General features: G+C 43.2%; 5 protein-coding genes across 9 annotated transcripts in view; 4 read left to right on the forward strand and 1 right to left on the reverse strand.

Moving 5' to 3' along the window:
• Window positions 1-390: 390 nt before the first annotated feature.
• HSD17B2 (hydroxysteroid 17-beta dehydrogenase 2) lies at window positions 391-10,653 on the forward strand. Its single transcript, XM_008491648.2, has 5 exons — window positions 391-667; window positions 4,831-5,043; window positions 5,683-5,868; window positions 8,864-9,001; window positions 10,295-10,653. The coding sequence occupies exons 1-5, from the start codon at window positions 391-393 to the stop codon at window positions 10,651-10,653; spliced, it is 1,173 nt and encodes a 390-aa protein (XP_008489870.2).
• A 26,941-nt stretch (window positions 10,654-37,594) lies between these two features.
• LOC103526565 (arylamine N-acetyltransferase, pineal gland isozyme NAT-3) lies at window positions 37,595-47,484 on the forward strand. Of its 2 annotated transcripts, XM_030458077.1 has the most exons (4): window positions 37,595-37,607; window positions 39,689-39,831; window positions 43,456-43,636; window positions 45,575-47,484. In XM_030458077.1, exon 4 carries the CDS (start codon window positions 45,582-45,584, stop codon window positions 46,455-46,457), a length of 876 nt encoding a protein of 291 aa, XP_030313937.1. In that variant the 5' UTR covers window positions 37,595-37,607; window positions 39,689-39,831; window positions 43,456-43,636; window positions 45,575-45,581; the 3' UTR covers window positions 46,458-47,484. The 2 variants fall into 2 exon arrangements, with proteins under 2 accessions (XP_030313937.1, XP_008489871.1); XM_008491649.2 differs by lacking the exons at window positions 37,595-37,607; window positions 39,689-39,831 and having other exon boundaries at window positions 43,455-43,636.
• A 1,715-nt stretch (window positions 47,485-49,199) lies between these two features.
• On the forward strand, window positions 49,200-54,522 carry LOC103526567 (arylamine N-acetyltransferase, liver isozyme). Of its 2 annotated transcripts, none has more exons than XM_030457712.1 (2): window positions 49,200-49,266; window positions 51,909-54,522. In XM_030457712.1, exon 2 carries the CDS (start codon window positions 52,099-52,101, stop codon window positions 52,990-52,992), a length of 894 nt encoding a protein of 297 aa, XP_030313572.1. In that variant the 5' UTR covers window positions 49,200-49,266; window positions 51,909-52,098; the 3' UTR covers window positions 52,993-54,522. The 2 variants fall into 2 exon arrangements, with proteins under 2 accessions (XP_030313572.1, XP_008489873.2); XM_008491651.2 differs by having other exon boundaries at window positions 52,094-54,522.
• Window positions 54,523-56,278: 1,756 nt separating this feature from the next.
• LOC103526568 (arylamine N-acetyltransferase, pineal gland isozyme NAT-10) lies at window positions 56,279-59,579 on the forward strand. The gene is made up of 2 exons (XM_008491652.2): window positions 56,279-56,294; window positions 58,702-59,579. Exon 2 carries the CDS (start codon window positions 58,707-58,709, stop codon window positions 59,577-59,579), a length of 873 nt encoding a protein of 290 aa, XP_008489874.1. The 5' UTR covers window positions 56,279-56,294; window positions 58,702-58,706.
• A 6,126-nt stretch (window positions 59,580-65,705) lies between these two features.
• The window catches only part of MPHOSPH6 (M-phase phosphoprotein 6), an 8,294-nt gene continuing 3,955 nt past the window's right edge, over window positions 65,706-70,044 (reverse strand). For all 3 annotated transcript variants that reach the window (XM_008491653.2, XM_030457747.1, XM_030457748.1), the window contains 4 exons: window positions 69,855-69,967; window positions 68,236-68,326; window positions 67,123-67,220; window positions 65,706-66,672 (listed from right to left, as the gene is read on the reverse strand). In XM_008491653.2, the coding sequence (XP_008489875.1) occupies window positions 66,528-66,672; window positions 67,123-67,220; window positions 68,236-68,326; window positions 69,855-69,967 (447 nt within the window). In that variant the 3' untranslated portion in view covers window positions 65,706-66,527. The remainder of the gene's footprint in view (window positions 66,673-67,122; window positions 67,221-68,235; window positions 68,327-69,854; window positions 69,968-70,044) is intronic.

Genomic DNA, 70,044 nt, shown 5'->3' on the forward strand with positions numbered 1-70,044 from the left:
ATCTCCCATAAAGGAAATTTTCCCACAAAGGAAATTTTCCACTATCTGGGGAAATGTACTTTAAACATGTAAAACATATAGCAGTTAATTCTTTTTCCTGAAAGCAGAGCTTTCTACATCATGTCCATTCCCAGGGCTGTCAATCATTATCCAGCCAGCATATTATTCAGAAGGTGGAGCTGTCAGGCAGAAGGAATAAAAGGTAAGAAAAGGAAAGCTTCTGCTTCTTGCTGATGCCAAGGGTAAGCAAGATTATGTCAAACCTCTAACAGAGTCCCCTCTCCTTGCCCCACCCCCTGCTCCTATATAACACGTGCTGCATTTAGCAACACCTGCTTTTACCCAGCTGGTGCTGGGGTGTGTGTCTGTGCCTGCTTCTCCCCCCTGCTGATGGATGCTCTTGCTGGCAGCCCCCTTGGCTGGCTCTGCGTGGGCATCACCACACTTTTTGGGGTGACTCTGCTCTGCATGGCCAAGAGGAGCCTGGCAAAAAAAGCAAACATGCTGGTGTGGAGCCTCCTGCCCACCTTGCTGGGGCTGCTGTCTGGGGCTGGGCTGGGGGCTGGAGGGGGGCTGGTGGTGTTCTGCATTGTGTGCCTTGGCACCTGGGTGTACCTGGGTGGCAGGGCACTGCTGCCCGTGGGGGACAAAGCTGTGCTCATCACAGGTAAGGTGCCACGGGTGTCTGCTGGGAAGTAAAAACTGGCTTGTCTCACAGGTGGGCTGGAAAACTTTCTGTCCTTGGGTTAGGTATCTCTGAAGTGCATGCTTATAAGGTTTCTTTTATTTAGTGTTTTTATATTTGCTTTGTCAGAGATGTTTTTTTCCAGGTAAATAAGTGCTCTGAAATTAAGTAGAAAAGCAACTTAATAGACGCTATTATTTTTTAGTATCTTGTTTCATCTTTACAAGTAGCTTTTTAGACATATTTGTGAAATTAACTGGTGCAAAAAAGCCTGAGAACACTTATGATGGTCTAATCTTTTAGGAGAGACATTAGTTTCTGGAAGCTCTGGGAACACTGCATTCATACATTACTTTTGTTTACTTGAATTTATTGGACTGGTTCTGGATGTGTGATTATCTCTTGGTGTGCACACTTGCGTGGTACACACTGTATATATCATGTCTGTGCTTCAAGACACTGGTTGGCTTCCACCTCTTTGAAATGATGCATGAAATCACTCAGGAGTGAGTAATTTCCTTCACTAGTAGTGAAAGTTCAGAGCTAATTAATTCAGTCTCTATTAACACCCTGATCTACTCAAAACCCACTTCTGGTTTGCAGGGATGGCATTTTTGCAGTTTTATGGCTTTTCTCCTCTTTCTTCTAAAACTTTAAATGTAGTTTATTATTGTTAATCAAACCTTTAAACCAGAGTGCCTGCCAACTGCTTCCTGCACAGCTAACTGCTCTTTTTTTGTTTTATATTTTCTCTTTTTTCCCCTCTGGAAAGCTGAATTAAATTGCTTTAGTTTATATAGCTATTTCTTGCAGAATTTCATTTTATTTTATGGAGACACCTGGAAATAATTTAGATTTGTCTAGCAAGCATTAATATAGAGATTAAATAGAAAAGTTAAGAGAGAACAAGATGAGCAGAGTTCTCCCCTTGTGGTTTACCTGCCAGCTGGGTTTCTCCTGGAGGTGAAACAGATGAAGATGGGTATCAGGCAGGGGCAATGGGGAGCACTGCTTCCCCCCCTGCGGGCACAGGGGTTGAGCAACTCCTTGCTCTTTTTAAGACTGGAATTCTTCAGGAAAAAGCACTCTCTTGGAGCTTACCTGCTCTAGAGAATTTAAATTAGAGCAAGAGAGGGGAGTGAAGAACTTTTGGGTATGCTCCAGCAAGTGAATGTACTTTCTTTCTACCTGTGCTGTAAGTGTCCTGAAGAAGTGCAAGTTTGGACACCTCTGACACAGCTGAGGAGGCTCTGCTTGGACTTTATTTAAATCCTGACTGGTATGCAATCAGTCAAACCCTTCATCAACTGCAACAATTACTCAACACATTGCTTGCTTAAATTACTCTGACTGTAGTCCTGTTGTTCCATACCAGCTGGAGGATGTGTGCAAGGTGCCTTGAAATAAATTTGGTGTCCTTTTCTCCAGTTTAGACAAGACCTGAGGCAGGCATTTAATGAGAAATAGTAATGTGTTTTATTTTTTATTTTATTCTCCAGCCCCTTTCAGCCCCAAAGGGCTGAGGGATGCTGCTACTGTGTTCTGGCTTTCTCAGATATTCTTCTCATCTTCTTTGGGTGGCCTTTGTATGGGTGTTGCTGTGTGTTATTTATTTATATCAGCAGTTTGCCAGGTATAATGAGAAGGGAAAATCTGCCCAGTTGTGACTTTTTTCACATGAATAAGTGTGGGTGTGGGAGCAGTCTTAAAGTCATGGATGAAACATTTCTATGGATCATCTTGCTGGGACAGTGTTCTTAAACAGAAGCTCTTGGACATGCAAACAGACCCAATTGCCAGCTTCCCTAAAAATCAAATGACCAAGAAGCTCTGAAGTGTCAGGAACTGTAAAATTTTTGCCTTGGTTATTCTGGATGCAGTGGGATGATTTTCTTCAGGTAACTTGGTCTTTTCATTCCTGGTGTGTGACTTGGTGTTTCTGATGCTTGGTGTGAGCTCATGATGCAGTTCACTTTTGGTTGCTACTGACATCCTTTCATTATAAAAATCTTCTAGTTATTCACAAATATTTGTTTTTGACATAGAAAAGGGGGTGGAGGGGAATTATCTGTTTTCTTGCCTATAGACTATTGTAGGAATTTTGTGAGTTGAAGGCTAAAGTTTCTCTGGAGGAAAATCAAGCCAGACTTGTTTTGATAAAAGCAGGGGACAAACCCAGCAGCAGGCACACATCAACTCTGCTTTTTATTTCCTATTTGGGGTTGCTACACCCATCTCTACTTTTTGAGAACTCTGCCCCTTTCCAAGTTAAAGCTGCTGTGTAAAATTAAGCATTGTGGCTGTGTGCTTGATGGGAAGGATGGAAGTGAAAGGATTTGATCCAGAAATAGGATTTTTCACTAAGAGAGAAAGAAAGAATCACACCCCACCCCTGAACCCAGAGATCTCTGTGTCTTTGGGATAATTGCAGGCCTCTTCATGTCTCTTCAGGGAATTCCAAGAATGCAGGTTTGTTCTTCTCTTTCAGGTCAGGGTTGCTGGAAGCAAAGTGTTATGTATGTGGTGATCTGGTGCATCTTGAACCAACTGCAGACTTCAAAAATGCCAAACCACATTTTTTTTTTTAAAGGATTAAATAGAGCACAAGTAATTCCTTTCAACATCTTGCACTGATTGATCCAGGCATTTAGTACATGTTTCTTTCATGTCACCTGGAATTAGTTTTTTTAAAGTTACAGGAATGACAAGCCCCAGTTGAAAGACAGAACACAAATTAAGATCCAGCACAAGAAAGAGGAGTCTCTCTGGCACTCAAATTCTTTTGACTGTGGAGTCTGAGTACAGGAGCAGGCCCATGTATAGCTATGATAATATCTGCCTTGCTGTGCCAAAATCAGATTAAACATTACAGTTTCTGGTAGGGTTAAGCAGGGAGTATCTCAGGTCTTTCACAATTGAAGAAATAGTCCAGAACTTTTAGGAGTCCCAACATTTTGTCCTGCATTAAGGTTTTGGCCATGCAAGTGGGTTTGGAAGCTGGGTGGTTAGGTAAGAAATTGCTGTTGTAGGAGATAGCTGAGGTCTGGCTGGAGGTCTCCAAGGAATCTCGGGTCAAATCAGCACCCAGGGGAGGCTGCAGTGCCATTCTGCAGGACATGCTGATGTAACTCAGTGTAAAAGCTGTGTGAATTTCGTAAAATCCTCATTGTCCTCCTGACACTGCCTTTTGCAGAACTCCTGCAGCACAGTCCCTATAAACTCTGTCCCTGGCAGAGCCCTGTGTTGCTGCTTTGGGCAGATGGGGGAGATGTTTCCCCCTTTGCTAAGATGCTTCTCACTTGATGGGAAGAATGGAAACTGGAGTTTAAAAAGACACTGGGAGAGAAAATACTTAAAAGCAGCTTAAGATAGTGACAGCAAAATACTTTTTGAAACTGAGAGGTTTTTGAATCAATGGAATTATGTGTTAAATATTTGTAATTATTACCAGAATGACACAATTGTGCCCTCAGAAATCTTTGTGGCTCATTTGTTTGGGGTTGTTCCTGGCTTTTGCTGTACAAAGTTTGGCAATAATTTTATCGAGAGAATAAAAAAATTTCTGATGGAAGTTTGCATGAATTAGACAGCTGGGTCTTAGGGTTTGAAAGCACTGAATTCCTTTTCTGGTAAAGAAGCAGCTGGTTAGCATTGGCTTGGTGGCAGCCTGTGACCAAAAAGGATTTTTCAGAAGGATTCAGGTGATGTTAGACTGGAATAACACAATTTATTTGAATTAATTAACAGAACCCACCAATTTCTTTGAATTCCAGTGCCCTGTAGTTGCTTTGTCCATCTGACATTTCAAACTACACTACTTAAGTGTTTCTGTTGGGGTTTTTTTCCTAGATACTTTTGTTATGAAGTTTAAATATTTATATAGAACCACTCTGGGGTTTTTTTGGTTTTTTTTTTTTTTTCTCTCTAAATCTTGGAGTCACTCAGTGGGAGAACATGAGCTGGTGGCATCAACTGGGAGCCAAGAGGTCTGTCAGACTTTGTGGAACACGTGAAGGTTCAGCTTGTCAAATCTTCAGATCTGAACCTTTCCTTCTACTGTCATTTGTAGTTCACTGACTTTGTTTTTATCATCTTTTTGTCTACATTTGCATGTAACTTTTCAAGTGTCTTTTTGGTGCTTTCAGGAAGTGACACTGGGATTGGACACGCACTGGCTAAATACCTGGACAGCTTGGGGTTTGTGGTGTTTGCTGGGGTTTTGAATAAGGATGGACCTGGAGCTGAGGAGCTGAGACAAACCTGTTCTCAGAGACTGTCTCTTCTGCAGCTGGATATAACCAATGCCACCCAAGTCAAGGAAGCCTATCTAAAAGTCTCAGAGAAGTTGAAAAATAAAGGTAAAGCTTTCTCCTTTTCCTTTTCCTCTCCTTTTTCCTTTTCCTCTCCTTTTTCCTTTTCCTCTCCTTTTTCCTTTCCTCTCCTTTTTCCTTTTCCTCTCCTTTTTCCTTTTCCTCTCCTTTTTCCTTTTCCTCTCCTTTTTCCTTTTCCTCTCCTTTTTCCTTTTCCTCTCCTTTTTTCTCTCCTTTTTCCCTTTCCTCTCCTTTTTCCTTTTCCTCTCCTCTTTCCTTTTCCTCTCCTTTTTCCTTTTCCTCTCCTTTTTCCTTTTCCTCTCCTTTTTCCTTTTCCTCTCCTTTTTCCTTTTCCTCTCCTTTTTCCTTTTCCTCTCCTTTTTCCTTTTCTTCCCATTATAATGGGAGTAGTAATGTAGCTTACAAGGTCCACCTCTTGCCTGTTGGGTGTCTTATGGCTTAGGTGTGTGAGTGATTTCCATGGCACAGTCTGTGAGCACTCAGGGTATTTGTATTAATGCCTCCTGCTTTCTGGGGCACACAAAAGCCAGAGGTGACTCTTCATGGAGTGCTTGATGTGGATCTGTAGCTGCAGACCTCCTCTGGGTCTGAAGGCAGCATCCAGCTCTTCAGTTGATTTGTTATGGAGCTGCTGCATAGCACACCTCTGCTTTTTCCTCTTCCCAGGGCTCTGGGGAGTCGTGAACAACGCAGGAATCCTGGGCTTCCCTGCAGATGGTGAGCTGCTCCCCATGAGCACATACAGGCAGTGCATGGAGGTGAATTTCTTTGGGGCTGTAGAGGTGTCCAAAACCTTCTTACCTTTACTACGGAAATCCCAGGGGAGGTTGGTGAACATGTCCAGCATGGCAGGTGAGTTAAACTCAAATACCAGGTTTATTTCTGAAGCAACAGGAAAAAAACAACCCAAACAACTGATTTTCTTGTCAAAAACACTGAGGAAGGTGTTGCTTGCCCATACAACTAGGGAATTAATGTTTAGGTAGTAACTGCAAGGTTTTTCTTTTGTTTGGGAGACCATTTACAGAAAACAACCCTTAAAGAAGAAAAAATTAATATGGCTGAAGCCACAGTGTTATAAAAGACAGTGAAATGAAAACCTTGGGATATAGATGCAATGCCTGATAGCCTTGTGAGCTTCCAGCACAGTGAGTGGTAAATCACAAATGCTTCTCTAACAAGTTCCAGCAGAGGTTTCTGGCCACCTCAGTGTGTGTCTCATTGAACCACACTCTGGAGATGCCCTAAAGGTGTCTGCCTTGTGCAGAGAGACAGGTTCTCTTCCTTTTGGGATGGTTACACCCGAAATTCCAACCTTTTTTTAATACTTTGAGGTAAATTGGAGCACAAATATCTTTTGGGTAAGCTCATGGCATTTGCCATTTGTAAGAGTTTATAAATAAACATTAGATATTTCTCTTGGGCAGCTCCACCCTTGTAGGGCTCAAGCACTATAGGTAGAGAGAGCTTAATGAGAAAAGATCTGCCGAAAAGAAACATTCAATCCTTCAAGGACTAGTTTTATTTTTTGCTGCCTCCTACAATTCTTTCCAGAGTGCATAATCCTAGAGCGTGATCTGCTAATCACCAGGAACCTGAAGGGAGTGTGTTTTTATTTCTTTAAAAATATTTTGGGTGTCATCTTGAAGATACTTTGGCCCAACTTACTAGGAAAGTGGTGTATTTTTCATTGATAAAATTTTTTCAAAATTATGAACAGCCTATAATATGCTTTCCAGCTTTGTTCCATAAATTGGATCCTGTGCTTACTTATTATAACATGAGCTTCTATTCTAGGAAGACAGCTGAAATGGTGAGAGACAGGAACAAAACTAATGCAGTATCTGGTAGCCAACAGCTGAGGAGCAAGATTGCTTCTTTGAATGTGAGACCTGCTTGAAGCAGGATGTTGTGATGCTGGAAAGTATTTTGGTTTATGACCTCTTAAGGATTTACCATATTGTCTGCTTCCCAGATTTTCCTTTGCCCTGTCTGCTTGGATCCTTGTTTCTGCACAGTTGGTGCCCACCCAAATCCTGCTTTCCTGCTGGGGTGGCTTGTGAAGGTGTTACCTTGTGTTCATGGTTTATGTTGAGGATGTGGCCTCAGCCTAGCTCTGACACTGTCATCTTCTCTTTTCTTTTTATAATCTCAAGTCTGTTTTGTATCTGCACAGCTGTGTTTGTGCTTTGTTGCTGGCACTAAAGAAATCAGGACTGAACGATCAGAGGGATCTTTCTGGTGCTGCTCTGCCCACCAGCCCTTGCAAACACAGAGACAGAGGACAGACCTCTCTGTTCTGAGCACCCCAGTGAAGCTTGCACCTTTGGTGTTTTGGGGCAGATGTCTTAATTCTTGGCATGAATCCTCCAGCTGCCTTGCAGGGATAAATGGAGAGCTTCCCTCTGCTGATTAATTTGCCCCTTCAGGAGCTGGAAATGACCCCACTCAAACTACCACTGCTCACACAGACAGGGGTGTTGCATTGAGGCTGGTTTGGGGAAAAAGCTTCCTCTTACCATGGGGGCTGAGGGAAAACATTAGCAGACAGTTAGCAAGGTCTTCTTGTGCCAGATGGGTTCCTGTCTGTGTAGAGCTAATTTAACCAGGCTGGAGGTTAGCCTGACCTGGGAGGGAAAACTAATTGACTCCAACCAATTGAAACTCAAACTTATTCAGATGCATACAGAAGGATAATTAACATGATGACTTCTTCAAAAGAATGACTCTGTGCAGGAAGCTCCCATGATAGCTTGGTCAGTGCAGTACAAAACCCAATAAAAGGTAAGAGTGACTTACCTGAAAATTCTCCTGTACCAAAGTATCTCCTTTGAAAAGATTTAAATACACTGAGATAACTGTATAATGGTTGAAGCAGAGGGTGTACCATAGGATGAGCCCATGGAGGCAGGAGGAGTGATGTGCCCCAAGGAGAAGTTGCCTGTTCTGTTCCCCCCTCACCTCCCTCTCATGGTGGCTGTGATAACCCAAAAACCTGGCAGTGGTAACACTAACCTTGTGGAGAAAGTGGGGGTTGGCTGAAGAAGGGGAAGTTGCTCAATTCAGAGTGTCTCTGGATTTTTCAAAAGCTAAAGAAATGAGAGTCTGCCAGTTTTTGGAACAGAGGAAATCTCACTGTTTGGCAGATATTATCTTCTGGACTAAAACCATATAGAGTTATTTTAAATTCACTTAAAACTGTGGCTGTTTGTTTATCTTTTAATCTGAACAAAAACTGCTGGATTGGAATACAACTACAAGCAGGGGATCTGCTTCTCCAGTGGGTCTCAGGGACTCCTGTCACCTGGGGTCTGCAAGTCCAGCTTTGGTTTGTCTGCAGAGGTTTTTCTCACTCTTGCACTGTTGTCTCTGGTCTTTCTGAGAGTAGCTGGGAGATAAGTTAGCTTTATAAAGCTAAAACTGAGATTACTTACCCTGTTGTAACTGTGGTTTATAGCAGGGGCTTGAAATTCATGTTAGTGACAAGAACAGCAGCATTACACTGTTCCTTCCCTATTTAGATGTACTAAAACATTATCTGTGGTTTTGAAACGAATGGCCATAACTTTCAGCAATTTTTACCCTTTAATGCAATACAATTTATTTTTCCTCCCATACAAGGTGTCTTATCAGGTGTTACTAAGCATAATTGCTCTAAGCAACTGCTAATTTAAAACCTTCACTTTTTTTTCACCTCTAGAAAGAAGTGATTCCCTCACTGACTTGTCTTTAACCTCAGTGAGAGTCACATCATTTTGTTTGTGCTATAATCTCCCTTCTAAATCACAGGAATAAAGGCTGGGAAGAGCCACCACCGAGCTTTATCATGTTTATATTGCTCCTGCAGGAGGCATTCCACTACCAAGGTATGCTGCATACGGTGCATCCAAAGCAGCTCTGTCCATGTTTTCTGGAGTAATGAGGCAAGAGCTTTCCAAATGGGGAATTAAAGTTGCTGCAATTCATCCGTCAGGCTTCCGAACAGGTTGGTGGTTGACATTTCATTCTTTCTGCCTTTTCTCTTTCCCTCTACTCCAGCAGCCTCAAACAGGGCCCTGAGAGATTCTCAGCAGTCAGACTTTTCCCCCATTCTTCATGTTGATTATGGAAATTAAGATGCACTTTTTTTTTTTTTTTTTTTTCCTTTTTTGGCAAGATTTGATCCTTTCAGGTCTGCGTGCTGCCTGCCTTTGCTTCCCCAGCCCAGCCTCTCTCCTGGGCAGAGATTTGTCTCATTTTAGACAGGGCAGGGGTCAGGCAATTGCTGCCTTCCCTTTGCTCCAGCTGTGTTGAATTTCACAAACTGAGCATCACTGTGTGTTTGTTTTCATAGAATGGTTTTGGTTGGAAGGGACCTTCAAGTTCCAGCCCTCCTGCACAGGCAGGGACATCTTCCTGTAGACCAGGTTGCTCAAAGTCCCACCCAGTCCGGTCTTGAACACTTCCAGGGATGAGGCATCCACAAGTTTCCTGGGCAGACTGTTCTGGGTCTTGCCACCCTCACACTAAACAATTTCTTCCTTGTGTCTAATCTAAATATACCCTCTTCCAGCTAAAACCCATTACCTATTATCCTCTCCCTTGTTAAAAGCCTCTCCCCAGCTTTCCTGTAGCCTCTTCATGTACTGGAAGGCCACTATAAGGTCTCCACAGAGCCTCCTCTTCTCCAGGCTGAATGACCCCAACTTTCTCAGCCTGTCCTCACAGGAGATGTGCTCCAGTTCTTTGAGAATCTTTGTGGCCCTCCTCTGAGCTGTCTGCTAAGATGAAATGAGTGTTTCAGCTTGCTTGTCCTGCATGAGAGTGTCAGGACTTGCTGCCAGTCCTACCTTTCGAATATCAGAGCTCTTCTTATTGAACTGCTCAGTTTACACTGAAGCATCTGCATCAATACCTGTCATCCTGCTTACTGCTGTCAGTATTACTCCATGTAATCTCTGATCCTTCCTCTCCACCCCTTCCCTCTGCTACACTCCTGCTTTTTGTTCCAAATCCTCCCTCCACTGCTCTGAGCACTTTCTGCAGATCCTGTCCAGGTTACAGCCCCAGCTCCTGCTGCACGCAGCCTCCCTGGCTCCTCTCCCACCTGGGAGCAGAGGATGTGTCACACAGGTCCCTGCTCTCTGCATGTGCCTGGCAGCTCCCTGCAGACAACCTCAAATCCCACAGCTACCTACTAGGGTGGGGGTGGAGAAGAACTCAGTGTCTATTGATTGTAGAGGAATTTTTCTCATTCCACCCCAAACCCGCTCGCTTTCTGGCGCTGTTGCTGCTGCAGGTATTCAAGGCACACCTGACCTGTGGGATAAACAAGAAAAGGAGCTGATGGAGAACCTCCCAGCAGACACAAGGCAAGAGTATGGTGAGGACTACCTGCTGGGGCTGAAGAGCTACCTCCTGCACATGCCTGAGTACTGTGCTGCTGACCTCTCCCCTGTGCTGAGTGCCATCCTGCACGCTCTGCTGGCCAAGAGACCACATGGTATCTACACCCCTGGCAAAGGGGCTTACATCCCCCTCTGCATCTTCTGCTGCTTTCCTCTCTGGTTCTATGACTTTTTCGTTAGTAAGATGCTGAGCTCTGACTCTGTCCCAAGGGCACTGAGGACATCAGAAGCTGAGAGCAAAAATCTCTGAGGTATCTATCGGCGTTTGTCTTGCTTGATAAGACAACTGGGAAAACTATTTTAAGACACTGCTCTTTATTGTACTCTATTAAATTGTATTTACACTGCCTTGCAAAGAGAGGTAAATCATTGTGTTAAGAGTAATGTAGCAGTGGGTAAACAGAAATGGAAAGCTATCCCCAGAAGGGGCATTTTTTGAGAAATGTCAATGTTTGCCTGGTGTCTTTGTACCCTGCCTTCTGTGTAAGGTGTCTCATGAGGTTATATAGTTCCTGCCTGCTTCAAAAGGCACCACCAACACACAGACAGATGTATAACCTGTTTTTTGAAACAAAGGAAAAGAAATCCTGAAGACTCACCAGCCTTCTCATACTTTATAAACTTTATTCCTATGATTGGAGAGATTTAGAAACATCTCATGCAAATCTTTCTCACTGCAGCTTCAGCCTAATATGCTGGAGGCATTTCTGACTGTGTTGCTGTTGGACCTGAGGAATGATTGACCTTTTTCCCCCCAAGTTTTGTAAAGTGTATTTGTGATGCTTATAATGTGTTCTCTTTGCTAGACTAAGAGGCATAAATTAGTTGGGAAGAAAAATGAACAGGACTGATCTAGACCTTCACAAAGGTCCTTTTTGCAATATTAGAAAAAGTAATAGTAAGTATATCAGATACTAATTTGATGTGACTGTCTTGGCCATTCTGTGGATTGTCTGTGTATGTCTGTGCTGCTTTAATTATTAGTAAACTGATCTCACTTCTGCTTTTTGTACAATTCCTTTCTTGGTTGGGTTTATGAAGAACTCGAGGTTTTTCTCCATTTCTCCTGCACCTTCCTGTGTTCCCCCTGTCCTGGTGAGAGTTTGTGCTCACTCCTCTAATTAGGATAATTAACTCTTCAGGTTGGTTTTACTGAAGTCCAGTGTCCAGAATGATTTTTGCCTCTTTCCTTAATTCTAGAAACATCAGGTGCTCTCCTGCCATTGTCTGTCCCTGTGCTATGAAACCCTCACCAATGCCAAGAGGTTTGGTTTGGCAGCTCCTCACCTGTGTTTTTCCTACTCTGCCCCCTTTCTGCATTGCCCATAACACTCTCAGGCTGTGAAAGGCTGTGATATTTTGAAAGAAAGCCTCATCCCCTGAGATCCCTGGCTTGGCCACCTGCCCTATGCCTTGCTTTGACAACAGCATTTCTTTTCTGATGATAAAAAAATAGAACTCATGAGATCCTGGGCTTTAAATGTAGATGCACCTTCTTTTCTGAGCAACTTCTGGTCTTTTTTTATAATCCTACTCTTCTGATGTGCTCTTGCAATCAACTGAACAAAATCACAATTTAATTTCACCTGTAGAATTTCTCCTAACTCCTCCTGCATCTTTTCCACCAGTACCAGGCTCCTGTAAATGGGCAGAAGATGCTTGGCAGACTTGGCCCAACATTTTTGTGTCCCAGTGTGGAAATCCTCCTGTCCTGGACATTTTGTTATGATCACTTTTGCTGCTGAGACTTCTCCTTGTGGGTTTATATCAGTCCCCTGATTACAGACTTCTGCTTTCCTTTCAGACAGTTTGACCACAAATGGTTTTCACTCACAAAATCTGGGACTATTTCTCTCTTACCTTTTCTTCCTTCTTCTATTTCCCATTTTTTAATTTGTGAGCAAAAGCACACAATAAAACCAAAAATAATTGAGTAACTGGATTGTTGTGGGTCTCATCTATTGTCTGCTCTCATCTGTCTCTTTGTGCTTTTGGGGACTGGTGCTCCAGACCCTGCTTTCCCTGGGCTGGTTGTGTTCCCATAGTAGAACACTGAGAAGGAAGATGGCAGGGAGCCTTTTCCAGTGAAAAGGAAAAAAAAAAAAATTGCAGTTGGTGCCTTGTTTTGTGCAGGACACATCCCAAGTGGCTTGGAGGTGACTTGGGAGCTCTGAATTTTGGCTACCTTCAGGGTGAGGGAACTTGCTGCCTGTCAAGCCCATCTCCATCTTCAAGGGAGGTGGTTGTTTTTCACTTAGGTTACATCTGCATTGGGTGTTAGGTGCACTGGAATTTTGCCCTTAGGCATGTTAGACATTTCACAACCAAAACTCCTCTTGGCAGCCAGTTAGTAGATGTACAGAGCTATCTTCATAGCTATCTTGAATTGTTGCTTCTTGTTTGGCTGTGTTTATAATATTTTTTTTTCTTTCCCTTCACTTAATATGAATATTGTCTTGCACATTGCAGACATCAAGTTAAGCATCTACGTGGAAGATTTGATTTTTTTTTTTTTTCCTGCAAAATTTCTCTTCTAAATAGTCATTTAAGTCTTCACCTAATGACAAAGATATTTTAGCAAGTCTCAAGTAATCGTGGTATCAAAGATTTATACTGTTTTCTTTCAACAGGGATCTTAGCTTGTGTTTTAAAGATACTTCTGTTGTAACCCATTACTGAATTAAGTGCCATTTAATGGGCTGTGTTATTAGGGGTAAATTTCTTTTCCTAATGGCTTGCATTGCAAATAATCCAAACTGTGAGGCTGGGAGAACTGCAGGATAAATTGAGGGTGTTTGGCCAACACCCACATGGATGTTAATGCTGATAGGAGGTCGTGCTCTTGAGTAGCAGTGTCTGGGTGTTAAACTTGTTTGATTGCTAAAAAGACTGAGCTGATAGAAAGCTGGTTGAGGGGTGGGAGGATGTTTAGTTCTAGCAGTGGAAGTTGCTATTAGAAATCCCAAACTGAGTGCCATGATTTGGACCTGTTTCAAAGTCAAAGTTTTGAACCAAAAGCATATGGCATAAAGGAAAGCACCTCAGAAACTGAAGAAAAATTGGCTGTAGAAAAGGGCTAATAAATAATACTGTAAAATGTCTCTTAATGCCTCAAGCTAATCAAGTGTGTATCTATTAAAACCAGATGTGTGTGGTTTCAAAGGGGTATTAGGCTGCAGAAATCATGATTAAAGAGTAGGTTTTATATACATCCCTCTGATCCAGCCTCTGGAATGCAGGTTATGACCAAGAGGTGAATGCTTTGGGGTGCTTTATACTGAGCAAATTCCTGGCTGGTGTCCTGGGGCTCCCACTCTCCTACTCTGTTTATTACTCTGTCTGACATCTGTTCTTACTCCATGTGCACATTTGATTTTAAGATGTGTAGTTTTGGTGAGACAAAAGGTGAACTAGAAAGCCATTTGTTTTTATAACTGTTTTTTTATTCTGAATCCTTTTGCCCTCTTTACAGGGCCCTTGATGACAACCACATCTAGTGCATGATTCTAGCACTGCAAGCTGGGGAAGAGAGGTAAAATATCAGGTGTTTCTCTGGCTGTGTCACTGGCTGGCCAGGGCAGAAGGCCTGGTGGGGAAGTTTTGGTGGAAGAAAAAAAAAAATAAATTTTCCTAGATTTTTCACTAGTAGAAGCCAAAAACAGGGATGGGGAGAAAAGGAATAGTCACTTTTTCTCTTGCAATGAGCATAAACAGAAGCTTGAATTATTTCTAAAATATTTAAAGTTGGACTATGTGAGTATTAAAATGATTTCTTGCTGCTGAGATGTACAAGGATATTAGAGAAGCTCCAGATTTTGCCAGTTTGACTCCCTGCAGTCCTGAGAAGAGAGGGAAGAACTTCCATGTTCTTATGAGTGCATGTCCTGGCGTGTGTAAGGGGATTTTGGTGTTCCCAGTTGCATAAGAAAAGTTGTTCTGATTTTTTGTCTGTGTTCTTTGTATTAGGAGGATGCTTCCAGGGAACTTTGAGATCTGGGTGATGTCAAAGCACAAAGGTTTTGCTGCAGATTAACTAGTCCAGGCACAGCATTGCATGGGTACAACTATAAAATGGCTCACATTTCAATCCCCTGAATCAAAGAGTCCATATCTAGCTGTCTGCATCCACCTGTGCACCAATATCTATAGCAAGTTTAGGGCAAATACAAGAGTTTGGTTGTTTTTCCTAAAAGAGCTTGGTTTGGGGATCCTTTCTAAAATACAAAGTTTCCTGGTTTAGCCTTTTTGAGGCTGTGTTTTGGAAGCCAGCCATTATTTTGGATTCCCAAAATGATGTAACACACAAGTTTATTGGGCATTGTGGAGTCATCATATTTCTAGGAACACTCAAAGAAAATTCCTTTGAAGTAAAAATTCATGCAGGCCTGAAAGGAAAAGCTTTCAAACAAAAGATCTTGGCTTTTGCAAGGAAATAGGAGGGTGGGTTGTTTGCTCTCTTTCTTTTTTTTTTCCTTTACATCTTTAAGAAGTGTTAGGATGCATAAATGGAAAGTATTGCTGCTGCCAGGGAACACCCAGCATGTTGAATCCTGAGATACCTGAGGTGCAGTTGTTCCTGCTGGAACTTGTCACTGCTGCAGTGCTCCCACTGGAGGCCAGATTCCTGCAGCCAATGCTTTTGTCATCCAAGCCAAACATCAGAGCTGCTGCTGTTCAATTACAGATGTGTTGTGGCAACCTTGAGGCAGTGGGCTTTTACTGCTGGAAGAGAGGTAATTGCTTTTATTTTTAAAGCATGACTAAACCATAAATCAAGAATCACTGACACATCATGAAAGGAGGTGAGGTTTAAATCTCTTTAATAGGATAAATGGTTTTTAAGCATGTTGTACAGGTCACTGTAACCTAAGCTAATGAATCTGGCTTTAACAAGCTGTATGAAAGTAATTACAGTGATATAAACAGTCTCTGCAGGTTTAATGCCTGGAATATGTAGGTTAAACAATCCAAGTTTATATCCCTGTTCATCTTGTCATCTTCAGCTTTGGAAAGAGTGCTGAACAAGCTGGAAATTAATCCTGTAAGCTAAGAATTTGGATCTTGCCAACTGCCATCAGTGAGAAAAGGAAGGATGGCTCAGTGGTCAAGGGGCAGCTCTCAAATCCTGGTGGAGCCAGCTCAGCCTCTGCTACTGCTCTGATAAATCAGGAGAACTCTCAGGGGTGCAGAGTCTGCAGCTTTCTCTGCAGAGCCTTTCAGAGGTGACCTGAATGAGACTATTTCTCTTCCAAGAGTTCCACATTCTGGCTCTTGTTTCCACCAAGCCCACCTGGATTTGGGACTTCTCCCCTGTGTTATAAGAGGAAAGGTTTCAAACTTCAAAATAAGAGCTGCAAGAGGAAGCAAAGATCCAAGGGGGGTGAGAATGAAAGATCTAAAGAAAACAAAATGACAGTGTTTGGTATAAGAAGGAAGGAAAAGAAAAGGAAGGAGGGAAAAGGAAGGAAGGAGAAGGAAGAAAGGAAGGGAAAGGAATAAAGGAAGGAAGGAAATGAAATGCTCAGGAAATGGGTTTAAACAGGTTCAGGTCTCTTGGCACATCACAGTCTCAGTCATGTTAACCTACACACTGTCTTCCACACCTACTGACCTAAAAATCTGCTACTTAAGAAACTCTGAAGTGTGATAAAAATATTTTGAAGCTTTACTCATGTTACTTGCTATTGTAGCATCCTGTCCCATAAAAGCCCTGGGATGGGGGTGAGCTGTTCTGACATCGAGAGCTGTGGTGAGAACAGGAGTGGTTGCTCCAAGCCACACCTGTTCCTAGTGGCTCTGGAGTGGTAACGGGAGGAGAACATGGGGTGTTTTATTTCCACATCCCTGGGAATGAGGAGGTGTTGGCAGTAGGACAGCACCTATCAGTGCTCCCACACTAAGCCTGCACAAGTCTGGCAGTGCTGACTTCTTTGCTCTCTTTCTTTGGAAGAAAGGATATCTCACTGTACTTGGTTTCATAATGGGGGGGAGGGAAAAAAAAAAATAAATATTGCCCTTAAGCCAAAGTAATTTTCATAGCTGCAATCTGTGAGAGTAGGTCCTGGGTTTCCTGTGGGCATCCACTGCCAGCAACAAGTGCTGACACTGATCCCCCAGCATCTGTGGAATCACTGATGCATGTATGACACAGGGAACAAAACAAACAAGATGAAGAAGATGATGTGCATCTGAGAGTGCCCGAGGGTGATTTATTCTCCTGCTGTGTGGGTGAATTGTACCTTTTCAGAAAAAAGGGTTAGAAATCACTCTTATGGCTTCTGCATATCTCAGAAAGCATCTTAATGCCTTTAATTTCTCAATTTGCTGCCTGAAGGACAAAATTCTAAAGGCCTAATTTAATGAAAAAGATGAATGGGGGAATACAGAGCAAACTTGATACAATTATTGTGTTTTAATGTATATGCAGCACTGTAATCATGTTGCATGCTTGGCATAGATGAATTAAGGGAATATGAGGCTTAAAATTTAAAAAAAAATGTTTCATCATGTAGAATTGTCTTACAAGTTCATGTTGGGACCTGGATGTTTCATAATCAGATTTGATTTATATGTTCATAATACAGTGTTGTTCATATCCCCTCACTCCAAATGTGGCCACTGTGGTTGCAAACAAGTTGCCCTGAGTGTTAGAGTGGGAAGCACTCTTAAATAAAAAAAGAAATCAAACCAAAACAAAGAAACACCCCCAAGAAGGAGCCTACTTACCAGCAGTGACTTGGAAACATGACTTGCGGCCATGCCGTGGATCCCTCTGTGGTTTTCAGGTGTTCTTCAGGCTAGGAAAAGGCTCAGAGTAGGAATAAAAAGGGATTTGTGTTAAAAACAAGGAGGTAAATGATCCTGCTCTGCCTGCTGGTTTAGGATCTGTGTGGAGAAGCAAATGGGGAGTGGAGCTGGACCCAGGTGCTGGGTGGCTGTGTCCAAGGGTGCAGCCCAGCATCCCAGCTCCAGGGATGTCAGTGGAATTGGAGCATCAGGGAGCCAAGGGTGGCAGGAGCCATGAAGAAGGGCAATGGGATGGATGTGCCAGGGGAGCTTAGGGCTAAAATTTAGCAAACTGGAGGTAAAGGGAGCTTCTGCTGGGGGAAATGTTCTGTCCTCACCAGGGCTGAGGTGCAGAGCAAGGAGAGCTGCACAGAGGGGCAGGGAGCTGCCTGACATGGAGTTTTTGGATTTGTTATTTTTGTTTGGTTTGAAGGCCCTTGAAAGCGTGGCTGAGATTCAGATTTCCTCTGCTGAGCATGGGAGGAAATGCAGGCTTTCACCCCAAGGTTATCAGAGAATTTAGTTGCAAGTTGTGAATGGCTTACATGAAGGGACAGCTACAGATCCTGGCTCTGCTACAGCTTGTGGCAGCTGTGAGGTACCTGGCAGGGTCCTACCTGGATGTGTGATATTCCTTTTTCTTTCCACAGTGACAGGACAACACTCAGACACCAGAGTTACAGCTCCAGAGGGTATTTATCTCCAGGAGTGGAGTCACTGGGAGGGAAGATGGATGTTGTCTCTCCTACAGAAATGGGCAGTCAGATTATGTCCCTCAGTTTGTCACTGGCCTGTGCAGCAGCCAGAGCCCCAGCAGTGCCTGAGGATTCCCTTGCAGCTGCACCAAGAGGGCAGCATCCCATCCCTGCTCCTATTACAGGAGCCCCTAGAGATAAAGCAAATACTTCCACAGAGATATTAAATCTTTTCAGGCTTGTTTTCTTTAGCCTTTTGAAGCCCTGCTATTATCTGGGCTGGTCCTGGTTCTTAGTGGACATTTCTAGTTGTAACCAAATTCCTGGTGCAGGGATTTGCTTCTCAGTTTGGAAGCACTGAAATCAAGTGCCTTAATTTTTAAGCTAATGAAGTGGGGTTCCCTCTGGGGTGTCACCCAAGCTGTTCCAGCATCACAGGTTGCCAAACTTTGTGGGTGTCTTTGGGAAGCAGCAGCTTGTTTCTTCTGTGACCCCATCAAGAATTTTATTTTCTGCTTCTGTAGAGGGTGCCTGACAATCCCAGAGCTCTACCCTCTTCCAACCCAAACCAGCTGAAGCTCCCATTTCTCCCATTTATTTGGAGACTGCTGGAGCAGTGGTAAAAGGTAAAGAGTTGGTGGTGATGGGACACAGCAAAATGTTGCTGGTGCTCATGGGGACCTGGGGGAAGGACTTTGGTTCTAAGTCCTCCTCCAGCCAGCAAGCCAAGCTGCTGCCTACTTGGATAACTCTGTTCAGACAGCAATCAGAGCCAGCAGCTCTTTGCCAGCATATTAACTACACATTTTGCAACACTTTGCTAAATATTTACAGACTATTTACACCTGAATTTCAGCAACAAATTCTCTTGCATGAAAAGCTAATTTAGGCTGTGGGGAAAGATGCAAAATACTGTAAAATGAAAAAAAAAATCGGAATGCCTAAAAGTCACAGGAGTTTTACTCAAAATAAGCACCTCCTCTGAATTTGAGCTGTGGTCTCTTTTAACTCCAGTAACTGAGTTGTGAGATTTAACAGGGAGACAAGCAAGTGGTTCACCTGTTTTTCTATTGTAGTGGTAGGTGAAGAGGAATATCAGGCAGGAGGGAACCACCTGGAGAATATGGAGCTGAGCAGGGACTCCTATGACTGAGCTGCATCTGGGGACACTGGTGGGCTGGGCACACCTCACCCCAACGTGTGCTGCCAAGAGGGACAGGAGGAACAATTCCCATCTTTGGATAATGGAGATAAAAATGATGAGGAGCAAGGGAACACATCCTGGCTTGTTGTGAGGAGCTGTCAGGAGGGAGCCAAGGAAAGATCCTGAGCACCAAGTGCAGTAAATACAGAGTCAGCTGCAGCACATCTCCCATCAAAGCTTCCTGCTGCCTCTCCAAGGTGTCTGGAGATGGCCTTGGCCCAAGGAGCACAAGGGGGGTACCAAAGGCTTAACTGGGCAACACTGAACTGCACCTCACACCCTTCCCAAGACCAGTTCTTACTGATGAAATCATCTTACAGCTCTAGAAAGCAGAGGAAGGTCTCTGGCAGCTTTGAGATCTTGTGTTTCATAGGAAGATTTTGGTGTTTTCATAAAAATATCATTGCCTTCATATGTGTTTTTGTAACTGGACGTGTGTCCAGTTGCTGATGGTTCTGGCCCAGCAACAGATAATTGTCACTGGCTGCATGGACCTATATGTAGCAGTTTGCAATGAGCAAGCCTGGACTTCTTTTTCTTTTTCTTTTTTTTTTTTTTTTTTTTAAATATGTTTGTACAACTCCATGAATGTAAATCTAATGATAAAACCAGCAGGAGCCAATCTGAGTGAACCATGGAGGTGGTTTGCATCCAGGTGTGCAGTACACACTGTCCCAACTTAAATCTTTAATCAGCTGAACAGAAATTAACTCTGCAAATTTTCTTTCTGGGTTAAGGAAAGCAAGAAGTGCCAACTCTCCAGCCTCCTTGCAGTCACACAGCCTTTCCTCCTTGAGCACCACACAGAAGCAACTGAGGAACTGCTTAGTGCCAGGAACACCGAGAATGGGATTCACAGGATGTTCTGATTCAAATCTGGATCCTTGCAAACAACAAAAGCCAAGGGGGAAAAAAAAAATTACAGGGCTTGAATTTGCAAGTGAAATCATATTTCATGCACAATTCAGAAGAAATTGTGAAATCTTCCCAGGTATGAGAATCCCCAGAGTTTCATGTACATGCAGCTGGCTGTCCACAGTCTTGCCAGGGCTCCCTGTTTGCTCGTTTTAGGCAGGAAAACATTTTAAGGAGAGGAATCCAAGCCCCAAAACCTGTAACATCTTTTCTTGTGGTCATCCAACACTTACCTGGGGAACACAAAAGGTTTGGAGCCCATCAGCCCCTTAGCAGGACTCAGCTCTTTGTTCATAATTTCTGGATGGAGAACATAGGTGTGAACTCAGTAAATCCAAAACAAATCATGAAGAAATGAGAAAAGCTGTCTTAGATCATTGGTACTAAGGTTAAACTGGAGAGAGCTCTCTCCTCCTTCCCATTTGATCCTTTCCTGGCAGTGAGCTCTTGATTTCTCTCTTTGTACCCATTAGAGCTCTCAGGCTGTCAGTGGATGGAGGTCCCCATCAGACAGCATTAATTACACTGCATTTCCCTCTCCAGAGCCTGCACAATCTGAACTCCATCTGAGCAGATTCAGTTTTTCACCTTGAAACTTCTTTTCCTTCTCCTGTATCTAGGTGACTGCTTGGCTCCACTTCTTAATTAGACAACCCACCTTTATTCTTTCAAACCTTCTCCAGAAACACAATTATTATCAATTCTGTAGAGATGAAGAGAAATCTGTCTTTTAATATTCCATGATTTTGCAGCAGCTGCCAAAGAGGGTTTCTGTGATGCTGGAGTTTATGCAGCCAGAAGGGCAAGTTGTTCTGCTGTTAAGCAGGAGATGCTGTATTTGTGTCACAAGCTGCCATCTGTCATCAAAATACAGCTGCAGAGGCAGAAAGGGTGGAATTCAGAGCATGATCACATCCTTGCAGTGCCTGGTGTCCTCCTCATCCTGCAGAACTGCCACGTGGCTGCAACAAGGTAAAAGTGATGGGTATCTGAAGGTGTCTGTGTGGTGGTCAGTGCTGGATGGTTGGCCACCTGTGTGTTAAAGAATGGAAAATGGGCTCTTCCTGAAGTTACTCCTTGGATGGGATTGGGAAAAGCTCAACTTTTCTGTGTCTGGCTGGAGATGATCCTGCTGTGGGTTGAAAGGGCAGGGTAGAAACAGAAGAGAGAATCAAAGCTGGCAGCGGGATAATCCCACCAGTAACTCCTGCAGAGCTAGCCTAGCTCCTGGTTTTCTGAAGTGTTTTGGGTTTCAGGGTGAGGTAATTCTTTGCTTTGCCTCACACAGAGGCTCTGAGCTGGATCAGGAGAATGAGCTGAGTGTACATTTTGGGTGCCACTTAGTGACAACAGAAAGAGGGAAGCTCCTCCAAACCCTAAGCTTTGTCCCCTCTCCTGACTGTGATTCAGAGGAGTGGTGGCTCCAGTGTTTCCCCTGCCAGGTCCTGGGAGTGGGGTTTATTTTCTTTTTCTGGGTCTTTGAATGCCAGGCAGCTGAAGGGATGATGTGCCCATGTCACAGATATTAAGGTGTCGTGGTGTTTGCTCCACCTGCCTGATCTTCTAAAATGGTCTTCTAATTAAATGTAAGAACCAATTAATTACAAGGTCTGTGCATGAATAAATTCTGAAATTAATGTGGCTTGGGAACCTGCAATTCAGCACCTCAGAGCTGCAAATGTCCAGTTCCTGGCCAGGAGTCCCATGGGGTGCTGAGCTGCATCACCAGGCACCAAATCTTTGGCTGTACATGATGTACCTGAGCTCACATAAAAAATTTGCTGGCATTAGGTGCATTTCTTCAAAGTCCCTTGCTAATGGCTCTGCCACCAGCCTGCTCTCTCCTCCAGCATAGCAATAATTCTGTTCTCTTTACCAGCTGGGCTTGCCTGCATCTTCAAGCCAGAAGAAAGCTGGATAATGCTGTCAATTGAAATGGATTGGTTCACTTAAAAAACTCTCTGCTAATTTCTGTTGTTTTCCAAGCTGCTAAAATAATTTAAAAGATAATAATTTACCCCGTTGCAGACAAGTAAAACAGCACAATTAATTGCTTTTTTTTTTTTTTTTTTAACTTTTGCATTGCAAAATGATGTGACCATCTTTGGGACTGGACTTGTACCAGAGTGCATTCAGGCAAAGGTCTCTCTGGGACACTTAAGTGCTCCATTTTTACCAGACATGACCAACTTGCTTGAATTCTGTCACTTTTTTTGTAATTTTTCTATAAATCCATAGATACTTGAGCGTGCCATGGATCACTGAACAGCTCAGTGTGTCCCTCTGGCAGCAACATTCACCATTCCCTGTTTTTGGAGCCAAACATTTTGCATGTGACTGTATCATATCCCTGGCTCCTGATGTGAAACCATCATGAGACCCATGGCAGTCTGAGCTGTCCCCATGTCCCCAGCCCAAGCTGTCACCACCCCTTGTCCCCCTGAGTCTTCACCTCTGGGTGCTGCACTGGGGACGTGTAGGGAAAAGGAGAAGATTTTTTCACCTCTGCCATGGCTGCCCCAGTAAATCTCTCCATGGGCTGTAACTGGAAATCTGATGAAGCACTTTAATTATTCAGCTAATTAGGAGATGAGTTAATTTTTCTATCAAGCCATGCAAACTTGTCAATGGGTTCAGAATCACCCAAGCCTGATACCAGCCTGTTTGACATGCCTCTGATAGCCTTTTTCCTGCCATTTTTTCCTCTACACTGAGAGAGAGCAGTTAATGTTATTTATTCTTTCCAGAAAGAAAAAAACAATATCAAGTGTTCTAAAAGCTGTGACCCAAAGGCTTTCTTTGTGTTGTGCAGTCAAGGGCAAGGTTTGTATTCAGAAATGTGGAGAGGTAGATGACAGCATGAATCAACATAATGAAAATGATTTTGATGAAATAAATAAAAACCCCCAGAAAACAACTGACATTAAAAACCTGGATACCAAATATTTGCTGCTAGATGCAGTGAAACAAGTATAAAGAGATGCTTGTGTTCAGAGTTATAAAGACCAAATTACCTTCCCAGCAAAAGGACCATGATGTGAGGTTTCCATCCCACCAACATCTGCTTCTTGCTGAGGTCAGTGACTTTTCTATGGAATAATGGGGCAATTGCATCTTGTTGACCTCAGGAGTGTTTGTAGGGGAGGAGAGGAGAAGAACAAGCAGGTCAGGGCACACTTCACCCACTGGTAGAAGCTGCAGGGTGTCTCTAGGATATGGAATCTGAATTTTCTTCTTTTTTTCTTCTTTTCCTTGAAAATAACACCCTCAGTGGTTCTGGCTCTGGCTGCTGAAAGATGCTCAGTCCCACTCAACAGCTTGGACCTGTGTACAATGCATGGGGAGGTCCTGAGGCTGAAGTGGGGGGGGGATGGAGGCAGTGGTTGTCCTCTCCCTGTGCCATGGAGCTGGGTCCTCCCCCATTTCCCCTTCCCAGATGGAATCTGGGAATGCTGTGGCAGCACAGCTGGGCTGAGCTGCAGAAGGTAACAGAGCCCTGCTCTGCATTTCCTCTCCAGTGCCTGAGTTTCTGAGGCTAATGAAGCTTTGAGGGATAATGTGAATTGCTGCATAAATTGATATCCTTTGCTAATTGCATCAGTGTTTTGCTTTGATGAAAGCTCAGTATAAGGTGCCAAGAAACTAATAACATACAACATCAATAGCTTCTTTACAAAAAACAAATGATGATTGATTAAATGCCCAAAGATTCATGGAGCCATGAGTCAGCTCACCAGGAGATGTTTTTCTTTTGAGGGTTCATTGGAAGACTATTTCAAGATGTTAGAAGATCATCTCTTTAAAAAAAATACCAACACCCCAGGCTGTTTCAGGACATCATTCAGACTTAAGATGAAGGTGCCCTTGTTCTGCTCTTTGAGATGAGACTCATCGCTACTCACAGGTTTCTTCTGTCCTCTCTAGTTTTGTCCCCTCCTTGACTGCCAGCCAGTCATCTTGTACCTGATCCAGAAAATCAGGTGGCCAGGAACACTATTGAGGGTCTTCAAAGAGAAATCACTCACAGGCCAGGGCTGGTCTCAATGCCTCACAAGCATCATCGTGGCCAAATCGGATTGAGGCAGAACATCTTGCTTTAGCTTGAGGTCTGACAGAAGGCAAAGCTCTGGTCTTCTTGTACAGTGCTGCCAAGGACCTCTGTGTCAGATGGTTGATAGTAAACAAATTGTTATTACCTGGCAGTTGGTTGGAAATGGAAGCACATTGACTCAAGCTTTCTAAGGGTAGAGAAAAAGCCCTGGATGCTGTGCCAGTCATGGAGAGCTGAGGGCCACATTCTCCTGGTGGCTGCAGTGGGCTCCCTTGCTGCTCTCTGCCAGCTTGTTACATCTATATTGGACACTTTTTTCTTGACCTTGTGGCAACCTCCTGTTACAGGTGTGGTCTTGACAAATGCATTTCACATCCACAACCTCAGTGCCCTGGTGAGACCCCTCTCTCCATCGCTGGCTACCTGGAACAGGAATGTTTGCACAGGCAGCGGGGTCATGCAGTGTTGAGGTGGAGACATGGTGGTTGAGAGCTGATAAAAGATTTCATCCCCTTGTTTTCTAAGGCATAATTTGTTATGAAAACTGTTTTCTGTGGCTGTGAGGAAATGGTTGGTTCCTCACCAGAGGGTGCAGCAGTGTGGGCGCTTGCTCAGCCGGCGGTGCAGGAACAAAAAACAAACACCCTGACAGATGCTGTAAACGTGTAACTCCCTGTCAGCCACAGCCAACACTGCTGCTGCCTCCTGTAAATATTTAGTGACACCAACGAAGCGTGAGGAAGTTGGAACAGAGAGCAGAAAGGGGCCTAAGGTGGAGCTCCGCAGGACAGCGTTTGGGGGATGTGCAGGCGCCCGCAGCTGCCTCTGGGTGCCAGAGGTGAGAACACGTGGAAGGGCTCTGGGGAAATGCACCCAAGGTGAATAAAAGCATCAGTTGTGTCTGAATGAAGCAAGAACTGAAGAACACCACTGAAACCACACAGGGAACCATGGAGGGTTGTCCACCACATTTCGTCACCCTCCATCTCCTGGCTCTGCTGGTTTGCCTGCATGATTTCTGTCCCTCTGTGTCCTTCTCTCTCCCTCATCAGTACAAACAGTTGCTGGGAAGCATTATTTAAGAAGAGATAAAGGTCTCCAGGAAAATACATTCATTGCTGAACAGCTTACTGAGAGCAAATAACTTCAAGCTAATCTAATTTATGTCTTAGATGGGCCTGGAGTATGTGTTGATCTGTCTTTATCTCCACAGGACTTTTGATGCTCTGCCTGTGACATTCCTTTAAACCAGGAGAGGAAATACAGGCTAAGAAAACTTGACAATGAGATGGATGTGTTAAAACTGAAAGACTGTTTACAAAGAGCAGCAAATACTGGGCCAAGCACTGCAGTGATTTAGAGGTGGGGATGTGTCTGGTTCTGTTGCACATCACTGAGGGGGAGGAAGGACACCAGAGGAAAACCAACAAAAATAATTCAATCTTTCTAAAAAAATATAAATCCCCAATGAGAAACTGTGGCTTGAGCAGGGTTTGTTTAGTCCCTGAGGGAGTCAGCTGAAGAGGATAAGAAGATTTTTAGTATGAGTTGACTGGAGGTGAGCAGTGAGCTGCCTAGGAACAAGACAGCACAACTGATCTAAGTGTCTGTGTAAGGATTTCCCTGTATAACTAAATGGGTTTTAACTCATGCTTTTATTTTAAATGATCCAACTTCTTTGTAGAAGAATCTTGGATCATTTAGGCAATTAAAAATTTTTTACTCTAAAACCTTACAAATAAAATAAAAAAAAAAGTCACAGAAAGCAGCAGAAAAAGCATATGAGAGAGATCCAGGCTGTTATTTTCAGTATTTGTTTGGTTTAGTCATTTGGTTTCTCTGTCCCTGTCAGCCCTGCAAGCTGGGGCACTGCTGAGTTGTGCAAGAGAGGTGCAGAAGAGCTTAAATCTTGTCTTCAGCTTCTCTTTTCCTCCATGTGCCTGAAACTTAACAGGTTTCTTCTTGTTTTCTAGGAGAGCATGATGAAAGCAGTGCCACCTGCATGGTCTAAATTTGGTCCAACTGAGGGGATGACACTGATGGAAAGTACAGAACATTGGGGTACCATTTACTGCTACAGCACAGGTAACTTTGTGTGTATCCCAGATGTGAGGATTCCAGCCCTTGTTTCCCTACACTTAATTATACAGCTCTTTTCCATTTTATATGTTGTGTATTTATATTTTTTAAATCCTACCCTGAGGAAGTGTGAATGATAGTTGGTAAGAGCTTCATTCATAATTCTTCTCCAGCTTCCTTCATCTTCCAGTTTATGCCTCAACACTTGATGTTACCCATTATGCAGAGATCAGTGTGTCAAAATGAGATAGTTTTGTAGTGAAGATGATTCTGCTTCTGAGCCTGAAAAAAAAAAAAGTGAGACATTTTCCTTGAGTTAATCAAAGGATTTCAAAGGGACTTTAAATCTTTCAATTTTCTTTGGCTCATGGAAAAGATGAAAAGTGTTTGACCTCCAGTAAACCAAGTGCATTCATATGGTGGCTCTGTAGATAAACAATATGTCCACCCAGGCAGAATATTGATTACTTAGGTATTATTTGTTGAATCACAACTAGGACCATCAAAAGCAACAGCAAGAAAGTATCATAAATTACATCAGGGCATCCAAAGTGTTGAGCTTAATGCAAACAGACAAGTTAAATAAGTGGTTTTAAACTAACAAGGCTGGGAAGTAGCAAAATGTTGTTGTTCCATTGCTCTGTTCATGGTTGTGGTAGCTCCCCTACATCCATCACTCACTTTAGGGGGACACTTGCTTTAGGGGGGGTCATCTTGTTAAGGGACTGGAGCTGTCATGGAAAGTTTGGTCCCCAAACCTCTTGTCAAGCTGGCAGTGTGACAACAGGCTTCTGACTTGTCACTGCTCCAGGCAGAGGTGATGGTCACTCACCAAGGAGTGTGATCAGCACCTGGGGAGGATTCATCACCTCCTGGTCAGAAGCTATAGCCCTGGAAGAATTTATCTGCCTGGTCTAAAAAGAAAGGGAAAAAAAAAATTAAATTTCTATGCAAAAATCTGGGCATTTTGAGCCATTTCTGAGCAGAGCTCTGGTGACTGTTTTCTGTGAGGGGTTATCACAGGTTGCTGGGTGGGCAGGCAGAGGGTACAGGAGCAGCTTCCCTGGCTCTCAGGTGGATCTTTTATGTGTTTAGCAGGGTGGAGTGGAAAGCAAGAAAAAAAAGCTTGTGAAGCCTGAAAGGCTCTGACCTCCAGAGATCTGTACCTCTTTTTGCCCTTTTTTGCAAGATCTGGCCAGTCCTGTTGGGTATTACACGTATTTCACTATCAGAGCAAACTGAAGGTATTGTGTCAATAAATGTAATTTGAAATTTAAATGAATTTCTGAATCCCAGGAAAGGGATAGTTCTTCCTAAGGAAAACTGTGAAATGACAGATAACCTGCATCCATTTCTTCAACTGTAGCAGGCTACAAAGTGCCAAAGTTACATATAGACATGCATGAAAAAAAATTAAAATAAGCAAGCTTTGCTCTTTTTAGATCTGTGCAAGAAGTGGTGATAAAATGCATAATCTGTCTCACTTTTTTCTGTCTAGAAAGTACACAAGCTGCAATTAATTCCAAGGGTAGCAGGGCTACTGGAAGGAGTAGTCATAAACCAAACCTAAGACTAATCACCTGGGAAGTAATATTTCTAAGCTGAGACAATTTTGGACTTGTTGTATTTGGCTGAAGTTCTGAAGCAGGCCTATTTTCTTCTGTATTAAATATATTATGTGTCATGGAGTAAAAAAATGAAAATAACCCCTGACTTAAGTTAAAATGCTGTCTGCAGACAGAGCTGTAGTCTGTTTTGTCTGACATTTTTGGAAGACAGCAGACTTCAGACTGAAATAATATGTGGGGTGAGAGACCCAGAATGATCCAGAATGATGCAAACATGGGCATCTCCAGTAGTTACTTACTCTGTAAGGAAAATGGGATATAACCAGGGATGGACACCTCCATTCCTGCTAAGGGCTGACTGTGGAAATCCTGAAGGAAATGTATGCAGGAAGGGACCTCTATTTGCAGTATTTTATGCCATTCTTGGCTTATCCAAAGCCAAACAGTCTCACAGGGATCTGTTGGATAACTGCATGATTTAGGAACTGAGGTATTGACTTCAGTTCCTTTTGAAGGATTTTTATGTTGCTGGGCTTTTGGGTAAGTGAGGGGGACATTAAACATCCTCTGGAACCCAAAGAAGAAGAGGACAAGAATGATCTGATTAAAGAAATTAACAGGATGGAGAATTTAACAGCCAAAGGGGAAAAAGCCACATGAAGTAACACCAGTTCCTTAGTGTTAGTGAGAAAAAGAATCACCCAAAGCAGAGATGGGTGTCAGCAAGGCATGGCTGTGGCAGGAGGCTGTGCCACCACCACGGGGGGGACTTCAGCATGGACCTGGTAGGATTTGCAGCTAGAGTTTGCTGTGTGCATCACTTGTCTCAGCACACACCTGATTTTATGCTGGCACAGGGGTAGGAGGTGGGACACTGTCCAGCACTCCCCAAGCTTGTGTTGGGCTGCCAAAATCCCACCTCTGCCTCCAGCTGCATTTATGTCACTTGGTGCCTGTGAGGTGAGAGATAAAGTGGAGCCTCGTGAGGCTGTGAACACAATTTCTAATCTTTATCCTCCAGATTATGAATGGCATGGTTACAGGTTAATAATTAACCAGTGAAGGTTAATGAAAATGAATTTGTCAGCTGCACTGATCCCCAGAGCCCTTTGTTTTCCTACGGCTTCACATGGTTTGGAGAGAGGTAATCCCAGAAATGGCTTTGCTGATTTGTTTGCATGTGGAGCCATTTGGCTCATCCCATCCCCAAATCCTTCCTTGTCTGTTTTACTGCCCAGTTGCTGCTGCTCTCCCTTAGCTGGCTCTCCTCTGCAGGATTACCAAGTGCTGGTGGGGGATAATTTTAAAGCTAGGAAGACTGGAGAATTAAATAAGGCTCTGATAAGTGCATTAACAAAAGTCAGTTTCAGCCTGATGCCTAGCTGGAGAAAATTTCTCATTAAGATATCAAACTATCCTCCTTAAAGGCAAATTAAAAGTTGTGTCCCTGTGTACAGATGCTCAAAGTGCTCTCATAGACAGCACAGAGAAGAGCAGGAGTCTGGGTCACTTTTTTTCTTTTTTTCCCCCCCCTTTTTTTTTTTTTTTTCCTTTTTCCCCCCCTTCTCTAAGCTCGGTGTTCGTTGTAGTAGGTGAATAATTTTGTCATTACAAATGATTCATTATTTTCCTGGGTTCTTAATGTCCGGTAAAGCCGTGGTGACCTCTAGTGGCTGCTGGGACACGGGGTGAGAATGTTTGATCTGGATGTTGGAGCAGGATGTGAACAAAATAAGAGCTGGAAATGATGAGGCTTTTAAGACCATGAGGTCTTAAACTGAATTTAGAGACCTCTCCATCTTGCTCACGAACAGCACTGACAGCAGAGCTGTCAAAGCTGTCCCCTCACTCTTCCCTCTTGTCCCCATCTTTCTGCTCATCCCCAGCATCTGGGATACTTTGGAGAGAACAAATATATAAATATAGCTGATGTCACCAGAGTGTCCCCCAGATCCCACTTTCCTTTAGGACACTTTCCCATGTCCCCCCTCCTGCTCTCTCTGGGTGATGAACCCACCAGCACCCATGGACTGGGGTGTAACACAGCAAGGTCAGTTTGCAGGTGTCTAGCAAGAGGAATTCAGGCCAGGCACAGAGATTATTTTGAGATGCTAATTGCAAGGAAAGTAAAATACCATCATGTGTTAATTAGCAGATATATAAAAAAAATATTCTTTGGTGCTGGAAGGTTTGGGATGATTTTGGATGATTTTTAAGTAGAGTAGAACTGGTACTTGGACAAGAAATATTGATGTGATTTGTGTTTAAATGCATGGGCTGTGCAGCCTGTCAGGACTGGGCACTGCCATATAGATCAGAGGTATGTATGGGTGAGGAAATGTTTAAAAAAAAAACCACAACAAAACAGCAAATGCAGAAAGGAAGCAACATCTGTGTATGGGAGGGCTCTTGGCAGCTGTTTCCCTGGGGCAGGCTCAGGGCAGGGTTGTCCCAGCTGCCAGGAAGGGCTTTTCCCCACTTCTCTGTTCCTTGAATGGGGGAATGTGCTTTGATTTGTGCAGGGCTGAACAGTGAAATCATATTTGGGTTCTGCTCGAGCAAATCAGCAATAATTTCAGAGTGACAAACCTGGGGACAAGCCTGGGACATGTGGCAGCATTGCCTTGGTGTACCCTGCACCCCAGCATGCAACCAGAGCTCCCAGATAACTGGGCACAGCCAGGGCTTCTCACATTAAAACACATGCAAAAAAATAAATAAAAAAAGAGCTAACATCAATTGCATGTGGAGAAATAAGCAGCTATCAGAGGTGTATCTACAGGCAGGTTTCTTTATCCCATGTGCCATCTGTCTCTGTGGTCATGCATCTCTCCAGCTGGCCTGGCTGGTGGGCATCTGGCACTCACAACTTGCTGGGAGGCTTTGGAAGAGAGAATATCTGGGAAATTATCAGGGAAACTGAGGCTGGTGGTGATGTGGTTGGAAGGTTTCAGCGTGGGCAGTCAAAGCAACAGGTGGTGCAGGTGGTAATGTGAGTGGCCCATTAAATACCATTTATAAGAAAATGAGGGTTGCATTTATTGTGTGTTTGCAGAGCAATAAGGCTGTGATTACTGGAGTTATATACACCCATTACACCCCAGTACAGAGGGAAGTGAAGCCCCTTCTTGCTGGGGCACAGCACTCACAGCAACTGCACATATCCTCCAGCAAGGCAGGACTCAGACCACCAGCACCTTTCCAGGAGGAAAAAGGAAGCCTTGATCTTTTTAACTAGAACCCATGTTAAGAGTGAAGCTTAGGTAGCATCTTAGTAGATGTGAATACAAGAAGCCTGGAAATCAAGAGGAGGAAAGAAAACCCCAGAAGGGATGTGGCCTGCAGAGGTGGGAATGCAGCATCTCCAAGGTGGCAGCAGCAGATGAGCTGGAGAAGTTTGCTGCCTGCCTTCTCCCAGCTCCACACTGCATGGCAGGGATGGAATCTCCCAACAGGAATTTGTCTCCTTCCTCTGCTGCAAAGCGGGTGAAAATTGAAGCTGCTGAAGGTGAGTGATAATGCCTTCCCACTCCCAGCATTAGCCTGGTCCCTGCAAAACACTTTGATAAGTGAGATGCTGTTTATGGGTGGTATCATTGCAGTCAGGGCTGCTTGCCAGTCAGGGGGACCTAAGGAGGCAAAATCTGACCATGAATAAAAGTTTTAAGGCTGAGGAATTGCTGTCATTTATAAGCACCTAGTGGTATTTTTTTTTTTTTTTGCTTTTAAGTCCAATTTTCAAACTAGAGTTGAGAGCAGGATAACCAGCAGGTCCCTGAAAGCCCTAACCTCAGGGCTTGTCTGGATGAGGAATTTCACTGCATTTCTCCTGGAGCTGAAGTATAAGTGAACTAAAATTAATCCAATTGTGGCCACACTTTCTCTGATGGAGTGCATCCACACAGGCTCACCATCTGCTTTAACTAATCTGTGCTATGAATTCACAACTCTGTACTGTTCAAATCAGTCTTCTGGGGTATTTCTGGGTAAACAAAGATTAACTCTGTTTAAGAATATGATGTAAAGTATTGTCCAGTTAAGGGTGTTTCACATAACTTTAGTCTCACTTTGAACTGTTTTCCATGTAATATTAATCTGCTTTCCAACTGATGAAATGAAATGTGTGTTTACTCTTAATTATGCAAACCACTCCTTTGGATTGACAATGATTTGTGTTGGGTTTAGTTAAAAGGGTTCCTGATTGAGTCAAATTATGTTGAAATAAGTCAATGACTTGGAAAGAGATTCTATGTATAGGGAGTTGCCCATGTTTAAATGGGATTTAAAGTTGTCACCACCTGTAATTGAACTGTTTCAGCACTTCCAGTGTATGCACAATCAGGCTCCCAGGTAATTTATAATCCTTCAAAACAAATAAGAAAATTCATTGCTTGAGATGAGTCTACAGTATATATAAAAATAGATCCAAGATGTAATTTTCACTAGTTACTCACTCTAGTCCTTTGGTTTCCTGGTTCTTCCTTACCCTTGGTGCCAGTTATCTTGATGAATGATGTTTCAGTCCTGCTCTTGGCAGAGGAATCTGGCACTGATTGCAGACCTGGCATGATTGCAAATGCCCATCATGGGTATCAGCCCCACTTGACAGGTGGGTGCAGCACTCAACACACCCCAACCCCACTCCTCCTGCCCCAGGCAAAGCACCTCTGAGTCTGTATCAGCTTTAACCCAGGACCAATTGGTCTCCAGTTAACCATGAGATACTTCTGCTTCTGTAGCTGTACTAACAAGGTTCCCAGTACTTTTTTTTAGGATTAGTAGCAGAGCCCTAACATTTGTCCAGATTCAGTGGTAAAACTTTTTAAAGCCTTTTTATCTTCTGGTTTGTGTGTTGCTGTTCCTCATCAGGCAAAATGCAGAATGTCCTGTTGGGTGGAGGAGAGTTTCTAAAGAGAGGACCATGTTGCTTCAACTAATCAACAGAATTCAAAGGAAATTTAGGGCATTTTAAGTCTTGGCTGGCACAGTAGATGAAAGGTGTTGGACCTCATGGGAACCAACACACCTCCTCTGGTGTCTCTACAGAAAAATCCAACGCTTGTTCAGAGGCCTTATTGTTCATTTAATCTCTTTTTAATGAAGCCTGAACAGAAAGGCTCATCAAAAGTGAGATGGTATTGCTACCAGCATGTAGTCTGTGAGAGCAGTGGAGATGTTGGGATAATAGAGGTGGACAGGCTGTATAATTTGGGTGACAGGAGCAAGCCAGATGGTGCCTTTCCTCTGTGTTGTTACCCCCTGCTCAGACAGCCCACCCCTTGCAGGGCAGGCAAGCACCCAGAAGCCTTTACAAACTTGCTGCCAGCAGACTAGACCATTCCATGTGGAATATTCAGAGGGAATGATGTTGCTGCACACCTTGGAATTATCATCTACCCAGCACTCATGAGCTCAGCATCCCTCTTACCACCATGGCTCTGTGTAATTGCTTCACAGCTTCACAGATATTATTTTCCCTGGCTGTGAAGCTCCCTTGGGCATGGCCAGGCTCTGCCATCCATCCCTTGCCACTGCAGGGACATGGAGACAGCTGTGGCCCTCAGTCCTTTCTCCTGGCTCACCAAAAGATGCCAGCAAAGAGCTTTGGTTCCTCTGGCTCAGCTGCCAGTGCTGCCTTAGGAGCCTCTGCACTGCACACCCAGTAATTGATTTTTCTTGGAAGATCTGCTTTTGGCATATTCCCCAGCAGGACCCAGAGTGAAGACATACTCTGCTGATCTGGATAACATCAAATGATAAAAAGAATATGGAGAAAAATGTTTTTTTTTAAGCAGGCGTTTCCCCTAATTTTGTTGGTGATTTTTTTTTTCCAGTTAAAATAAATAAACCAAATCCCATGTGTGCCTATGCACAAATGTGGTCTACAGTATTTAAATTGTCACATCCCAAAGGCTGAATCCGATGGAGAAATCAACAATTCAGGAAATAGAGAGTGTGGATTTGAGCTGGGCCTTGAAGAAATATATTCTGCAAATACAGGCAAGATGCTTCTAGAGAGATTTCTGAAGTCCTAAAAGCTTTGTCATTAAGTGAGGCTACAGTAGAAACTGAATGATCTGACTAAAAGGAAGGAGGTGGGAGCATTCAGATGATGGTGAAGGAATTTGGGCAGTGTGTTTGGGAAAGAAGTGAGGGAATTATTAAAGAAAAACACTGCAGCTGCAGGCAGTTGATCAGTGGCCTTACCTATGTGCCAGCCCCAGGGAGCCACACAGAGCCCAGGGTGATGTGTGTCTGCATGCACATTTTGCTGCACACACACACACAGAGCAGAGGGATTAAATAACTCAGGATTAAATGATCAGGACTGTTGATCAGAAACCTGTGTGTGCAGCCATGCAGGGGTACACAGCCATGTGGGAGTGCTTGGCCCCAGAGCTGGGTGGTTTTGTACCACACACACTGCCACAGCCTGAGAGCTGCCCATGAGAACTCAGCCAGAGCCACCAGGGAGGCCAGTTCTCCATCCCCACCCCAGCAAAGCCTCCAACAGGACATCTGCTGGGTGCTTTTCTGATCACTAATAAATAACTCCAAAAAAGATTTTAAAGCAAGTGTCCTGTTGCCCAGGAATCCCGTTGGTTCTGTTGGGCTGGAGAGAGTAAAATCAGACAGTGCCACCTGGTGACTGTCAATAGTTCACAAAGGGGCTACCAGAGGAAAAAAAATATTTATTGTTAGCCTTTTAAACACACAAAATCAGATCATTAACTAAGGCTGGGGAATGAGGTGAGTTACAAATGAGTATTGATGGGGTGAATTCAAGTGCTGCAGGGATGATCCAGAGCAAAGTGCCTCTGGAAGGGCTGGGGGTGGGTTTCTGTGGGGATCTTGGCTCCATCTCTATTTCTCACTGTTTCAGCAGGGTTTGCTGATGGGAGTAAATTGCAGCACATTCTTATAAAAGAAGCTCGACATTTTGGAAACTGGGAACAGAATTAATAAAATGATGTGGAGCTTTGAAAAGGACATGCCAGTCCTCAGGGAGGAAAAAGAAGAATGAGCCCTATTTGGTGGCAGGAATCTGTGGTGCTGCAGCAGCTCAGCCTCAGCACCTGACCAGCACTGAAGGAAAAAAAAAAAACAAAGCAAATAAAGAGACAGTAGCAACTGGGCATCAAAGCCACAAATCAAATTTGCATCTCAAATCAAAGTGGGATTTGGGTTTGCATTCGGCAGTAACAGGAATTCACTTGGTTTTCTGATGTTTAGATTGTTTTTTGCTCTAGGTTATTGACTGATTGATGGCATGGTTTTTTCTAACAAGGATTTTTCTTCTGGTTTGGAACATCAGACAGGCAGTCTGGCCACAGTCATGGCCACTTGGGCAGGCTGGGTTTAAATTCTGCTGTCCTGCTGAAGCCTTAGGTAGTTCAAGTGTTGCTGAGCAATTAAGAGAAACACTTTCTGTGAGGAGGATGGGCCAAGGCATTGCCTGTTTGTGCCTTCATTGTGCAAAGGGATGAAAAAAACCCCAAGACAGCTGGATTAGCTGGAGGAACAACAGAGATAACTGATGCAGCTGGTGAATTGATTTTGCAGTTTTAAGGCAGGTATCTTTGTGGCCATATAAATATGCAGTCAGATTTTCTTATGATGAAACATTCAGGAGCTGCTTCGATAAAAGTTGAGGAGGAAGCTCCCAGCCAATTTCTGAGCCCTTCCCTTGAGTCTCAAACAGCCAGGCAGGTTTAGTCTCTCAATTATTAGCTGAAAGCAGAATATACATTCACAGTGTTCTGATTTCAGATGCCACTGGAGAATGTGCCTCAGATGCTTGCATAAGGGAGAGACTCAGGCACATCAGATGCTATGGCTGCCTCTGACTGAATTTATTATAAATAGTAGCCCAAATTAACTACTGGGTTTCTGTGATTAGGTAAGCAATTTTCTTGAAGGAAGAAATGTGTGGTGGGACTTGAGGTTCTGTACTTTAGTAACTCTATTGATAAAATACTATTTGGAAAATTACTAGCTACTACCCACTGCCAGTGGCACAGGCAGGAATTAGAGGAATAACTGCAAAGTAGGTAAGAACCTGGCAGGAGAGAGCTGAGACTGGTGATTGCTTCTGGTGAGGTTGCTTAGCACTTTCATGGATGGTGAAGGGGTTCACTTGCTGAAGGGTTTACAGACCAGCTCACCCCATGTTCCCTGCAGGGCTGGAAATACCTGCTGCCTGTCATGAAAGCTGGAAATATGAGGAAAAAGGGCAATGCATCCACGCCACTTGCCCGGATTACTGCTGAGCCCTACTATGTCTCAGAAATTTTCCAAAGCCTTTGCACAGCTCTGACATTTTAGCAGAAGGAGATATTGAGTTGAAGACACTTTCCTCCATCATCTGCTTGGCTTCAGGGCCACGGCCCCCAGCCCCAGTGACAACACTCTATTTGTCAACACCGTATTTGTCCCTGTTTTTTCTGGCCCAGGGGGCTGGTAAGCTGTGCTGGGCAGGAGTTGGATGGAGTGCCTGGTGCTAGGCAGGCTCTGAGCACAACCACTGAGGAAGCAATTAAAAATAACATCAGTGTGAATCGACAAATTTAGTGTTGGGTTTGGTCTCAGTGGGGCTTCACAGTGTGTGGCTGACCTGTAGGCTTTTCTCCATGATAGGCCTATTTATTTTAAATAGAGGATCAGCAGAGATGTGCCTCCAGCCCCTTAAAAAGCAGGTGGTTACTTTTCAAGGACTGTTTCACCAGAATTTAACACCACCACTCCTATTAAATAAAGGTTTGGAAGGGTGGATGGCAATCTTCCAGCATGACAACATCCTCAGCATCCACCTGAGAGGAAACACTGAGCTGGATGTAGCATTAATTTACTATGGTGTGATGAAGAAAAGAAAATACCATTGTTGTTGAATGGAAATTGGCTCCATTTTACCTTATGGGATGAAAATGTACAGGGTCGATGTCACTTTAATTGGATTTATCTTCCTCCAGCAAAGGCCATTCATCAGTTCAGATAATCAAGGATTAAACTGGTTCTTTCTGGAAAAAAAAAAGGAAAAAAAAAAAAGAAAAAAATTGTGAGTATGGATGCTGAGGCAGCACAGCAGGCATGGGGCTGGTTTCTGGGAAAAGGCTGCTTCTTGTTATAGCTTGATTCCTGGAAGACAATTAGATTCAGTAACTTGATTTTTTTTTTTTTACAAGATTCACTCAGTTGCCAGCTGAGCAAGGCAGCATTGGGTGTGATTTTAGATCACACCAGCTATGACAATATACCTTGTCAACAGTCAATTTCTTTCCCCATTTTTCTTCTAGAATACAACTCCCTGCACTGACCACACCTTAAAATTTTTCTTCCCAGCTTTCAGTCCCTCCAAAACCCCTTGGGGGCTGCATCCTCTGTCCATCCCTCCTCAGGGATGGCAGCACCCAAGATGCCAGCCTACAATACCCCTGGAAAGATTTCCCAGCTCCATTTGCTCCCCTCCTGCTCCAGGTTTGGACACTTCTGTCTCCTTTTTTCACATAACTTTACGTGGTGCACATCACTCTGTGCTGTACATACCTCTTGTGGGAGCATGAGGAGGTGGAAAGAGCACATGAAGAGGGTGTTTACATGTCCACCAGTCCCTTGCAGTGCCACTTAGAAGTCACATCAGTGTGCAGCAGAGAGGAAAGCCAGGAGCTCCTGAGTCTGGGTTGCCACAGTAACCCTTGCTCTACTGCCTTTGGCTTTTAGACTAGGAAAAAATCCCTTTCACTCTGTAAGCACCCAGCTCCAAGGACATGCTTGACACTGCTAATATTTGTGGTGGGGCTATTTATTGCCAAGAATCAATACAGAGCCCTGCAGGACCATCTTCTTGCTTCTGAATCTTCCCACAGTTTCCAGCCTCTCCTCCACAGAGCCAAAAAAACCCCACTAAAGGTAAGTCTGGGGGAGCATTTTGAGCACCTCTCCCTTCTTTTCCCCAGTTGCACTCCTGCTTCAGTGATGGGTTGGAGGGAATTCATTTATAAACATGTTATTTCCATGATGCATGTTAGTGCATTGTAGTGAATATGTGTTTTCTGGAGGAGCAATGGGGTTTGGTTTTTTTTTTTCCTTTGCTGCCACTGTACTCAGTTTCCTACTCTTCACAAAGATAAAAGGTTCCCCTCCCACCTGCCTCCAAAAAAAGATATAAATCTGAGTAATAAGAATGACAGAACTTGGGTAACTGCTTCTGCTTTGCATGCTTCCAGGTTGGTTGCCTGAATTAGGGCTGATCCAATTCCCAGTGAAGTCAATGAGAGCCTTTCCTTTGTGTTGGAGCAGGCTGAGATCCAGGAGAGTACAAGTAGCATTGCTCCATGGCTTGGGTGGAATAGGGAGAATTTAACCCTGCTGAGGATTGGGGTTGGTAGATCCATTGCAAGAAGAACTGTGAATAATGGTGATGGCTGCTGCATTTAGGTGTGTGTACAAAGATTGTGTTTTCAGGGCTAATATATAACTATATAAATTGTCCAGTAATATAAATGGAATCACTAAATTGAGTTGAAAATGAATTAAAAAGCTAAGACACTTTCCATTAGGGAAAATTAAGGAGTAGTTGCCTCTGAGATCTTTCTGTGGCTTCACATCCCAGCTGTAGAAATACTGCAGGTATTTCATCAGTACCAGTCTGCTACCCCAAACATGAGCTCACCAAAGGAATCCAAGAAGGCTGAGTGACCTTTCATTTTTCCACACTGCAACCAGACACATGTAAAAGTCTCCTTTAGTCAGTGCACCTGTTGATTAGCTGGGTATATTTTCCTCTTAAAATATCTCAGAACAACAACATTCTTTGCTTGTGGTACAGAGTTTTGAATACCCAGGAATATATGTGCCTGATAGTGACAGAGATTGTTGACCTGTGACTTCTTTTTGCTGAGGCAGCTCATCCCTAAATGAGTAGAGTTGCTTGTGTTCAGATTATAGGCTATTTTTTGCATTCATTTAGCAACAGTACAGAATTTTTACAAGTGTTCTGCTAATTGATTTTAACAGGATGCCTTATGTTGATTTTTGAACTAGACCCATATAACATCTTCATTTTCAAATGAGGCTTTTGTGTTCTTGCACAGGAAAATGCATTGACCTGCAATTGCTGAGCTACCCACTAGATATTAGAAGCAACTTCTTCACTGAAAGGGTAATTAAACAGTGGAATAGCCTGACCAGGGATGTGGTTGAATCACCATCCCTGGAGGAGTTCAAAAGACATATAGATAGGAACATGGTTAGAGCACTGGACTTGGTACATAAAGTTAAGTTGCAGGTGGACTTAATGATCTTAAAGGTCTTTTTCAACCATAACAGTTCATGATTCTGTGATAATGAGGAAATTGTGGTGAAATTAAAGAGAGATATTAACTGGTCTTTAGTAACAGATTATTTCCTCCCAGGTCTTCTGCTTTGTTTGCAGGCTCTGCTGTAGATGCCCATTTTACCTGGCTGCACCTCTGAAACACACAGACCCAAATTATTCCAAATTTCCCTATTTGGAAAAAGTCCAAAGCAAGCTTTTGTCACCATGGCCTTGTGTGATGCCCCATTGTGGCAGTGACAGTGTAACATGGTGGCTCTGCCCTTGGTCCAGGGGAGGAGAGTTGGTTTCTGATCCTGTTCCTGCTGATGTTTTATTTCATCACCCTCAGGTGTGATCCTAGTGCTGCTCTCTTACCTCTGGTCTGGTGAGCAGTATTTTGGGCAGCTCTTGTGGAAGTTGGGGAAGAGAAAAAAAAAAACAGATGTTGAAGAAAGCTGTGCCAACTGCAGCTGCCTCTTGCAGATGTGCATTGCTCCAAACACCCAGGGTGGGTCTCCTGAGTTCTATTCCCTGCCCAGGATGGGGGGACACCTCTCCTCAGCCTCCTATATAAGGTGGCCTCCTGGTGCTGCCTTATCAGCACCTCTGAGTGCTGCATGAGGAACATGTGTCTGAGTGTGGCAGAATGAGTTTTGTTTTATTTTGCTTCCAGGATCAATACCTGCAGCCCAGAAGGAATTGGTGCTGATCAGCTTGTCTTGAATCAGACCCTTCAGAAGGAAAACACAGAGGAGTCTGTGACCATGGGGATTGTGGACATACCAGGTGGGCAACAAGGCAAGTATGTGAGCCCAGGTAGGACAGCACCTTTCTCATGAAGAAACTAGTGGGGATGGGGCAAAAATGGCCAAAGAGCTGCTGTGAAAGCCCAAAATGTCTGTTAAAGAGTTCACTGGCTGCAACAGCCCTGGGAAAGGTGGGCAATTGGATACAGAAAGGTCCCAAGCTGTTAAAGAGGCTGCTAACTTCTCCTCCAGCCCCTTCTCCAGCTACGAGGACAAGCTATGTTCCTGCATTTATGCCATCTTGCTCTCCTTGTCTTCTTTATCCTCCTTTTCACTGCTCTCCACCACTCCTTGTCTCCAGAGGCTGCTATTGTGACTTTGAGCCTCCCCAGCAGCTTGCCAGCCCTCAAAGAGCTACTCTCACATTCAGAGAAACCAGCATGACCTCCTGCTTTCCAAACTGCAGGACTTTCTCCTCAGCATTTTCATGATTTGACAGCACTGCTGGCTCCTCCAGAAGTGGCCCATGAGATGGAGATGGTAACATTCTGAGTGTGTGATTCCTGGTTATAAGATGGAAGACAACTCCTTCCTAACATGCACCCTAGGAACCTCACGTTGGGGTGGCAGAAACAGCTATAGGGTGTCCCCCTGGTGTTGTGACCACACTTTGACATGAGATCCCATCCAAAGGTGTCCCACTAAAGCTGTCACAACTCATGGGAAAACCATGCCAGATTGTACAGGCATGTTTTTCATCAAAGCAGTTACTTAAAACAAATTTTTTTACTTCACATCCTCTATGAGATGAAGCCATTCATGTAGAAAAGCTGATTGTTCCTCTTGTAATGGAATTTAACTGAACTACAACCACTTACATACAAGTGCTGAAACCCTCAGGAATGGAAGGCCCTACATACCAACATGGTCTCCTCCATCTTCATTAACACCCCTGATGTTGGCTTGTGTGAAAAACCTCATTGGCAGTGTAAAGATAAGAAGAGAAGGTATTTTTGGACACTCACCAGCCTTCAGAAAGATGCCTCAGATGGTGGAAGTTCTAAAATTGAGATTTGATCTCTTCTTCACCAAGAAAAAGCCAAGCAAAGTCCAGCACAGCTACTCACTCCTATATTCCCATAGGTAAAAGTTGCTGCCATTGTCATGAGCTCATCCTTCAACTGGTGCAGTGACCACCACCAAAACTGCACATGATGGATGCTGGGGACACAAAGCAGAAAGATGTGTAGCTACAGCTATGTGGCATTTATAATTACATAAGGAAGGAAATTAATATAAAGCATGAGAGCATTTTGCCATTATGAATATGTTTATAGGCTGTGAATATTATTTACTGCTCTTGTATTAGAGTAGCTTATGTCTATTAAAATCCCCTTTGGAAATGACAGGCTGGAGCCAGACACTCCCCTCAGGCTCTGCAGCATCTCCTTTGCCAGCAGCTCAAAGCTCAGCAGGAAGGGAGAATCTGACCTTGTGTAAGAATTCAAGTTTTACACTAATTCTATTTAAAACACCCCGATTGTGTCATTACTTTAACAGTCTCTCTTCTCTCCTTAAGTAGAATACCATATAGTTGGTACATTGAGCATCCAGATAATATAATTGATATGATATATGATATATGATATATGATATATGATATGATCTATCTTTCTTTGTTATACAGCCCATCCCAGAAGCCACTGTAGAGGGGAGCTGTTTAACAGTGAGCAGACACTTAATCATTACCCCAAACAGGACACCCTCTGTTCTTATTTGCCCAAGAGATAACTCTGTTAAAGTAGGGAGGGAGGGATATTTGATGCAGCCTCTCAGGTGACTTAGGATGAGAGAAACATTTCAGTAATAAATTAAATGCTCTCAGCAGTTTGAATTTATAAAGAAACAAAAGCAAGACACTGAGGGTCCTCTGAAAAAAAGCTCAGTCAGCTGAAGCTTCTACCAAGGCTGGAAAACTGCATTAAAGTGTCCAGGTGGACAGCAATATCCTTCCCCAAGGACATTCCCATTTACACCTTCACCCCACAGTCAGGCACATTGTGGACATATTATCCAGAAACTGCAAATGCACTTTATTGCCTCACCAAGCCTGAAATTACCCCCTGTGATCTGGCATGGAAGACAAATCCAAGCAGACTCCTGCAAGGCTCCTGGGTCAAGATAAGCCTTACCTTTAGTGCTCCTTCAGTGAGCTTTGCCCTCTGATGGCCTTGGGCACACCTGGGGAGAATGAGGGCTCCTGATTTTAATGGCTTGAGGAAGAAAAATGTGTAGGATGGGAAGAAAAAGGAGAGTGATGCAGGAATGGTGGCATCGGATAGTTGGGATGAGAATCTGAAAGACACAGGAAAGAAATGCTCAATATCAGAGCAACATTACAGGGAGAGGAGCTGAGGATACCCATCAAAGCACAAGGAGAAATGTGTTGCTTAGAAAGCATTTGTGTCTTAATGGGACCCCAAAGGTAGCTGGGACAGGTCCCCTACCACACCATGAAGCATCACAGCAAGAGTCCACTTCTGGCACCAGCTGTAGCCCCAAGTGTCTCTGCACATGGAGCATGGCTGGGGCAGCTTGGACACTGCACAGCCCATGGGCTTCTTTTTGGTACAGTTCCCACCAGGTCTGCCTGCTTGGCAGCAAGATCCATTCCAAAATATGAACATTCTCTTTGTACCAAGCTGGGTCTGCTCAGAGGAGCTCGACAAGGGCAGGTGACCCATTCCCTTCAGCACCTCTCAGCTGGGGTGTTGGGTCTCACTTGTGGGGTCCAAACACCAACCACTAATGGGATGATAAAGAGCCAAATTTTGATATGGGAGTGCAGCTGTGCAATGGGTTACCACAGACACTTCTGGTTGGTCTGATTTATTATCTCTGCTAATTATTCCAATAAATCAGTATTTGAATGAAACTTGCCACTGACAGTAACGTGAAGGACTGGAAGCACTGCTGGGGAACTAACAGGAAAGAATCCAGCTTATGAGGGCATTAAGAAGACTCAGCTTGGCCAAATGCAAGCAAAATCTGTAAATACAAAAGCAGTGTGAAATAAACCAAAAGGCTGGAGCTCCCTATGTGCTCACACTCTATAGTCATCCCTTTGCCAACATCATCTTCACTATCACATCATCAGTTGCTTCTTGTTGGCAAAGATTAAAGAAGACCCACTGCTGGCCCAGAGCTTGCTTACATTCTATGAAACTTACTTTAATTAAAAAATGCATGTAAATCCTCGAGAGCAAATTAAGCAATGGCAGCTCAGAAGTTCTTGTGTCTGCTGAGTGGGGCAGGGTGGTTGCAGGTGCAAACTGTTGTGCCAAAGTTTTGCTGCTACTCAGACTGAATGAAAGCAGGAGTTCTTCCCCATGTTCCCAAACACACAGTGACTTAACACCTGGGGAAAAAAATGTAAAAAATATATATTACCCAAGTGCATTCAGCTAGCTACTGAATAACTAAAATACCCTTTTTGTCACATCCCCAGGCAGCTTCTGCAGAAAGCATGAAACGAGTGAAAATGTGAAGCAGCCTCTGCTCTAACAACCAGGCTTTGCATGCAATGTTGAGTCAGGACTGTTGATTTTGCTCCCTCAGTACAGCTCTCCTGCTCCACCCTTCTGCTGTGTTGTTTGTTTGTTTTTCTTTTTCTTTTTCTTTTTTTTTTCCCCAGCTTTTGCAATCTGACAGAGGCGGGTGAAAGCAAGTTGAAGGGAAAGGCATTTCCCTGAAGAGGAGTTGGAGGACAGTCCTCAAGCCCTGTCAGCTCCAGCAGAAGGACAGCCAGCCTCTCCACTTGCTTTAGCCTAAAACTCTCCCCCCAAAACCCCAGAGAGACACTGGCAGTTTTCCAGGTAAGATTTTTTTTTTTTTAATCCCTAATCTGGGCAGCTGAGTATTCCCTAACCAGGAAATTCAATCTGTTTGAAGACAGAACACAGCAGGAAAAGGTGTAAGGGCAGAGCAGGGAATGCTCAGCCCCTCTGTGTTACAGCTACATTGGTTTATTTACTCACCAGCCTCCAGCAGACCAGGCATTCCTGCCGTGTGGCTTATTTCAGATGCCACTGTTAAAAAGGGTCTTAAAAACACCCGCAAGAGATGGACAGACAGACAGCAGAAAAACCCCACACCAATCTTTCCCCTTTTCAGAGACAGTAACTATACATGGTTTGCTTGTTAGGGAAAAGTAAAAGGAGGAAAAGCTTGTGACTGGTGATGTTTAAAGTTCACACTGCACAAACTAAGTTTTTGCCAGACTTTCAAAACTGAATCAAGCTGTAGTTCTGAGGCTTTGGGGAAATGCTTGGGAGCAAGCCAAAAACTGAACAAAGAGAATCCTCCAAATAATTTCCAGATACTCTTAACCCAATGTGGGGTCATTCAGGACCCATTGTAGGATGCTTGGGACATGGAGGTGGCCATGATGCAATAGTTGCAGATTTCTGAAGCCTTCCTATCCTAAAGGTTAGGAAATATGGGAAGCCAAACTGGGACACCTCCTGAGTCTCCCAAGGTATTACACCAAACAGAAATTTTTTATTTTCATGGCTTTGTTTATATACTAAAAGTATCTTTCCAAAATTCCCTTGCAATTTGGTGTGTGCCATTTTTCATCAGATTGAGCATTTAATTCTGTTGGAACAGTTGGACTTTTTCTTTCAGTTTTTCCCTAAGAATCATACACAGGAACTTGAGAACACTTTGGGACCTCTGGGTTCCATAACCTGAACAACACTGCTCTATATTCAGAGATGTCTGAAATTTAGCAGTGCCTGGGGAGGAATAACAAAAAGTAGCTGGGACATCAAAATCCCTATTTTTTTTTTTGTTTCATTACCATCAAGGGCTGGGAGGGCTCCAGCTGCTTTCCACCCCCGTGCTTCATGCTCCCACTGAGACCTTCTGCCACAGCAGGGCTGGAAACACCAGTGCCTGGTCCCCTCCCCAAGAGCAGAAACCCACTGCTGGAGAGTCTCTGAGTTAAAGGAGCAAATGCAACCCAAAAATGGTGTTAAAAAAATGTGAGGCTCCCTGAAAACTTAAGAGTTTTGGCCTGCACGTTGGTTTCCTGCTGCTGCTGGCGTATGGCTGTGATTAGCAGAGCCAGGGAGCTAAGCTGTGCTGCAGGGAGGTGGATCACAGCAGATGCACCACAAAACTTCACAGCATTTTCTGTCCTAAAAAACCCTCCTGTGCTCCAGGTCACATCTGCTCCCAGCAGCATGGAGAGGAGAAGCAGGTGAGACCAGCTTGTGCCAGGGCTGGCTAAATAATAAAGGAAATACCAAGGCAGGGCCGATTAATTTCAGATTTGGTTGCAGAGGAGGCTCTGGGTTGCTCTGCAAGAGTGGGAGGGTTTGTTTTCTGCTTTTGCTTTGCTGAGTCAAACCACGAGTAAAGCTGTTGAGATTTGGAGAGTCTCAGTTCCTATAATTTCTAGTGGGGAAACAGTTCTGTTACTGTTTTTGTTCCTTCCTACCGAGATTTGTAGCTTTGCTGGGCAGGAACTCTCTGCTGAAATGTGCTTAGCACAGCTGGAGCCTCTCATCACAGCTGTAAAAGAAACAATTAAAAATAACATTTGTGCTCATCAGCAGTGTCCCATTGGCTTCCCTCCGTGCTCATACTCACAGGCAGCTGCCTTTGATAGGGCCATTAGTCAAATCCTGCTCCTCTTCCGAGCAGGCTGCCCCAGTTGATGAGTGCTATGTTAACAGTGATGGAGAAGATCATTCTGTCACTTCTGACACAAACCTATCATTTTATTTTTTTTTTTATCCTTCTCTCAGTGACAGTATGAATATCAAGGAGTATTTCACCAGAATTTCTTACCAGGGCTCCTATGAGAAGCCAGACCTGGCAACCCTGACTGATATATTCCAGCACCACATCCGAGCTGTCCCTTTTGAAAACCTCAGCATCCACTGTGGGGAAAGCATTGAGCTGGACCTGGAAGCAACTTACAACAAGATAGTGAGGAAGAAACGTGGGGGTTGGTGCATGGAGAACAACCACCTCTTATCTTGGGTTCTGAAAACCCTTGGCTACAACGTCACCCTCCTGGGATCAAAGGTTTATGTCCCGGAGTACGATGCATATGCAGAGGAAATTGATCATCTGCTGCTGAAAGTGGTGCTGGATGATGGCAAATCCTACATTGTGGATGGTGGGTTTGGGATGGTCTACCAGATGTGGCAGCCAATGGAGCTGATTTCAGGGACAGACCAGCTGCAAACTCCTGGGGTCTTTCGCTTCCTGGAGGAGGGTGGGGTCTGGTACCTGGAGAAGGTGAAAAGGAAGCAGTGGGTTCCCAACCAAAGCCTCTCCACTTCCCATAATGTGGACAAAGAGGTTTGTCGGAGGGTTTATCTCTTCACCCTTGAGCCACGAGACATTGAAGACTTCAGGGCCTGCAATGCCCACCTGCAGACAGCCCCAGACTCCCTCTTTGTCACAAAGTCCATGTGCAGCCTGCAGACCGCTGATGGAGTCCGGGCTCTGGTGGGGTGGAAACTCACTGAGATCAAGTACAATTATAAGGATAATATGGATCTGGTGGAAATCAGAATCCTTGCAGATGAAGAAGTGGAGAAGACGCTGAAAGAGAAATTCAGTGTGACACTAGACAAGAAATTAGTTCCTGTCAATACAAGCAGGTTGTCAATGTTTTAACTCATTGCCTGAATTATAATTCGATTCAGTGGCATTACATGCAATCCTTTCCCTTATTTCTGAAAAGCAGCTAGAGGTTAAGCTTTTTCTTTCCACCTACACCAGTGTAAAGCAGAAACACATTAGCATGAACCTGGAAAATAAATTGATTTTCACAACTGCTCCCGCATCTGTTTTTGGTGTGGATACAAATAATTCCTTCCTGTCTCAATCAAATCACTCCCTTTCTGTTTGTGCTTTGCTGGAAGCAGACTCTGCCTGTTCCCTACTCCTTTCATCTCTTAAAAGCTTTTCCAAATACATCCAGAGTAGCAGGGCAGAGCGATGGAGCTGTACATCTCTGTCTTTATTACTTTGCTGCCACCTGGGAAAAATCATATGCACCTCTTAACTGAACACCATATTATTTTTGGAATTTAATAGACAGAAAAACAAAGACATCCACTGCTGAATTTGCTACAATAAGCCATAAGGCTCTCTGTCCTTTTTGCTCTGGTGTTCACAACAGCCTCTCTCTCCCACAGCAGTGGAGCAGCCCCATGCCTGTGCTGCTCTGTGCAAACACTCAAGGGCTGGCTGTTCATGGCCTAAAACTGATGGTGAGAAACAGGAGTGGACAATTCTGTCATATATGACAATTCTGTCATATTTCAGACTTGACACAACACCCATTCTTCCCAGTGGCATAAGGGAGCAGCAGTATTTGAACTGGAAATGTCTCCCAGCCAGCAGTGGACTGCTGGGAACGTGTGCTTCTCGTGCAGGACTCAGCTCCCAGTGTTTGTGCACATCAATTATCCTGGCTGAACACAAACACAGGCACAAGATTATTTTTCTGAAAAATACCCGTTCTGCTGAGGATGTGCTGGCAGTGATACTAATTATATTGATGTAAGGAGAAACGATGCATCTTAATCAGATACCTAAAGGCTAAGATTTTTAGTATGAGAAATTACTCAAATGTAATCACTTTGCCCTTTGAGATGATGCTTGATGTTCCTTTATGTACAAATCATGGAAGAATTACAACCATGCACTTATAATTAAGTAAATTATATGAGTGAATTACCGTTAAATAAAAAAATCGAGAATTTTGAGGTAGATATATTCATCTGTTTTTTTGCCCAATTTGCAGTGTGTATTCCTAAAGTAAAAAAAATTCATAAATCAATGCAGTTTTCATTATTGTGTGTGCTCATATTTTGCAGCTAAGGCTTTAAAAATACAGTAACTCACTGACCCCTTTTTATTTGTTATGCATGAACTGCAGCTTTCTGTAACTATAGATAATAAAAGCCGCTGCTATTTTACGTGTACAAAAAGTATTTCAGAGTCACAGTGGGTTCCCCAAATCCCTAGCTTCCCAGAGTCAAAGGCATCTCTATTATCTGTTATAGAACATAAGGCTCCCTCATCTTACAGGGAAAGGAAATGGGAAGGACTTACCCTGTATTAGACTGGAGAATCAAAAGGTGCTTCTTATGGTATGGACCAGCAACTTGCAACACAGGTGGTCAGAAGAAGCTGTTCCAGGATCTGGCTTGTTTGCAAGTCGTACCCATCTTTGGTCCCCATGTTACTGGAAGAGTTAAAGGAGCTAAAATCAGTGGGTTTATCCTGGCAGCTGGGGCAGAACCTTGGGATAGAACCTAAAAGTCCAGGCAGGTCTCACAGAGGCAGGAGGGCTGTGGAGTGCCAAGAAGCTCCATCATTTGTGAGAACAGACATAGGAAACACCTAGAAAGGGCTGTGCCCATTCCTCTCCCCACACCTGGGTGTTTGTTATGCTTTGGGATGTTTCATAGGGTCAGGTGAAGGAATGTCCATTGCCCCAGCAGTTCATCATGTGAAGAGCAAACAGTCATAGGAAACTCCACTTTCCTTTCAGCTGAATCATCCCCTCAGCTGGGTGCCCCATCCACTGCTCTGGCTGCTGCTCCTTTTGTGGCACAGCTCAGTGCTCCTGGACCTCCTGCTCAGCACACACCCACAGAAGCAGATTTTGTTGCTGAGCAATCAAAGAAAGCTCTCTGCTGGAAGGGGTGGCAAAAAAAAAAAAAAAAAAAAAAGAGACTTTTCACCTCAGATTACACTAGTTTGCTTTTTCCTTATTACCAGTTTTGGAGACAAATTCTTAAAGGCATAGCAGGCACAGGGTTCTTCGGGAGCAGCATCCTCACTGCCTAAGAACAGGCTTGGCAAAACTGACCTTGTTTCTTTGGGGGTCTGGTATCAGCCACAAAAACACAGCTCAGTGTGGTGGGATTAATTCAACAGTTGTCATCCCCAGCGAATAAATCAGTGACTTCTTGGCTTGGATTACTATTTCTCTATCCTAAGTCATTTCATACTGGGATCTGGTACCCCTGAGCCTGAAGCACCTGGGTGATCTGAGGGGTTGAGGATGGGGTTATAAACACTTGCAAAAGTTCCCTGTGATACCCACACTGTATTCCCCCTTGCAGCCCTGGAGGACTTGAGTTCTCAGTCAGTAATGTGGGAGGTTAAAATCTACACACTATTGTAAACAATTTGGGGACTGGATCCTTTTCAAGTTCTTTGTACAGCACCTAGCACAACGAATTGCATGATAAGGCTTTCTATGCAATACAAATAAACCATTAAAGCCATGAGAATAGAAGTTATAAAAGAATAAAGTCCCTCCCCTCTCTTCCTTCTCGACTGGAGAATAATTCTGTCTCTGCCAGACAGTAAAGGCAGCCTGGAGCTTTAAGAGCAGCAGTTCCCAGTACTTCCTGGGAACTCTGGAGCAAACCAGGGCGGAAAGCCTGAGCTCGCTGGCTGAGAGGTAAGCACTGAGGGTCTGATCTTTAACTTCATCCTGCAGCTATCTTTAACTTCATCCTGTAGCTGTGGGTCAGCTGCTTTAGAAAAAGCCCACGGCTGTGGGTCTGCATACTGTAAGGGCACTGCAGGCATATTATAAAAAAGTATAAATTACAGCAACCCCAGGGCCGGCAGCGCGCGTTGCATCTCAAGAACATTGTCCGAGTGCAAAGATCAACTGATTGAGACTTAAATTAACCCCTTTATGCTGAGCCAGAGCATATGAAAAACCCAGCTACCGACTCCCAGCACAGCTTAAAATCAAACAAATGGTATAGGCACGTGCCCTTGGAAGCCTGAGGAATTTTAGCAGAGAACTACTCAAGACTGATAACGAAGGACACAGCTGTCCCCAGGGATACTTGCAGGCAGGCAGAATGAATGTCTGAATCTTCATCCTTGGATGAAGCTGGGCTGCTGCAGGAGCAAAAGCAACAAGGCTGAGATGTGGGCTGAGGCTTTTGAGATGTTTGGCAACCCAATTTTAAGATGTGAACTGTCCCCGGGGTGAGTGTGGTGGGAATGGTTGTGGTGAGATGAAAGCTGAGCTGCCTCCGGGAAGGCAAGTGAGTAAACACTGGTTTCTGTGCCTGCTGCCTGCCTGCCCTCGTGCCACTGCTTCTGTACTGCAGCTTCGTTGTGTTTGAACCTCTTTAAATATTCATGGAGATCAGAGCCCATTTTGTCAGCCACCATGAGGCTGTTGCTACTACAGACTTCAAATTGACAAGGCCAGAGAAAGGCCAGCTGGGGAAACTGAGGCACGGGGTTCCACCGATATGTTTTCCTGAAACACCCCATGGCTGCTGGTGGGGAGGTGACTCCTGGGTGGAAGAAAGGGGCTGTTTATACACTGTGAACTTATACACCCACACCCAGACAGGTTACAGGAGATAGGTTATAAGGAAGGACAACAGGTCTTCTGCTGCTGGTCCAGAGCAGGGACTGACAGTTTTTGCTTGAAAGCAAAATTTCAAGCAGATCAGACACACCTAATGGACTCTCTTGGGTCCCTCCTGGTCACAGGGGTTCAGCTCAACACCATCACAGTAAAAGACATATCTATCTGGCTATACAAAATGGCTAAAAGGAGGAACAGAAAGAAAAATGAGGCAGAGTACCCCACGATGAGCTTGCTGGTGCTCACGTGTGCTGTCTGCTGGGGAGGGAATGGCTGTCTACAACCAGTGTTTCCAAGGAGATCCTGCCGGAGATGAGTGCCCTTGTCCTAAAAAAAGGGATGGAAAAAAACCCATAAAATGCAATATCAAAGACACAGTACTCTTTTTTCATGTAGCCTCTTTGGGTTCTTTTGAAGTGAAAATGTTTACTTCTTTTTCCCTTATTGGGATGGTTCTCTATTTTAATACATTTTCCTGTGGTTTTGCATCAGGCAGTCTGAAAACTGCTACTAGTGCAGATCAGGTAGAATACAACTAAGTCAAGTTGTGCTGCTGGCATCAAAACTGGGGTTAAAGTCTAGAGATTAAGTGCTCTGATGTGCTGACCTGCTGGGGCAGGGCTATTCACAATTATATGTTTGAGGTGGGATTTGCAAAAGCTTCCAGCACCCATTTGAGGACTGGCATGGACACGGGGTCAAACTGGTGGTTGCTCCTTGGGGAGCAGCTGGAGCAAAGCTGAGAGCAGGCACTGGAATGGAGTCTTTCTCCCATCTCATCTACATCAAATTATTTTTTGAAAAGCCTCCCAGGGAATGTGCAACCAATTTAAAGGAGCAAGAAATTCTCAGGCCTTTTAGAAGTTAATACGGACCATACGGACCATAGCAGATTGTGAATTGCTCTGGAAACAAATATCCTTGCATGGAAAAAAAAAAAAAAAAGCAAAATTAAATCTAAATTAAAGGAGAGAGAGAAACCCTTGCAAATACCAGATGAGTCAGTGGATTAGAAGTGTTATCAGGGAGCCTCTTGCATCTTGGCCATGCAGACAGTGTCTATGACAGTCTCTTCTAATGAAAGGAAAGAGGAACAGAGACATGAAAACACAAAATATATCCAATAACTTGAGCTAAACTAGAGTCTTTGGTTTGTAAAAGATGGTAAGAGAATCCAAAAACTGGTGAATACATCCTGAATGTATTCTTAGTAATAATCAGTTCTTCAGACCCTTAGGTTAGAAAAATTAACAGTTCCTTCCTTTCAACAGCTGGAGTCAAAGCTCTGTCTGAACACCACTGGGAAATTAAAGAGACTGAGAAAACAACAACCCACATGGGTTTAACTGAGATGTTAATCCCAGTTAGCTGAAGCCACAAATGTAAAGTCTTCCAGTCAAATTACCCAGAGGATAAATAAAGAAGTGCTTGCTTGTTCTGGTAAAAGAAACATTAAGACATTGCTGTGGCTTTTACAGTGGTATAGTCTAGCAGCTTGCAGACTTGCTGTTTGTCTTATACATCTTTTATACATCTTTTGTCAAGTGGGACCCATATCCTGGGCTAGAGATTCTGTTGTGACATGTGCAGTTCTCCCCAAAGGAGTCACATCCACTTGGCTTGAAGGCAACATCTGAGAGATAAAGCATTATTGTCACCTGCTCCTAGCCTCATCTCTTTTTTTTTGTTTTTTTTTTTTTAAGGACTACAGATGACACAGGCAGGTCTAGTCTGCATTCATCTCCTACCAGGCGCACAGTTTTCTTTCAAGTTCTCAGTGAAACAGCCTAGGTTATATTTGCAGGCTGGTTAACCTGTGCTACAGAAATAAGAGCAAACCCCTTGAGAGCTGAGCAACAGTAACTGGCCATTTTTTCTGCTCACACAGGCAAAATGAACATTCAAGAGTATTTTACAAGAATTTCTTACAAGGAGTGCCATAAGGACACAGACTTGCAAACCTTAATAGACATCTTCCAACATCACATCCAGGCAATTCCTTTTGAAAATCTCAGCATGCATTGTGGGGAGACCATTGAACTGGATTTACAAGCTACTTACAACAAGATTGTGAAGAAGAAACGTGGGGGATGGTGCCTGGAAATCAACCACCTTTTATTTTGGGCCCTGAAAGAATTAGGGTATGAAGTCTGCATTCTTGGAGGAAGGAGTTATGACCCAGCAAAGAAGGCATACACTGCTCAGATCGATCATATGCTTCTGAAGGTGGTGATTGAGGGTACTTCCTATTTAGTAGATGCTGGTTTTGGGGGTGCCTACCAGGCATGGCAGCCACTGGTGTTGGTTTCTGGGAAGGATCAACCCCAGACCCCTGGAATCTTCCGCTTCATGGAAGACAACGGGACCTGGTACTTTGAGAAAGTCAAAAGGAAGCATTATATTTCTGAGCAAAGTGTCCCTCCCACTGATACCCCAGAACTGGGGAATATCAGAAAAATTTATACCTTCACTCTTGAGCCACTACATGTAAATGACTTTCAGGAGCTAAATGGATACTTACAAGTCTGCCCAGATAACATCCTTCAGAAGAAGTCAATCTGCAGCCTCCAGACCACTGAAGGGGTTTATGCCTTGGTTGGATGGACCTTCACTGAGATGAAGTACAGGTACAAGGAAGATATGGACCTGGTGCAGATCACAACTCTCACAGATGAAGAGGTTGAGAAGACACTGAAAGACAAATTCAATATAGTGCTGGAGAACAAACTCATTCCCGTGAACGTTCGTGGCTTGCCACCTAATCTAGTGGATAAAATCTCATTTTAAATGCTGTGCTAGATGGATCTTTAAATATCCAATATAAAAAAGTTGTAAAATCAACTTTAGTAACGTTAATCTGATTCTAAAGTTGAGGTAGTGAGATGAACACAAAGCTTAGCAAACGCAAGGACATTGCTAATTAACTACATATACAGATTGCATATTTTTTCTGAAGCTTCTCCTTTATAAACTGAGACATCTTACTAGCTCTAATTTGCCTGTATGGAAATTGCTTTTTTACTCCATAACATTTTGTTCCACCTCTCTGATTCTCATTTTATTTCAGATATATCTTGTGGCAAAGGAGACCAAAATAATACATGAAGAGAAGCTGTGTTACCATTTTACACAAAAGACCTCTGACCTTTTTTGGTATTATTTCCAATCTTTTTCTCAGCAGAGTTTTACAAACTATTCACTTCCTTTAACAGTCTGAAATAGAAAAATGAGCTGAATTTGGCTTTCAAAAGCTTCAAAAAAAAAAAAAAAAAAGAAAGGTTAAGACTTTCTCAAAACAAGCCACTATTAGGTGCTGATTAGCTTATAATGAAATAAGTTGAAAGACTTGAGTCCTATTCCCTAACCAGAAATTCAATTGAAGTTAACTATTTATGCAAGGGCACTTAAAAAAAAACCCCAAAATCTCTAATTTGCACTGCCCAGTTTTCCCAAGTCTGATTTTTCTGGGTGACTGAAGTGGAACCGAAATCAGTAGAAGCTGAGATGATTCAACAGTTCTTAAAAATCATGCTTTTGGTATTAAAAATTGGAAACAATCAAAGTTAGATCAAACTATAACCTAAACTTTTGGGTCCTGACCTTCATGCGGTGCCAAGCAGGCATGACAGGATAAAATTTCCTATTAATTACAAACAGGATTCTGCACAAAAGCTACCTTAAATAAGTAATATCACAGATGTGAAAGAAAATTAGGGAAATTAGGACATGCCCCCTGTTTCACAGCATGTTGTACATAGCACAAAAGCCTTTTACCTTTATGATACCTGTGGCAGGTACTGAACAGGATGTGTTGTGAAAGAGGACAATGGAAGAGCATCAGTTCTCAGCCAAGGAAAAATCTTTGAGCCAGCCATAGGTGCACCTGATGTGCCTAAACCTCAGGTCCCTTGCCAGACACAGTCTGATGAGCTCTTTGCCTTCCCAAAAACTGACTTTTCACCTCCCCCAGATGCAAAGGAGACAGGGAGAGAATTAAATTAAGAGCTCAGCAACACTTTGAAGATGCAGGAAGCCACGTTTTAGAAAGGAAATGCTTTGCTTTGTACAAATACATATTTATCATAGCATTTGTTAGCTCTGGGTAGTTCCTTGCTGCAGTGGAAGCTTTGAACACATTGAAAAAGTTCCTTTGTGAGCAAATAAGGGTCATTTTGTGCACCTGCAGAGCCTGGAAAATGCAGTCTGCAATACCTTGGCAATTCAGTTCACCCACAAGGAAGCAGATGACTATCACACAGAATCACAGGATTGGCTGGGTTGGAAGGGACCTCAGAGATCAAGTCCAACCCTTGAACCACTGTTGCAGTTACTAGACCATGGCACTGAGTGCCACATCCAGTCTCTTTTTAAATACCTCCAGGGATGGAGAATCCACTACTTCCCTGGGCAGCCCATTACAATGCTTGATCACCCTCTCCATAAAGAAATTCTTTCTAACATCTAACCTAAACTTCCCCTGGCACAACTTAAGACCCTGCCCTCTTGTCTTGTTGAAAGTCGTCTGGGAAAAGAGACCAACGCCCCCCTGGCTCCAACCTCCTTTCAGGTAGAGAGCGATGAGGTCTCCCCTGAACCGCCTCTTCTTCAAGCTGAACACCCTCAGTTCCCTCAACCACTCCTCATAGGGTCTGTGCTCGAGTCCTTTCACCAGCTCCTTTGGACCTGCTCCAGGACCTCGATATCTTTCCTAAACTGAGGGGCCCAGAACTGGACACAGGACTCAAGCTGTGGCCTCACCAGCACTGAGTACAGGGGCAGAATCACTTCCTTGGACCTGCTGGCCACGCTGTTCCTGTTACAGGCCAGGATGCCATTGGCCTTCTTGGCCACCTGGGCACACTGCTGGCTCCTGTTCAGCTTCCTCTCAATCCAGACTCCCAGGTCCCTTTCTGCCTGGCTGCTCTCCAGCCACTCTGTCCCCAGCTCTGTCCCCAGCCTGGAGCTCCCCATGGGGTTGTTGTGGCCAAAGTGCAGGACCCGGCACTTGGCCTTGTTAAACCTCATCCCATTGGAATCCGCCCAACTCTCCAGTCTGTCCAGGTCCCTCTGCAGAGCCCTCCTGCCTTCCAGCTGATCCACACTCCCCCCAGCTTAGTGTCATCTGTGAATTTGCTGATGACGGACTCAATCCCCTCATCTAAATCATCAATGAAGATATTGAACAGAACTGGGCCCAACACTGATCCTTGGGCGACACCACTAGTGACCAGCCACCAACTGGATGCAGCCCCGTTCAGCACCACTCTCTGGGCCCGGCCCTCCAGCCAGTTCCTAACCCAGCACAGGGTGCTCCTGTCGAAGCTGTGGGTTGACAGCTTTTTCAGGAGGATGCTGTGGGAGACGGTGTCAAACACTTTGCTGAAGTCCAGGTAGACCACATCCACCGCCTTCCCCTCATCCACCAGGCGGGTCACCTGATCATAAAAGGAGCTCAGGTTGGTCAGACAGGACCTGCCCTTCCTAAACCCGTGCTGGCTGGGTCTGATCCCTTGCCCATCCTGCAGGTGCTGTGTGATTGCACTGAGGATGATCTGTTCCATGACCCTGCCAGGCACTGAGGTCAGGCTGATGGGCCTGGAGTTTCCTGGGTCCTCTTTCCAGCCCTTCTTGTGGATTGGCGTGACATTCGCCATCTTACAATCATCTGGGATGTCCCCAGTGAGCCAGGACTGTTGGCCTCCACTGCAAAGTGCTGGCTTGCAAAATAACAATAATTTAATTAAAATAAAAGTTACAGAGCCATTTGCAACTGTCTACTGTAATTATTTCACACGCAAACAAGTTCAGTCTGGTCTTAACCAGGGGAAAGCATAAACATCTACTAATAGTGAAGAAACAAAGTTTAATTTACTCATGGATCAGTGAAGTCCAAGTTCACTGGTGCATTCATTTTGGGTGGACTCTGCCCCTTCTCTGCAGTTAACATTCAGGAGGGAGGGCCAGTGGAGCTTATAGAAGAGGACAACCCTTGCAATTTGTATCCACTCTTGGCTCTACTGACTGCTGCCCCAGTAATAAACAACCCAGAAGCTGAATACATCAATAAATAAATAAGCCTATTTTAAGAGGTAAGTTTATTTTCTTTAAAAACCTCAACAAACCCAAACAATAAACTTGGTTTATTAATGATGCCAGTAATATGGGCAGTAACATAAGAGGTATTCTCTTAAGGAAAAATGTTATTAAAATGTGTGGATACAGAGCTCAAATATAATCTGCTGAACCTGGGCTCTTAAAGAAGGCAAAACAACTCCTGTCTTTCTGCTCCTCAGGAGATTCTCTTGACTATGCAAGAGGTGCTTTTGTCTAAATGCAATGGTAGATACAAGCTTAGAACTATGACCTCATGTTGGAAATTATTCTTTTAGTTTTTTAACTTTATTTACAAACTTTTCAAAGGAAAATGAAGCAAAAAAAATGATCCATAATCAATAGATTCTCCTTCACGGAAATAAAATTACAGTCCCTTAAAAACAACTTTAAAAACTGAAATTACAGTTTCTGTACCCCAGAAAGTCACTGCATATGTAATAAAGTAGAGAACATATTTTAAGCAGTGGACTCCCTAATAGTGTGTCTAGTCCTTTTATGGAATATTTTTACATGAACACCTTCATCTGCATATTTACATATAGTGTTTTGAAGTTCTGCTCATATTATTACCTGCATAAATCACAGTCACATTTGTGGGATGCTACCTTTTCAGTATCGAGTTTTTCACCTGATCTGCTCAAGTCAAAAGAACTGCAGCCTTCATCTCCTACAGTCAAAATCTAACACTGTTCAATCATATTGTGGAGCTGCAGAGAGAAATTACAAATGATGTAAAGCCAAGAAGCAGCTTTATGCTGGTGTGATCTATTTAGCATTCACTATCTGAGCGTGTAGGGTCGGATAGGCTTGGATCCTGCAAATCAAAAGAAAAAAGTGCCAGAAGACTTATGTTCTACTTAACAAATATTACATTGAAAACATCCTCCAACAATGCACTTAAATATCACTGGGAGCTAAATTCTTTTCTGTGGAAGATAACATGTTTTTTGATGGGGCTCTCCCTTCACTTTGGAAAGCTGCTTTTATATCCTGTGTATGCACATCACGAATCTGCCACTGAAAATCATCTTGAGAAGTTCTGGTTTGCAGTAAGCATTCCATGGTTCACTGCTGGATTTATCAGAGTACAATGGTCTTCCTGAGTCACTAATATTAAGTGCCTAAACCTCAGCTTACTGTATGCACAAAGGATTTCCAAGTAGCTTTGTGGGTTGTCAAGAAGCTAAATATTTGCAGGAACTCTAGACTGCTGAAAGGCTTAGTGCTCTCTTTGCCAAGGCTCAAGCCTTCAAAACACTTTGTGCCCAGCTCCATACCCAAGCAGGTGATTCTACAGTGTATTTTACTAACAGTAGCTCTCAGGTACCTGCAGAGCATCCAGCTCACAACTGTGGCCAGCATTGTGTGCTAGGCCCTTGCCAATGCCAGATGACTTGATGTGGCTTTTCACAGTGTTAGAAAGCAGAAAAGGAGTAGATCCTCATCAGCAATCTTGCTCATGAGGACTCCTACCCAAGCAGGCCAGGAGGAGGCACTGCCCAGGGATGCCCTTCAGTAATTGTCAGTCACGCCTCCTTTGGAAGGAATAAAGTGAATTTTGAGAAATTTTTGATAAAAGAGCCAGGACTAGAGGGATATAAAGCAGCCTCTGTCCATATTCAGGCCACCCTGCAAGAACTGGGGCATGGCAGAGGATACAGATGTGTTGTCTTTTGGATCACTTCTCTCCATTTAGATTATTCCAACACCAAAATGAGTTTGTGCAACATTCAGAGCAGACAAGACACTCAGTGGTCTGCAACTCTTGGAAAGGTCAGAGGTTTTTCTCAGTCATAATTATCTGACTAAAATCTGACACTTTACAAATGTGCAGGGAGTATAATTTTCACTTTTTGTAAGTGGTGAAAGAGTGACATGTACTGAACGAGCAGTTCATTTACCATCATGTAGACCAGTGGCAGACTTGTGAAAAGAACACAGGATTCCTGGCTCAAATTATCCTCCCTCCAAGTGGCAGCTGACACTGCTTCCCCAGCTGACACCCCCCTCCTTGAACCATGGCTTGAGATTGGTTGTCATGATGACCACTCCTCAGCACTCCCTGGTGACATCTTAGATTTCTTCTTAATCCTGCTGCAAATGCAGCAAATCCCTGTCCTGCAGCCACTGCACAGCAAGCTGAAATTGCATGAGTGGTTTGCCATGGGGATGACTCTAAGACAAAAAGCAAACCCTCACAGGCTCTGGCCTCCTTTGCTTGAGGAACCATTTGATATGAACACTTGTTCCCTTTAACAACTGCTCTGGTGAGGTTCAGTAGATGAAAGCATTTTTGCTGGCAGCAGCCTGGGCAGTTTTTCACTGCACTGTAAATCATTGATGTAAAGCAAGAAAACCAAAACCAGTTTCCTTCCTTTACAGGAGACATGAACCTTGAAGAGTATTTTGTGAGAACTGGCTATAAAGGTTCCCTTGAAAAACAAGATTTGGAAACCTTAACAGATATATTCCAGCACCACATCCGTGCTGTCCCCTTCGAAAACCTCAGCATCCACTGCGGGGAGAAAATCACTTTGGAGTTGGAGCAGGTTTACAATAAAATTGTGAGGAGGCAGAGGGGTGGCTGGTGCATGGAAAACAACCAGCTCTTGGGCTGGGTCCTGAAACACCTGGGGTATGACACCAGCTTCCTGGGAGCTTATGTGTTCAATCCACATAAAAATGCCTATGCCACCATCATGACCCATCTCCTCGTGAAGGTTGTTATTGATGACAAAACCTATGTTGTTGATGGAGGCTTTGGGGTGTCCTATCAGATGTGGCAACCAATGGAGCTGGTGTCAGGGAAAGACCAGCCCCAGGCTCCAGGCATCTTTCGTTTCACAGAAAAAAATGCCATCTGGCACCTTGAGAAAGTCAGACGGAAACAATATGTTCCCAATCTGAATTTCTCCAATTCTGATCTTCTGGAGAAAAAAGAGTGTCGGAAAATTTACATGTTCAGCCTTGAGCCACAGACAGTGGAAGATTTCCATTTCCAGTGCACCTACCTTCAGACTTCTCCAGATTCCCTCTTCACAAAGAAATCCATCTGCACCCTCCAGACCACCGATGGCTTCCGAGCACTCATTGGGTGGACACTCTCTGAGACCACGTACAACTACAAGGAAAATATGGATCTGGTGGAATTCATAACACTTGAAGATGAAGAGGTGGAAAAAACCCTCAAAGAGAAATTCAACATAAGCCTAGATAGAAAACTTGTCCCAATAAATGTCAAGGGATTTTACACCATCTAGATGGCCAGGAAAACCTACAATAATGCCACATGTGTACAGATCCTCCCACTGCCTGTGGAATCATTACTGTAAGATTATGGGATTCTTTTGCAGGCAACTGAAGGAAAAATACATTAGTACCAGATTAAAGTGAATTTCATTCTGAGAAAAATCAGGAATTTAAGACTTTTCTGTCAGGTAGACAGAATTATTTGCTGTGAGATGAGTGCAGTTCAATTTTTGGCACAAATGTAGGGTCTGATTTGAATCTGGTTATAAACCTGGATAATAAATACATCTGGGGAATTTTGGAGTGCCTATAGCACATAAATAGGAGGATGGCTTATTAATTGTGATATATATGCTGCCAACACTTTTTCTATGGTTATTACAGGGAGTAAAGTCATCTGAGAACATTCAGACAATGAAGTACACATTTAAAACTTCACTTTTCACAAGGTCTAACTACTCACAGCTCATCTCATTTCTCTACCTTTAATATAAGTAAAACAATGTCATCTTTGACAGAAGCATTAGGAGGCATAATTCTTTCACCATCACCCTTAGCCAAAACATAGAACAAAATTAAAATTATCATCATGAGGATCTCTTTTGCCATTACTTCAGAAAGCTGTTCTAAGTAATTTTTGGTCTGTATGTATAATTTCAAGGGGATGAAAACTATATATTGCAGTGTTATTGTGGCTGATGGGCTCTCAGGAGATACTTGCAAGCTTTGCTTCTGATATGGAATCATCCTGTATAGGGTGACTGGTGCTTAAAAGTCACAACTGGCTTAGATTTACTTCTCTCCCAAAAGGGGTGGAAATTTTGTATTTTTAGCATTATTTGTACAACAAATGTAGAATAATGAAGCTAACCCCACTATGCCCTTAATTCTGCCCTCTTTGTGTATAGCAAATCTGTGATTCTATACAACTCCCCTAAATGAGCACCACTTAGCACAGGAGTGTTAAATGTCACAAGTGAGATCATTCATCTGTAATCAAAATGAAAAAAAAAGACAAGGAGGCAACCAAATCTGAAGGAATCCCTTTCTTTAGAATTATGTCACAATCACTTTTCTTCATTTTTAAAAAATGGTTGTTCCACCCCCACGCTTCTTTGCAAAAAGCCCAACCAAGGAAACCACAGAGAAAGGGGAAACATTCTCAAATGAATAAAAAAAAAGCAGTAACACTGAAAAGCACCCTTTCTCCTCAGTCTATGATAATCCTGAGCATTGGTCAAACGCTGATTCCTTCCCTTGACAGTCGCTTTACTCAAAGACATCATTTGACCATAAATCTCAACAAATGCTGTAACTGTGTACCTAAAAACAAATAAAAGAAAATAAAATCATGAAGAGTTGCTGTAAATACAGCCTCTCCTTGCAGCTGCAGGACTCCTGCACACACCAGTTGCCAAGTAAATGAGATCTGTTCAATGGTGCTATCGACCTGCTGGCCAAGCCTCCCCACCACAAACTCCTTCCACCAACAGGCCAATATTGAACAAATTTGACAGCAGTGTTAGTAAGGCCCTATGGGTTCCTGGAAAAAGAGCTTGTAAGCTGAGAAAGAACATGATCACATAAAAGGAGGTCCCAGGAGTCACCTCCTCTGTTGAGCTCAGCAGCTCTGGGCTCCTCTCTGCTGATGCTGTGGTGGCAGCTGATGGCCTTGGGTGCACCCATCCTACATGGGGACACAGAAGCAGGAGGTGACAGGGGGCACTGAAAGATCTGACTGAGGCAGGAACACAGGTTGTCCCGTAAATAATGGAACTTAAGGCTTTGTACTTTAATTTGTGTTCATATTTTCTCATACTAAGGTCCCATAAAGGGTTTTTACCTCTTTCCATATGATTGATCCAACTGAAGTGTTCCCTGAGACCCCAAGGAACCTTACAAGCTTCAAAACACTCATGACCTCCATTCTAGCTGATAAAAAATTCCCATCTGCATTCACCCAGGTCACCCAACCATATTTCTCTATGCAATGAACTACAGTTGTTGCCTGGTGCTGCTGCCCTTGAGGACAACCATTAAGAGAGTGGCTATTTTGCTTCCAGACTTCTCTAGAGATGCTCCTGCTGTCACTCCCAGGTAATTGCTCAGGTTATGGTGTGAGAACTTTCTGGGGCAAAAGTCTACAGACTCACACAGTCGTTTTTACTGACTGCAATGATGGGATTCAACCCAAATGCCACCTTCTACCATTCAATTCTTACTAAAGATCTAGGGGCTGCCCATGACTGAAGCTTCAGCCCTCTCTCTGACTCCATCTGTTGATAACCACTCTCTCAGTGAGATTTTCTTCCTTTAATGTGACAACTGTTACCAGGTCATCAGTGTGCAACATCATGCAAAGAAACACCAACATGTACAGCTAAGAAGAGTTTCATGGTTTAACTAAAGCTCTCCAAAAGCTGATGAAAGAGGTGTGAATGCCAGACTCAAAATGTATCAAAAACTTGAGGTAAGAATAGTGTTTAAAAAACCCACAAAACCAAACAAACACAGAAGTCTCTTGCTGGGAGAGTTCTTCTGCTTCAAGGCATGTGTGTAGAAGGCAGATGCTCTCCCAGACTCTAAAGAAACAACCACATCCTTACAGCTCTCAGAAATTCCCACTCACTTGCAGAAGGGAACCATGGATGTCTGACAGCCTTCACCACCACCCAGCATTGTTAACACTCTGAGTGTTTTAAGTTTAACGTGCAGCTTTACATGGTGCAGTTTTTGTTGACTGTTGTTGAAATGAAGTAGAACAAATACTTGAAACCACCACCCATGACTTGTAAAATTCCAAAGACAAGTTAAAAATATGGTATTCCAATTAACAGAGAGATGAGGTAATTTCTTTTGAAGTCTGAATGCTGGATTATATCCCAGAATCCCAGCCCAGCTGCCCACTACAAACACATGGCATGCCCAAGGGCAACAACAGCCACCCGTGACTGTAGAGCTGTGGAGGGTCTGATTAGAAAACAAGACACACAGCAGAAGAAACACAGTTCAAACTCCATGGCACCACCATGAATATCCTTCCCCCTCCCCCAAGAACCAAAGTTTAATCAGCTCATGCATTACTAAGGGGAGGAGAAGGGATGGCTCACTTCAGCTGAACTCTGGTCCTGGACTTTTTCAGATCCAGCACAAAGCATAAAGGTAACAAAATGAGACACATCAGCAAGGAAGATGAAGTTGTTTGTGTTTCCTGCATCAGCAGTTGTAGCAGAAATAACACTGAGAGCCTGTCAAAGGGAGGGACAAAGCTTCACCTGACTAGAGACTTGCTTAAACTTAACACTGGGAGCTGTCAGTGAGCACAAACTACAACATGCTTTGCTTTGTTCACTTTAATAGGTACCTTAGTGTAACAGGCACAAACACTTTTGGTGTCTGCTAACTCTTTACCCATTCAATTTTGCAGGTAGCCATTTTTTTTTTTTAAATAAAAATGCTTACTACTTGCCCAACTTGCTTTTGTTCTCAAAGAAGAAATGCTCTTTATATAGAGACACAATCACATGGGAAAGTTTGACAGCTTAGGAAGTTGCACATGAAAATTCATTTGCATTTGAGACTGTGTCAGAGCCAAGAGAACTTGAATTAATCTAGACTCACATTATGAATATTTCACTTCTATGCTTACATCTCTATCAAGAGTAGTGCAAGATTATATACAGCAGAATGCTTCTACCCAGACTAGGAGACCAGACTTAAAATACATACATATATAGATATAAGGGAGGAAATGTAAATAAGTATTTCAGAAGATCCCACCTTAAAATGTCCACTTCTAATTCTGAGCACTTATAGTACATTTTAAAAGTCATATCGTGTTGATGCTTTGTTTTTTCCTGCTCATAATGTGCTACAAATGCTACTTTTAAAGGGGCATTTTACAAATGAACCACAAATAAGACATTGAGCTAAAATCCCAGCAGCTGTCCCTACTGCAGCATTTCAGCAGCTTACCTAGCCAGAAGGTCACATTTGAAGCCAATAAACCAAAATCTAACATTTCTTCCCAGCTAGTGTCAGGTCATGCTTAGGAACCATCTTTCCCCCTTTGTTCCCTGGGTTTTGGAGGGAGCTGTGGAGAGCTGACACCATTCCCCACCCACCACACCACTCACATTTCCAGCTCCTGTCAGGGAACGACGAGAAACGAAGGCTCAGTGTCCTGCACAGCCTCTCCCTGGCCTGAACGGAACAAAACACAGCAGAGTTTTTAACAGAGAGAGGGAGAAGTATCCCTGTCCCAGGACAGCAGGAACCACCCCTTCCAGCAGCCATCCTGAGGCGAGGCCTCCATCTTGAGGGGAGGGCAGGTCAGGTGACCTGGATAGACCAATCACAGCGCTCCTGGAGCTGGGGTGTGGTACAAAATGGCTGCCCTGGGCTCTGCCCTGCCCTGAGTTTGTCTGAGGAGGTTCCTCAGTCCTCTCTCCTTGCCAGAGAACATTATTCACCCACGTTGTTGTTGTTGTTGTTATTATTATTATTATTATTATTATTATTATTCTTAGAGAACTGTCAGGGTTGGAAGGAAGGGACCTTTAAGCTCCTCCAGTTCCAACCCCCCCTGCCATGTCCAGGGACACCTCCCACTGGATCATGTTGCATCCATCCTGGCCTTCAACACCTCCACGGATGGAGCTTCCACCACCTCTCTGGGCAACCTGTGCCACTATCTCACGCTAAAAAACTTTTTCCTAACATCCCATCTACATCTCCCCTCCTCTAGTTTGAATCCATTCCCCCATATCCTGTCACTCCCTGACACCCTAAAAAGTCCCTCCCCAGATTCCTTGTAGCCCCCTTCAGATACTGGAAGGCCAGGATAAGGTCTCTTCAGAGCCTTCTCTTCAGACTGAATAACCCCACCTCTGTCAGTCTGTCTGATCCTCTCCAGCCCTCTGATCCAGCCCTTCTCTGGACACGCTCCAGCACCTCCATGTCTTTCTTGTAAAAAAAACTATTAAACCTATTCTACTTTTATTTTTCAACCTTCAAGCCTGTCTCCCTTTTTTCCCCTTTTTATCTTCCCCTGGGTGTGTAGTGGGTGTATAAGAGAAAGCATCTGTCACTTGGTTATTGGCTAAAACCACACCAAAAAGATTCTCATGGAGTTCAATCAAAATTCCCCAAAATCTCCTTTACATGGCACCACTGCAGCCCTCTCCAATCCAGTCTCTCAGGGGATGCAATTCCAGGGACATCCCCTGGCTGCTGGGGATTTAACCTGAACACACTTCCTCACCTCAGCTATCCCTTAGAGCTGTGCAGAAATTCTCTCTTCATTAAAGAAATGCATTCACATAGAGGGGAATAATTTTCCTACTAATAAGCATGGGAGAATAATGGGGTATACTGAGTTTTTCTTGTGATGACCAACAATAAATCACTCCTTAGCTCAGGTCACATCTTCCATGGGAAGAAAAATGCCTTGCCATCATTAACTTCTGTTCAGCTAGCAATAATATATGATCAGGTTTTAAGTAATTGAACCAGTAGCATTTAATTAGCTCTGAAAAACTATCTCAGAACATGAATCACCGACTTTCCACCTGTGTGAGGTCCCCTTACTAACTTAAAAGCATATTTCTTTCCATGTGTGATCCATTTTGAATATCTAATGAGATACTCTTGATATATGGATTATAGTGCATATATGACACCCAAAATACAGCAGACACACAGTCCCTTTCTTTATATAATTGAGTTTCCTGTCTTGCTTGATTGAGTTGTTGAAAAAAAAAGCCTCATGTCCATGATGGAGTGGCCACTGCTTGATTCAATTTAACAAATTAATCTTTCTCCAGAGAGTCAGCATTGAGGATGAGTAACTTAGACATACAGCTGGGGAATGAAGCAATAGAAATATTTCTTGTTGAAAGGCAGGATACAGAGAACTGCCATGATTTTAGACAAGACCACACTGACATTTTTCAATGGGCCCAGAGCACTGACTGACCAGAGGGCACGAAGCTTCTGTCCCAACCTTGCTTCAGACAGCTTCAGTGCATGCTAAACACAAAAAGTCAGTGCAATCAACTATTTGGGGACATCTGTAGTCAGCACAAACCAGAATCACTTCTTATTTCAGATTGTATTAAGCATAATTTTTTACATTAAATTAGTTAAACCACAATCATTAACCACAAAACCCCGCCCCAACAGTTTTTATTCAGCTTTCAAATATGTTTCTGAAGCCGTTATTATGCTTTTATGACAAGACATAGATAATTATAAGATTGCATCTTTTTCTTTTTTTTTTTGCTGAGAGACAAGATTAGCAAACTTCTTTTGGAAGCCAGAAACTAAGACTTGCAATCTGCTCAAATGTCAAACTGTAAACATTTCCCAATATTTGGTTTCATCTATAAAAAAAGAGTTCTACTACAAACCCATCTATTTTTAAATAGGCTTCATAAAAAATAAAATTCAATAAAATGGATTTTCTCCTTATTCTTTTCTCATCCTATTTTTAGCATAGTAAAAAAAAAAACAACCAAACAACATGTTTTAAGCAAAGGTTTTAATTTTCATAATTAAAAGACAGTAAAAGCTGAACTGCCTTACTGGATTGGACAGAGCTTGTCTTTACTCCAAATACTTTTTCAGATGTTATCATAAATTGTAAATAATGTTGCTCTCAATTGCATGTGACACTCAATCTAGTTATGCACAGCATTTAAAAAGGCTGATGGGATTAGTGCCCCACATATTGAAAGCTGCTGAGAGAGGAAAGGATGTATGACATCCATTATATACACATCCACTCTGAAAAATGTCATGTGGATGGTAGAAATTTCAATGAAGAAAGACACAGATTTACACATCTATCCTTTGCATTAAAAATAAAAATTACACAGCAAAAACTTCAAACAGTCTCCAGCCTGTGGTACTATATTTGGTAGATAACATCTCTATTAGCTCCACTTATGCAGCTGACATTAATCCTGAGGTTTTAAGAACTTTTTCTTAGCTTTCTTGATAGGTCTTGTGTTACTATTCCCGTCCTCATCTTCATCCTGGAGTACACGCTGGTCTCTCTTTCTCAAGAATTTCTTCCCTATTGTTCCCACTAATGTTTCATATCTGTAAAGATAATGAAAGAATTTGCAGCTTTTACTAAAAGCAGAGAAAACTTCAATGGAGCAAATCATAAATCCAACCAACAATTTAAGTGGCTTAAAAAAGCTTGTTAATAGGGACAGAAGTATTAACGTGATCATTTGTTACACTGTTATTCATTCTGATAGTCTGGGTTTGTTAGCAGCCTGGGACAAAGGGGAAATTAGCATGGAATGTCTGGATTTAGAAGGGCAGAAACCCCCTGCAGGTTATTTTCTCCCCAAACTGATGAAGATTCCAATAAATACACACCAGCATTCCTGGAAATTCATTTCTGTAAAGTACCAAAGTCTGGTGGGGTTTTTTGTTTGTTATATTTTATGTACTTGCTTTTTGGGTTCATCTTCCCACACATAATGCAGCAACATATCATATTCCTAGCCAATATTGATTATATAGTAAAATATATCTTACCTTCTGGCCATTTCTTCATCTGACACATCAGCTTCCATTTTGTTATCCTCTTCAATCTCTTCTTCCTTGTATTTAGAGTTCATTTGGATCATTAACTTCTGAAAATGAAGTAAGAAACAGCTTAAACATGTAACTCTGGCACAATGGCAGCTATGCTGAATTTCACTGGTAGGAGAAATGTGTAAAAGGTAAGAATTAAGATGAATAATTAGCTGCTGTTCCCTGATCAGGCTAGAGCACAGTGTTAAGAAAGCTTATGAAGAAAAGGCAACGTGCCTGCCTGTTGCTAAACTGAGCTTAAGAGTTTGCTTTTGGGAAAAGAGGCAAGAGAGAGGTGTTCTCAGTGAATTTTACTATTCACACATCCTCAAGGGCATGCCAGACATCTTCAGGAGACCAGAGAATTTGATCATAATTAATTTTTCAGTGTGATGTTAGCACACAGTCCTTGAAATGGTTTTGTGAAAATTGAAAAATATCTGCAAGGATCTACAATAACCTACTTGTAAAACCCATGAAGCAATAATATGCTAAGTCAGAGTGAGAACAAGTTCAAAATAACTACAAGAATCCTCCAGTAATCACCTTGCTAAGCTTTTTGCATACTTTTTAGTCTTTGCACCTTCATCCTCCTGCTTCAGTTCAGTGCTAACATCTTATTACTATTTCAGTGCAGTTCTATCAGCATGAATCATGCAAGAAAGAAATTAAAGACTCTCTTGCCCAGAATTTTTACTTTGGAGCTTTAAGTCCTTACACAAGTAATTGGTGAACAAATAGAGTTGAACATTTGCAGGACTGGACTCCAAATTAAATGGCAGGAGGAAAATTAAGCTTTTGTTTTGGGGAACAGCATGTGGGACAGTTTCCTCACTTCAGGGAGGGAAGATGTGCAGGAATCATGCAATTACCAACCATCAACACAAGGAGATAAAAAGCTTCTATTTACCACATGCTGCATTGATCAACATTTTGGTTCAAATCACAGATTTCCTGTACATAGGAGGATTTATGGTGCTGCAAAAGATCATGTAGTGTGATCACCTTAATCCCCAACCCCAAGGGCTTCTTCCTAACCCAAGACTGCCTCAGAACAGAACATTTCAACAGTACCTCAACTTCTGGATTGAATCCTTTGAAGGACATTCTGCCATAAAGTAGATCCTCACAGGGCATGAAGCTCCTCTCTTCTATTATAAAGCTCCTGCATGAAACCCCAAACCCAGCACTTGTCAAATGATGTGCTTTAAGACAACGGAATTAAACAAATGCAAAAGGCATTTGCTGTCTTCCCCACACACAAACAAACACCACCACACTTTCTGAAGCTTAATTGCTCTGATAAATCTTTCAATACAAGGAGCTTGGAGTGCAAAGGAATACTTCTTAACAGCAAAGCTGTGCCACTTCCACAAGCAAAATTAACTCTCCTGACAAAAAGCACTCTTTGCTGGGATGATTCCACCTACATTAATGCTTTGTCAGAATAAAAATACCACATAAATATCACTCTCCAGGTGGCATTACTACACCAGCAAAAGCTTCTAATTAATTTTTCATTCTGATGTTAGACCTGGCATTAGTTGAGTCTGTCAGGATATAAAACACTGTGTAATCCTCTGTTCAGCAGAGAAAGATTTCCCCTTTCTTCCTCCTTTTTTTCCTCTTTTAATGAGCATGGAGCGAGAAAAGAAACATGACCCTGAGGCATTCATAATACACGTGTGAGATAAAAGTACTTCCATGAATTGTTCCATCCTTCTTTTCCTCACACACATATGCAACTCTTCCCTCATCCTCTTCATCTCCCATGTAAAGCAAACGTTCCCACGCACAGGAAGTTGGGCTGAAGAGATGAAACTCATTCTCCCACCTCAAGGCAGGATCAGTTAAACATCTACCATGAACAGCAAAGGTCCATCCAACCTGTCCTCAAAGGACTTCCAGGGACGAAGAATCCAGTGTTTCCTTAGGCAACCTGTTCCAGTGCTTCAATAGCCTCATTGTTACAAAAATTCTCATAATGTCCACCTTCAACCTTCCTTGCTGAAGCTCAAATACCTTTTTCTCCTATCTGCCAACAGCAGTTTATCAATGACCTTATTCAACTACAGTTAATTCCCTGGATCCCATCTTTTCAAAAATTATGTATGTTCTCCCTCAATGGAATTTCTGTCCCCTTTAGAAAGGACAAAAATCAGAGAATTTTAAAAGAAGTTCTGCTTTTTAAAGCAATTTCTAAATAGCAGGAATGGACATCTTCCTTGTTAGCTAACCCTTTATTTTTGCCATTATCTCTCTTATTTCAGAAACAAGATTAGAAGCTGGACTCAACAAGACAGAACTGTCCTGAATGGTCCTAACCATGTGACAGGAGCTGACTTTACTAACACAAGGTTTCAAACTGGTTTTTTTTTTTTTCAAATGAAGGGAAAAAGCAGCAGTGAATGAACTGGGTCCTGCCTGAAAGAAACTAATTACATGCAGCTAGAGGAAATTCTGAGTGAAAGAAAACAACACACACAAGAAATGTAAGTAGGTCAAACTGCACAAGGCAACCTTGAGAATGTCTCCAAAAATAAATAATAAAAAAGCTGTAACGTCAGTCTGTCCCTATTTTTGCTTCTGCTAATTGCTTATTAATACTTCTTTTACAGGAAAAAAACATATAGTCTATTCCCACTCCCCCAAAATCCAGTGATGATAAGAAGTACAAAAGGTTACAAGCTTACTCTTTCTCCTTTAGATCTGGTAAATCAAGATACCAGTGTTCTTCACTTATTATCTTCTTTTCTTCCTCTTCTAGTTGTTTTTTAGTTTGTGAATCCAACCCCCTTTGCATGAACTAAAAAAAAACCACATAAACATACAGATTAATTTTTTTACATCACAACTATGTTCTGGCCATGCAGTACATGATGG

This window comes from Calypte anna, chromosome 11, assembly GCF_003957555.1.
Source record: "Calypte anna isolate BGI_N300 chromosome 11, bCalAnn1_v1.p, whole genome shotgun sequence".
In the NCBI taxonomy this organism is placed as follows: Eukaryota; Metazoa; Chordata; class Aves; order Apodiformes; family Trochilidae; genus Calypte; species Calypte anna.

What these genes read in the sequence shown, in the direction of transcription:
- HSD17B2 (XM_008491648.2), top strand. Translation starts at nt 391, where the DNA reads ATGGATGCTCTTGCTGGCAGCCCCCTTGGCTGGCTCTGCGTGGGCATC. An exon ending in CAAAGCTGTGCTCATCACAG is followed by an intron (nt 668 to 4,830) that starts GTAAGGTGCCAC and finishes TGGTGCTTTCAG; the next exon opens with GAAGTGACACTGGGATTGGA. An exon ending in TCCGTCAGGCTTCCGAACAG is followed by an intron (nt 9,002 to 10,294) that starts GTTGGTGGTTGA and finishes TTGCTGCTGCAG; the next exon opens with GTATTCAAGGCACACCTGAC.
- LOC103526565 (XM_030458077.1), top strand. Translation starts at nt 45,582, where the DNA reads ATGAATATCAAGGAGTATTTCACCAGAATTTCTTACCAGGGCTCCTAT.
- LOC103526567 (XM_030457712.1), top strand. Translation starts at nt 52,099, where the DNA reads ATGAACATTCAAGAGTATTTTACAAGAATTTCTTACAAGGAGTGCCAT.
- LOC103526568 (XM_008491652.2), top strand. Translation starts at nt 58,707, where the DNA reads ATGAACCTTGAAGAGTATTTTGTGAGAACTGGCTATAAAGGTTCCCTT.